The following is a 72,089-nucleotide window of genomic DNA, read 5'->3' on the forward strand; positions in this document are numbered from 1 at the left end:
TCCCCCTCCTTTCGTCTTCTTGCATCATCCAATCACCTACTCATGTTGTCTCTCACCACTAATCTCATTCGTGTCAACTGCCAAACCCCATCTAAGGTATCCTACAATTTTTTTTGAGTAAAGTAAATTACATCGTGTTTCCTTTGGTTTTGCGATGTAGCACAAGCAACTGGCTAGTAAGTAGTATAAAATAATGCTTAGCATAGATGCCGAAAAATTCGTCTTGCGAAAAAGAAAAGAAAAACCCAAGGTCATCCACATTATTGGACCTACCTCATAGTATAATCTCCCCACAAACCTACCACCAACTCCATAACTATGTTTGATAATTCAACAACAAGCCACACGTGACAGAACAAAGGAGCAAACTTCAAGACAGTGCCTTCAACAAAGAATTGATGCTCAAATGCCGATGTTAGTTGGTTCAACCAAAGTCAAACCTAGGGCTATGATTCCCGAAGTAGAACTTTGAGCTCTTGCAATAAGGATACAAAGCACATACGAGATCTAGCTAGAGGGCTAAATCATAGATTTTCAGCCCAGATAATACAACCTCGATGTCGCAACTAGGTCGTACAACTCTACACTGTCTCACTTGCACGGAACTTGTCGGCCAAACAAAAATTCAACGAAAGAGAAGACATCACCCTATTGCTTTCGGTCAACAAGTTCTTCCTTATGATGCCCATCTTCCCAGCGAAAGAGAAGACATCACCGCCACATGGTAGATGGATGTCGTGCGCCATAACAACACTTAGCAGTATCCGCCACCACGTGTGTCATGCCCAATGGCGCTTGTTAGTGGAAGAGCCACGATGCTGCATGCCACACCACCTCACTATGATCACCACCATTGCTCGCCTCCATGACATGCTGCCATGACCTGGTGAGGACAGACAAAGGTGTTGTGTCATCTCCACTTGGGCCCATGTGCCTTGTAGGACCTATGGTTAGGTTTTGACTGCCTTTGGACGTTCTTCTACCCTCTTGGCCGCCACCCCTTAGTTGTATATGAGTAGATCAAACTCATAGCAATTTCTTTGGGTTTTGTTTAGTTAACAGTTAGTCACCGTTGTAACTTCGTGTACTTCGCTTGTGTCCAACGACCATGCCAAGACTGTTTTTGGAACCCCACTTTTATCAATACTTTATCTATATCCATAATATTCAGATTGTTTTTTATCATACTCTTGCTCGTTCTTCGGTTGCTTGCAGGAATAGACCTTTGTGGTCGGGCTGATCATGCTTTCGGTATCGTCAGTAACCTCCAGAAGGTTGGTTTAGCGATTGCTAAGGTACAATATGGTCACCCATTTGTAGTCGGGTCATCAAAGTCTTTCTCCACCGAGCAATAGTTACCCATCGTTGGAAGATTGTGACACCTTGGCCTTATCACAACCTGACAAGCCACACAACAAAGCACTGTCAGACCTCCATGCCATATCCAATTGTGGTTGTCCTCAATGTTGGGGAACATAGTAATTTCAAAAAAATTCCTACGCACACGCAAGATCATGGTGATGCATAGCAACGAGAGGGGAGAGTATTGTCTACGTACCCTCGTAGACCGTAAGCGGAAGCGTTATGACAACGCGGTTGATGTAGTCGTACGTCTTCATGATCGACCGATCCAAGCACCGAAGGTACGGCACCTCCGCGATCTGCACACGTTCGGCTCGGTGACGTCCCACGAACTCACGATCCAGTAGAGTGTCGACGGAGAACTTCGTCAGCACAACGGCGTGATGTCGGTGATGATGAAGTTACCGGCGCAGGGCTTTGCCTAAGCACTGCAACGATATGACCGAGGTGGATTATAGTGGAGGGGGGCACCGCACACGGCTGGAAACAATCAACTTGTGTGTTCTAGGGTGCCCCCTGCCCCTGTATATAAAGGAGCAAGGGGGAGGCCGGCCGGCCGTTGGGGCGTGCCAGGAGAGGAGGAGTCCTCCTCCTAGTAGGAGTAGGACTCCCCTTTCCTACTCCTACTAGGAGGGGGAAAGGAAGGAGGAGAGGGAGAAGGAAAGGGGGGCGCCGCCCCCCCTTCCCTAGTCCAATTCGGACCAGAGGGGGAGGGGCACGCAGCCTGCCCTGGCCGGCCCTCTCTCTCTCCACTAAGGCCCATGTGGCCCATTAGTTCTCCGGGGGGGGGGGGGGGTTCCGGTAACCCTCCGGCATTCCGGTTTTCTCCGAAATCACCCGGAACACTTCCGGTGTTCGAATATAGCCGTCCAATATATCAATCTTTATGCCTCGACCATTTCGAGACTCCTCGTCATGTCTGTAATCACATCCGGGACTCCGAACTATCTTCGGTACATCAAAACACATAAACTCATAATACCGATCGTCACCGAACGTTAAGCGTGCGGACCCTACGGGTTCGAGAACTATGTAGACATGACCGAGACACGTCTCCGGTCAATAACCAATAGCGGAACCTAGATGTTCATATTGGTTCCTACATATTCTATGAAGATCTTTATCGGTCAAACTGCATAACAACATACGTTGTTCCTTTTGTCATCGGTATGTTACTTGCCCGTGATTCGATCGTCGGTATCTCAATACCTAGTTCAATCTCATTATCAGCAAGTCTCTTTACTCGTTCCGTAATGCATCATCCCACAACTAACTCATTAGTCACATTGCTTGCAACGCTTATAGTGATGTGCATTATCGAGAGGGCCCAGAGATACCTCTCCGACAATCGGAGTGACAAATCCTAATCTCGATCTATGCCAACTCAACAAGTACCATCGGAGACACCTATAGAGCACCTTTATAATCACCCAGTTACGTTGTGACGTTTGGTAGCACACAAAGTGTTCCTCCGGTATTCGGGAGTTGCATAATCTCATAGTCATAGGAACATGTATAAGTCATGAAGAAAGCAATAGCAATATACTAAACGATCAAGTGCTAAGCTAACGGAATGGGTCAAGTCAATCATATCATTCTCTAATGATTTGATCCCATTAATCAAATGACAACTCATGTCTATGGCTAGGAAACAGAGCCATCTTTGATTCAACGAGCTAGTCAAGTAGAGGCATACTAGTGACACTCTGTTTGTCTATGTATTCACACATGTACTAAGTTTCCGGTTAATACAATTCTAGCATGAATAATAAACATTTATCATGATATAAGGAAATATAAATAACAACTTTATTATTGCATCTAGGGCATATTTCCTTCAGTCTCCTACTTGCACTAGAGTCAATAATCTAGATTACACAATAATGATTCTAACACCCATGGAGTCTTGGTGCTGATCATGTTTTGCTCGTGAGAGAGGCTTAGTCAATGGGTCTGCAATATTCAGATCCGTATGTATCTTGCAAATCTCTATGTCACCTTCCTTGACTTGATCGCGGATGAAATTGAAGCGTCTCTTGATGTGCTTGGTTCTCTTGTGAAATCTGGATTCCTTTGCCAAGGCAATTGCACCAGTATTTGTCACAAAAGATTTTCATTGGACCCGATGCACTAGGTATGACACCTAGATCGGATATGAACTCCTTCATCCAGACTCCTTCATTTACTGCTTCCGAAGCAGCTATGTACTCCACTTCACACGTAGATCCTGCCACGATGCTTTGCTTAGAACTGCACCAACCGACAGCTCCACCGTTTAATATAAATACGTATCCGGTTTGTGACTTAGAGTCATCCGGATCAGTGTCAAAGCTTGCATCGACGTAACCATTTACGACGAGCTCTTTGTCACCTCCATAAACGAGAAACATATCCTTAGTCCTTTTCAGGTATTTCAGGATGTTCTTGACCACTGTCCAGTGATCCACCCCTGGATTACTTTGGTACCTCCCTGCTAAACCAATAGCAAGGCACACATCAGGTCAGGTACACAGCATTGCATACATGATAGAGCCTATGGCTGAAGCATAGGGAACACCTTTCATTTTCTCTCTATCTTCTGCAGTGGTTGGGCATTGAGTCTGACTCAACTTCACACCTTGTAACACAGGCAAGAACCATTTCTTTGCTTGATCCATTTTGAACTTCTTCAAAACTTTATCAAGGTATGTGCTTTGTGAAAGTCCAATTAAGCTTCTTGATCTATCTCTATAGATCTTGATGCCCAATATATAAGCAGCTTCACCGAGGTTTTTCATTGAAAAACTCTTATTCAAGTAGTCTTTTATGCTATCCAGAAATTCTATATCATTTCCAATCAACAATATGTCATCCACATATAATATTAGAAATGCTACAGAGCTCCCACTCACTTTCTTGTAAATACAGGCTTCTCCAAAAGTCTGTATAAAACCATATGCTTTGATCACACTATCAAAACGTTTATTCCAACTCCGGGATGCTTGCACCAGTCCATAAATGGATCGCTGGAGCTTGCACACTTTGTTAGCATCCTTTGGATCGATAAAACCTTCAGGTTGCATCATATACAACTCTTCTTCCAGAAATCCATTCAGGAATGCAGTCTTTACATCCATTTGCCAAATACCATAATCATAAAATGCGACAATTGCTAACATGATTCGGACGGACTTAAGCATCGCTACGGGTGAGAAGGTCTCATCGTAGTCAACTCCTTGAACTTGTCGAAAACCTTTTGCAACAAGTCGAGCTTTGTAGACAGTAACATTACCGTCAGCGTCGGTCTTCTTCTTGAAGATCCATTTATTCTCGATGGCTTGCCGATCATCAAGCAAGTCAACCAAAGTCCACACTTTGTTCTCATACATGGATCCCATCTCAGATTTCATGGCCTCAAGCCATTTTCGCGGAATTTGGGCTCATCATCGCTTCCTCATAGTTCGTAGGTTCGTCATGGTCAAGTAACATGACCTCCAGAACAGGATTACCGTACCACTCTGGTGCAGATCTTACTCTGGTTGACCTACGAGGTTCGGTAGTAACTCGATCTGAAGTTACATGATCATCATCATTAGCTTCCTCACTAATTGATGTAGGAGTCACAGGAACAGATTTCTGTGATGAACTACTTTACAATAAGGGAGCAGGTACAGTTATCTCATCATGTTCTACTTTCCTCCCACTCACTTCTTTCGAGAGGAACTCCTTCTCTAGAAAGGATCTATTCTTAGCAACGAATGTCTTGCCTTCGGATCTCTGATAGAAGGTGTACCCAACAGTCTCCTTTGGGTATCCTATGAAGACACATTTCTCCGATTTGGGTTCGAGCTTATCAGGTTGAAGCTTTTTCACATAAGCATCGTAGCCCCAAACTTTAAGAAACAACAACTTTGGTTTCTTGCCAAACCACAGTTCATAAGGTATCGTCTCAACGGATTTAGATGGTGCCCTATTTAAGGTGAATGCAGCCGTCTCTAAAGCATAACCCCAAAACGATAGCGGTAAATCAGTAAGAGACATCATAGATCGCACCATATCTAGTAAAGTATGATTACAACGTTCGGACACACCATTACGCTGTGGTGTTCCGGGTGGCGTGAGTTGTGAAACTATTCCGCATTGTTTCAAATGAAGACCAAACTCGTAACTCAAATATTCTCCTCCACGATCAGATCGTAGAAATTTTATTTTCTTGTTACGATGATTTTCCACTTCACTCTGAAATTCTTTGAACTTTTCAAATGTTCCAGACTTATGTTTCATCAAGTAGATATACCCATATCTGCTCAAATCATCTGTGAAGGTGAGAAAATAACGATACCCGCCGCGAGCCTCAACATTCATCGGACCACATACATCAGTATGTATGATTTCCAATAAATTTGTTGCTCGCTCCATTGTCCTGGAGAACGGAGTTTTAGTTATATTACCCATGAGGCATGGTTCGCAAGTACCAAGTGATTCATAATCAAGTGATTCCACAAGTTCATCAGAATGGAGTTTCTTCATGCACTTTACACCAATATGACCCAAACGGCAGTGCCACAAATAAGTTGCACTATCATTATCAACTTTGCATCTTTTGGCTTCAACATTATGAATATGTGTGTCACTACTGTCGAGATTCAACAAAAATAGACCACTTTTCAAGGGTGCATGACCATAAAAGATATTACTCATATAAATAGAACAACCATTATTCTCTGATTTAAATGAATAACCGTCTCGCATCAAACAAGATCCAGATATAATGTTCATGCTCAACGCTGGGACCAAATAACAATTATTCAGGTCTAAAACTAATCCCGAAGGTAGATGTAGAGGTAGCGTGCCGACCGCGATTACATCGACTTTGGAACCATTTCCCACGCGCATCGTCACCTCGTCCTTAGCCAATCTTCGCTTAATCTGTAGTCCCTGCTTTGAGTTGCAGATATTAGCAACAGAACCAGTATCAAATACCCAGGTGCTATTGCGAGCATTAGTAAGGTACACATCAATAACATGTATATCACATATACCTTTGTTCACCTTGCCATCCTTCTTATCCGCCAAATACTTGGGGCAGTTCCGCTTCCAGTGACCAGTCCCTTTGCAGTAGAAGCACTCAGTCTCAGGCTTAGGTCCAGACTTGGGCTTCTTCACTTGAGCAGCAACTTCCTTGACGTTCTTCTTGAAGTTCCCCTTCTTCCCTTTACCCTTTTTCTTGAAACTGGTGGTCTTGTTGACCATCAACACTTGATGCTCCTTCTTGATTTCTTCCTCCGCAGCCTTTAGCATTGCGAAGAGCTCGGGAATTGTCTTATCCATCCATTGCATATTATAGTTCATCGCGAAGCTCTTGTAGCTTGGTGGCAGTGATTGAAGAACTCTGTCGATGACACTATCATCAGGAAGATTAACTCCTAGTTGAACCAAGTGATTGTTATACCCAAACATTTTGAGTATATGCTCACTGACAGAACTATTCTCCTCCATCTTGCAGCTGTAGAACTTATTGGAGACTTCATATCTCTCAATCCGGGCATTTGCTTGAAATATTAACTTCAACTCCTGAAACATCTCATATGCTCCATGACGTTCAAAACGTCGTTGAAGTTCCGGTTCTAAGCCGTAAAGCATGGCACACTGAACTATCGAGCAGTCATCAGCTTTGCTCTACCAGACGTTCATAACATCTGGCGTTGTTCCTGCAGCGGGTTTGGCACCTAGCGGTGCTTACAGGACGTAATTCTTCTGTGCAGCAATGAAGATAATCCTCAAGTTACGGACCCAGTCCGTGTAGTTGCTACCATCATCTTTCAACTTCGCTTTCTCTAGGAACGCATTAAAATTCAACGGAACAACAACACGGGCCATCTATCTACAACAACATAGACATGCAAAATACTATCAGGTACTAAGTTCATGATAAATTGAAGTTCAAATAATCAAATTACTTAAGAACTCCCACTTAGATAGACATCCCTCTAATCATCTAACCGATCATGTGATCCATATCAACTAAACCATGTCCGATCATCACGTGAGATGGAGCAGTTTTCAATGGTGAACATCACTATGTTGATCATATCTACTATATGATTCATGCTCGACCTTTCGGTCTCAGTGTTCCGAGGCCATATCTGCATATGCTAGGCTCGTCAAGTTTAACCCGAGTATTCTGCGTGTGCAAAACTGGCTTGCACCCGTTGTATGTGAACGTAGAGCTTATCACACCCGATCATCACGTGGTGTCTCGGCACGACGAACTTCCGCAACGGTGCATACTCAGGGAGAACAGTTGTACCTTCAAATTTAGTGAGAGATCATCTTATAATGCTACCGTCGAACTAAGCAACATAAGATGCATAAAAGATAAACATCACATGCAATCAATATAAGTGATATGATATGGCTATCATCATCTTGTGCCTTTGATCTCCATCTCCAAAGCACCGTCATGATCACCATCGTCACCGGCGCGACACCTTGATCTCCATCGTAGCATTGTTGTCGTCTCGCCAACTATTGCTTCTACGACTATCGCTACCGCTTAGCGATAAAGTAAAGCAATTACATGGCGATTGCATTTCATACAATAAAGCGACAACCATATGGGTCCTGCCAGTTGCCGATATCTTCGTTACAAAACATGATCATCTCATATAATAAAATTTAGCATCATGTCTTGACCATATCACATCACAACATGCCCTGCAAAAACAAGTTAGACGTCCTCTACTTTGTTGTTGCAAGTTTTACGTGGCTGCTACGGGCTGAGCAAGAACCGTTCCTACCTACGCATCAAAACCACAACGATATTTCGTCAATTATGTGTTGTTTTAACCTTCAACAAGGACCAGACGTAGCCACACTCGATTCAACTAAAATTGGAGAAACTGACACCCGCCAGCCATATGTGTGTGAAGCACGTCGGTAGAATCAGTCTCGCGTAAGCGTACGCGTAATGTCGGCCCGGGCTGCTTCATCCAACAATACCGCCGAATCAAAGTATGACATGCTGGTAAGCAGTATGACTATTATCGCCCACAACTCACTTGTGTTCTACTCGTGCATATAACATCTACGCATAAACCTGGCTCGGATGCCACTGTTGGGGAACGTAGTAATTTCAAAAAAATTCCTACGCACACGCAAGATCATGGTGATGCATAGCAACGAGAGGGGAGAGTATTGTCTACGTACCCTCGTAGACCGTAAGCGGAAGCGTTATGACAACGTGGTTGATGTAGTCGTACGTATTCACGATCGACCGATCCAAGCACCGAAGGTACGGCACCTCCGCGATCTGCACACGTTCGGCTCGGTGACGTCCCATGAACTCACGATCTAGCAGAGTGTCGGGGGAGAGCTTCGTCAGCACGACGGCGTGATGATGTTGATGATGAAGTTACTGGCGCAGGGCTTCGCCTAAGCACTACAACGATATGACCGAGGTGGATTATAATGGAGGGGGCACCGCACACGGCTGGAAAAAATCAACTTGTGTGTTCTAGGGTGCCCCCTGCCCCCGTATATAAAGAAGCAAGGGGGACCCGGCCGACCCTTGGGGCGCGCCAGGAGAGGAGTCCTCCTCCTAGTAGGAGTAGGACTCCCCTTTCCTACTCCTACTAGGAGGGGAAAGGAAGGAGGAGAGGGAGAAGGAAAGGGGGGCGCCACCCCCCTTCCCTAGTCCAATTCGGACCAGAGGGGGAGGGGGCGCGCGGCCTGCCCTGTCAGGCCCTCTCTCTCTCCATTAAGGCCCATGTGGCCCATTAGTTCTCCCGGGGGGTTCCGGTAACCCTCCGGCACTCCGGTTTTCTCCAAAATCACCCGGAACACTTCCGGTGTCCGAATATAGCCGTCCAATATATCAATCTTTATGCCTCTACCATTTCAAGACTCCTCGTCATGTCCGTGATCACACCCGGGACTCCAAATTATCGTCGGTACATCAAAACACATAAACTCATAATACCGATTGTCACCGAACGTTAAGCGTGCGGACCCTACGGGTTCGAGAACTATGTAGACATGACCGAGACACGTCTCCGGTCAATAACCAATAGCGGAACCTGGATGCTCATATTGGTTCCTACATACTCTACGAAGATCTTTATCGGTCAAACCGCATAACAACATACATTGTTCCTTTTGTCATCGGTATGTTACTTGCCCGAGATTCGATCGTCGGTATCTCAATACCTAGTTCAATCTCGTTACCGGCAAGTCACTTTACTCGTTCCGTAATGCATCACCCCGCAACTAACTCATTAGTCACATTGCTTGCAAGGCTTATAGTGATGTGCATTACCGAGAGGGCCCAGAGATACCTCTCCGACAATCGAAGTGACAAATCCTAATCTCGATCTATGCCAACTCAACAAGTACCATCGGAGACACCTGTAGAGCACCTTTATAATCACCCAGTTACGTTGTGACGTTTGGTAGCACACAAAGTGTTCCTCCGGTATTCGGGAGTTGCATAATCTCATAGTCATAGGAACATGTATAAGTCATGAAGAAAGCAATAGCAATATACTAAACGATCAAGTGCTAAGCTAATGGAATGGTTCAAGTCAATCACATCATTCTCTAATGATGTGATCCCGTTAATCAAATGACAACTCATGTCTATGGCTAGGAAACATAGCCATCTTTGATTCAACGAGCTAGTCAAGTAGAGGCATACTAGTGACACTCTGTTTGTCTATGTATTCACACATGTACTAAGTTTCCGGTTAATACAATTCTAGCATGAATAATAAAAATTTATCATGATATAAGGAAATATAAATAACAACTTTATTATTGCCTCTAGGGCATATTTCCTTCACTCAACCCATCATTGCAACCCTCCCTGCTGTTAGCCATGGATGAGAACCAACTCCCGCACCATGAAACTAGAGGAGGCAGGGGAGGAATCTTCCCCGCCACATACTGAAACTAAGCTCCTCGGTCGTGTCCGTTATGCAGCCTGACAGGCCGGCACTGCTTGTGCGGCTAGGGCTACGAGTCTTCCAATTCTAGTGTGTTCATGTCTTAGGACAAGGATTGATTTCGCTAGTTGCGAGAGAGATGAAAGCAAGGGACTACCATCGGTTGGCGCATCTCGGCGCTCCGATGCAGCCGGAGGAGGAAAAAGAAGGGGTTAGGTTGGAGAAGGAGTAAATTGCATAAAGCCACCACTTTGAGGGCTAGGTTTGCGAAAAACATTAGGATACTGTTTCTCTGCAGAAAACACCACATCTTGCGTAATGGTTTTGCCAAAACCACTGATCGGCGGATTTGGCTCTGTTAAGTGAGTTTATGATAGGTGGGGCTTGTTTTTGCCTACGTGGTGTAACGTTTTGTGCCAGGTGGGTTTTAAGCTACAATTACAAACTAGACCCCATAATTTTACATAGACACCCCTAAATCAAAAATGAAAAACACAATTAGCCCCCGCTTCTCATTCTGTAGCAGATCGGCGGCACATTGTCCGACTTCTCGTCGGCGGTGGGTGCAGAACGCCGTCGCCGACTTTTGGCCACTCGTCCAGCGCTTTGTGGCCACGGCCGCGAGCAAGGCCCACGAGCTCGTCCCGGCCATGGAGGCGTTTTGGCGGTGGCTCGAGGACGCCGCTCCCGTCGCGCTACCTGACGTGTTGGCCATCATCGCGGTCGCCGGAGCATCGAGGAACGGTAGGCCGCCCTTGCTGCATCGGTCGTCGTCCTCCTGCTATAGCCCCACGCGCTCACCACACCGAGTTGGTCGAGGCATTCCCGTCGGATCCGGTGCAGGACGGGGATAGTGGAGGCCGATGTGGCAGGATCCGGTTGGGGGCACGACGCCGGCGGCCCGGGGAGGAAGGGGCGGGGGACGCCGGCTCCATCAAGACCAAGACCCACCGGCGCATGGTGGAAGACCGCTCCTCGGCCAGGCGGCGCGGGGGGGGGGGGGGGGGGGTTGGGGGAGAGGGACGGGCCACGTGCAGCAACGGATGTGGTGTTTGCAGAAAACAGACCCCATTTGTCATAACACACTTAAACAAGCCAAATCCACCGATCAGTGGTTTTTGCAAAACATTACGCAAGATGTGGTGTTTTCTGTAGAGAAACTGTATACTAGTGTTTTTCGCAAACCTAGCTATTAAAATGGTGGTTTTATGCAATTTACCCGTTCGAGAAGGAAAAGAGGTGCCAAACCATGGATTTTCAATCCAATGACCGGGACATAATCAACTTAGACAAAAATAATCAAATTTCACCGGAGAGACAAAATTGATTTACAATGAAATTATTTTTAGGCAGCATATATAGCCGGTCCCACGGAACAAACCTCATGCTTATTTTATTCAAGTCATGATAAACAGGTAGTACATCGGGCAAACCCGTCACCATTGACGATGCAAGGCAACTATGCAGCACATGTTTATTATGCAAGAGGCCGAGATCGGAGTAAACCCTCCTTTTCGAAAAAAGAACCTACACCTTTATACGAACAGTTGGACGCAGGTAAAGGTCATTCTTCCTTCGGATGGTGATGCCCATCTCCTCAGTCATGTCCAGCTCGCTCGGGGCCACCCCGTCCGGGAGCTCCCAGTCGAAGTGGTAGAGCAGCACGGCGAGCACGATCTCAATGCTGGCCAGTCCGAACGCCAGGCCAGGGCAGAGCCTGCGGCCAGCCCCAAACGGTATGAACTCGAAGTCCGTCCCCTTGAGGTCGACGGTGGAGTTCTCGAACCGCTCCGGTTTGAACTCCTCCGGGTCGTCCCAGAACTTGGGGTCCCTGCCGATCGCCCATGCATTCACGAACACGACGAAGCCTTTGGGCACGTCGTACCCCATGATCTTGCACTCTCGTTGCACTCCCTTGGGACGAGCAATGGCAGCGCCGGGTGCAGCCTCAGGGTCTCCTTGACGACGAGCTTCAGGTAAGTCATGTCGGCCAGGTCGGCCTCGGTCACGGTAGGCTTCCCGCGGAGTTTGTCGCGCAGCTCGGCCTGTGCTTTCTGCATCACTCTCGGGTTCCTCATCAGCTCTGACATCGCCCATTGGAGTGCATCTGATGACGTCTCCGTCCCGGCGCCAAAGAGATCCTGTAAAGTGCGCAGTTAGTCTGTTAATTAGTTCGTCAACAGAGTGAATAAATAGTGCATTAAGCACGAGTAAAAACACTTACTATCGTGACAGCCTTGATGTTGCCAATGGTGAGAGGCACCTCGAGGTCACCTTCCTCGTGTATCCTCATGAGCTCGTCCATCAGGTCCTCCTCCTCTCCCGTCACGGCGTTCCTGGTCGACGGTGCAGCCATGGCCTCCTTTCGCTTCTGTCGCTGCCGGTAGGCGTTCTCCACCAGCTTGTAGGTCGTGAGGTAGCCCCTGTGGCCGCGCCGCCTCGTGCCACCGAAGGCGCGCACGAGCCACGATGACGGGAACCATTCGGCCATGGTGAAACCCGATGCGATCTTGACGATGTCCGCCAACACCACCAGGAACTCGTCCCTCCTCTCGAACCTCTCGCCGATCATGGTGCGCATCGTCGAGTCCGCGATGACCCAAAAGATCTGCTCGCAGAGGTTGACGGTTTCTCCCGGCGGCGTGGCGGCGATGGCGGCTACGAGGCGGCCGGCCTCCTCCTCCCGCACGCGGTGGAACGAGTGGACGCGCCGGACGCTGAGCAGCTTCACGATGGAGATCTTGCGGAGCTGCCGCCACAGAGCGCCGTACGGCGCGAAGAAGATCCCCTTCCCCATGGGGCGCAGCTTCTGTATGGTGGGTGGATACGGCCGCCAGGCGAACTTCATGTCGTGCACCTTCATCATCTCGCGCGCGGCGTCCGCGGACGAGACGAACACGGCCGGGAGCTCCCCGAGCTGGAGGTACATGAGCGGCGCGTCCAGCTCGCGCGCGATGTCGGCCACGGCGCGGTGCGCGATCGGGCTGCGGAGGAGGTGGTGCAGGTTGTGGATGAACGGCAGCGACGACGGGCTTGGCGGCAGCTTCAGCGCCGGCGCCGTCGTCCTGGCGCCACGCTTCTTAATAAGCTTGAGGAGGAGGAGGGCCAGGAAGGCGCAGAGCCAGCACACGAGTTGCTGCATGGCCATGGTTGGTGCGTTAAGGTGATGGAGCTAGCCAGCGATTTGATCTGCTCATTATATAGCCATTTCCCGTAGGAGCGGTGCACGAAACAACCATCAAGGTTGGAAGCAGCTGGTTCCAACCAAGCTCCACTCCACTAGTGCCAAAGGCTGTTAGTTGGCAGCTTGGCGCCGGTGAAGGTCGTTCCAAACCGAGCTCATGCAGGGCGAGGCAGATTATGTCTGGACTCTGGAGTAGTAACGTTAGTTTTCACGTATGTACATGGCCACGTTACGTGCTTCTTGATGGTGTGAAGTTGTGCACTAGCTGTAAAGTTTCTAGTGCAGATGGGATGCGTGGAATGGAAGCGTAGGCAAGCAGGGACGGGTGCATGTTCATATATGGACGAACAAGGTATAGGAGAGATGGGACACCTATGCATCAGGTACCTGAAATTCTTGTCTGTTTCAGTCACTTTGGTTCTGAGCCGCTGGATGGAAAATCAACGATCAGAAAAAACACAAAGAAAAAGTGACTGAAATTAGATTTAGTTTCAATCAAATCCGGATAGACAACAGAAAACCTGATGGGCACACCGAACCGGACGCAAACAAACCCCATAAACCCGCTAACTAGAACCCACCTTGCCGCGACTTTTTCCTGTAAGTGACAAGGAGTCAAGTACAGAGGCGATCGCAGGGGCAAAGGCGCGAGGAGTTTAAAAGATGGCCAAAGAGCTTTTGGGTCGTGTGATGTATGGGCCGCTGGGCCGAGTGTTGAGTTGTAAGCCGCGATATATAAGTGAGCCAGTAGCGTGCTGTACGGTATGAAGTTTGAAATTGAAATCATTCTAGCCTCTCGCTTTCTCTTATCTCCTCTTGTGTTGTTTCTCTCCCTCTTTCTTCCTCAGCTTCGATCCCCGTCCCCTACCTACTACTCCGGCTCGCTGCCATCGAATCCCGTCCGTCCCTAGGGCATGACAGTTGGTATCAGAGCCATCGCTCATTGCCGCTGCGTTTCACTGGAATTTTTTTCCCGATTCGTACCCAGCAAACCTAGGGTTCGATCTGCGTAATTCCTGATCTGAGGTGGGTTGATTCGGGGAAACCGGCGACCACGACGACATTCAAGCCGAATCCGCAGTCGCGCTTCCTCGCGGACGAGATGGAGGCGTTCCAGGAAAGGATGCTGAAGGAGTTCGCGGAGATCTGCGCCGCGCAGAGCAAATGGCTCGCCGTCGATGGACTCAGCGCGCAGCTCGAGGCCCTCGACGCCAAGCTAACCGAGCAGGGCGCGCGTCTCGATCGGGTACAAGTCAAGGTGGATCTCTCCTACAACACGCTGGGACAGGTGCGACAGAGTCAAGCTCGTGCGGCACAGATGAACAAGCAGCAAGGAGTACCAGAGGCTTCGTCGCCGACTGCTTCAGAGGTCTCAGATGGCATCGTCGGTGCGGCACCACGATCTGTAGGGCGACCACCATCGCGTTCGATTCAGGTACCCGAGATTCAGGATGTTCAGCAACCTCCTATACTTCATGTGGTAGATGAGAGCATGTGCAAGGGGCAGTGGATGCCGAAAATGGATTTCCCTAGGTTTGATGGCATAGATGTGCGGATATGGTTGGACAAGTGTGAGGCATTTTTCAGGCTCTATCATATTCCTGATAGTTTTAAGGTCACATATGTATCTCTGTATCTGTCAGATAATGCAGCCGTTTGGTATCTGATAACCCACAAGTATAGGGGATCACAACAGTTTTCGAGGGTAGAGTATTCAACCCAAATTTATTGATTTGACACATCGGGAGCCAAAGAATATTCTCAAGTATTAGCAGCTGAGTTGTCAATTCAACCACACCTGGATAACTTAATATGTGCAGCAAAGTATTTAGTAGCAAAGTAGTATGGAAGTAACGATAACAGTGGCAAAAGTAACGATTGTAGTGATTGTAACAGTGGCAATGGTAAAGTAACTAAGCAAAGATCAATATGTGAAAGGCTCGTAGGCATTCGATCGGTGATGGATAATTATGCCGGATGCGATCATTCATGCAACAGTTATAATATAGGGTGACACATAACTAGCTCCAGTTCATCAATGTAATGTAGGCATGTATTCCGAATATAGTCATACGTGCTTATGGAAAAGAACTTGCATGACATCTTTTGTCCTACCCTCCCGTGGCAGCGGGGTCCTATTGGAAACTAAGGGATATTAAGGCCTCCTTTTAATAGAGTACCGGACCAAAGCATTAACACATAGTGAATACATGAACTCCTCAAACTACGGTCATCACCGGGAGTGGTCCCGATTATTGTCACTTCGGGGTTGTCGGATCATAACACATAGTAGGTGACTATAGACTTGCAAGACAGGATCAAGAACTCACATATATTCATGAAAACATAATAGGTTCAGATCTGAATTCATGGCACTCCGGCCCTAGTGACAAGCATTAAGCATAGCAAAATCATAGCAACATCAATCTCAGAACATAGTGGATACTAGGGATCAAACCCTAACAAAACTAACTCGATTACATGATAAATCTCATCCAACCCATCACCGTCCAGCAAGCCTACGATGGAATTACTCACACATGGCGGTGAGCATCATGAAATTGGTGATGGAGGATGGTTGATGATGATGATGGCGATGGATTCCCCTCTCCGGAGCCCCGAACGGACTCCAGATCAGCCCTCCCGAGAGAGTTTAGGGCTTCGCAGCGGCTCCGTATCATAAAACGCGATGAATCCTTCTCTCTTATTTTTTTCTCCCCGAACGTGAATATATGGAATTGGAGTTGAGGTCGGTGGAGCACCAGGGGGCCCACGAGGCAGGGGGCGCCCAGGGGGCAGGCGCGCCTCCCACCCTCGTGGACAGGGTGTGGGCCCCCTGGCCTTGATTCTTTCGCCAGTATTTTTTATATATTCCAAAATAATTCTCCGTTGATTTTCAGGTCATTCCGAGAACTTTTGTTTCTGCACAAAAATAACACCATGGCAATTCTGCTGAAAACAGCGTCAGTCCGGGTTAGTTCCATTCAAATCATGCAAGTTAGAGTCCAAAACAAGGGCAAAAGTGTTTGGAAAAATAGATACGATGAAGACGTATCAACTCCCCCAAGCTTAAACCTTTGCTTTTCCTCAAGCAATTCAGTTGACAAACTGAAAGTGATAAAGAAAACTTTTACAAACTCTGTTTGCTCTTGTTGTTGTAAATATGTAAAGCCAGCATTCAAATTTTTAGCAAAGATTATGAACTAACCATATGCACAATAACACTTAGGTCTCATGTTTACTCATATCAATGGCATAATCAACTAGCGAGCAATAATAATAAATCTCGGATGACAACACTTTCTCAAAACAATAATAATATGATATAACAAGATGGTATCTCGCTAGCCATTTCTGAGACCGCAGAACATAAATGTAGAGCACCTTTATAGATCAAGGACTGACTAGACATTGTAATTCATGGTAAAAGAGATCCAGTCATGGTCATGCTCAATATAAATTAATAGTAATCGATGCAAATGACAGCGGTGCTCTCCAACTGGTGCTTTTAATAAGAAGATGATGACTCAACATAAAAGTAAATAGATAGGCCCTTCGCAGAGGGAAGCATGGATTTGTAGAGGTGCCAGAGCTTGGTTTTTGAAATAGAGATAAATAATATTTTGAGTGGTACACTTTCATTGTCAACATAACAACCGAGAGGTCTCGATATCTTCCATGCTACACACATTATAGGCGGTTCCCAAGCAGAATGGTAAAGTTTATACTCCCCCACCACCAACAAGCATCAATCCATGGCTTGCTTGAAACAACGAGTGCCTCCAACTAGCAACAACCCTGGGGGAGTTTTGTTTGCAATTATTTTGATTTGATTTGCTTAGAGCATGGGACTGGGCATCCCGATGACCAGCCATTTTCTCGTGAGTGAGGAGCGGAGTCCACTCCTCTTGAGAATAACCCGCCTAACATGGAAGATACAGACATCCCTAGTTGATACATGAGCTATTCGAGCATACAAAACAGAATTTCATTTGAAGGTTTAGAGTTTGGCACATACAAATTTATTTGGAACGGCAGGTAGATACCGCATATAGGAAGGTATGGTGGACTCAGATGGAATAACTTTGGGGTTTATGAAAGTGGATGCACAAGCGATATTGCCGCTTAGTACAAGTGAAGGCTAGCAAAAGATGGGGAAGCGACCAGCTAGAGAGCGACAACAGTCATGAACATGCATTAAAATTAATCAACACTGAATGCAAGCATGAGTAGGATATAATTCACCATGAACATAAATATCATAAAGGCTATGTTGATTTTGTTTCAACTACATGCGTGAACATGTGCCAAGTCAAGCCACTTGAATCATTCAAAGGAGGATACCACCCTATCATACCACATCACAACCATTTTAATATCATGTTGGCACGCAAGGTAAACCATTATAAACTCCTAGATAATTAAGCATGGCATAAGCAACTATAATCTCTAATTGTCACTGCAAACATGTTTATTCATAATAGGCTGAATCAGGAACGATGAACTAATCATATTTATAAAAACAAGAGAGGTCGAGTTCATACCAGCTTATCTCATCTCAATCAGGCCATCATATATCATCATTATTGCCTTTCACTTGCACGACCGAACGGTGTGGATAAGAATAATAGTGCACGTGCATTGGACTAAGCTGGAATCTGCGAGCATTCAATAAACAGGAAAAGACAAGGCAATATGGGATCTTGGTTAAATCAACAATAATGCATATAAGAGCCACTTTATATTTTCATCATGGTCTTCTCCTATCGACCCCCAAAGAAAAGAAAGGAAATAAAACTATTTACACGAGAAAGATCCCAACAAGCAAAAGAAGAACGAGAAATCTTTTGGGTTTTCTTTTAATTATTACTACTACAGGCATGGAAAGTAAACTAGCTAAAAGCTACAACTATTTTTTTTGTTTTTCTTAAGGTTTTTCAAACACACAAGAAGAAAGCATAAAAAGAAAATAAACTAGCATGAATAGTACAATGAAAAAGTATGAGCACCGACAACTAGAGTGAGTGTGTGAACATGAATGTAATGTCGGTGAGAAATACGTACTCCCACAAGCTTAGGCTTTTTGCCTAAGTTGGTCTATGGCCACAGCTAGCCTGGGGGATATCCAAAGTTGTAACTGGGGTCGTACTGAGATGCAGCCTCGGGATGCCACTGGTTGGCGATCTCCTCCGGATCCCACTGATAAACAGACTGACGGTGTGGATCAAGTAGTGGTTCCGGCTCTGGTTCTGGAGCTGGTGCTTGGTTCCGGTGGGCATGGATGGCCTCCGGCAGAACAAGGTACTTGCCTGAAGATAAGTTAAACAAAGAAGGAGCAGGCAAAGTAATAGTCTCAAAATAATTTTTATCAAATATCAGTCTATAGTTAAGCTCCTTTTTCTTATTCTTAACAATAAAATCATGTGCTACCATACTCTTATAGTCTAGAAAAACAGGAGGCAACAACTTTTCTTCTTTCTCATAATGCGTAATAGGTATGTTAAAGTGTGCAGTGAGGCGCAAGGCGAAGATACCTCCCAAGATGGGGCCCTTCGTACGGTTCAGATTTAACCGCTTTGCAACAATAGCGCCCATACTAAATGTGTTATCACGGAACAAGGCATGGCACAAAATAACAATATCAGGGGCACTAAGGTTGCCACAGTTTCTGCGACCAATTAAACATCTACTAGCAAATATTACAAAGTAACGTAGAACAGGAAAGTGTATGCTAGTAATTCTTGCATCGGAAACCTTCCTTGTTTCCCCTACATTAATTGTATCAATAAACCCTTCCACATCGTTACGATGTTCCTCTACGCTGCCCGTAAAGGGCAACTTGCAAACTGCACAAAAATCAAAGAGGGACATCTCCTTATACAAATCATATAAATAGAAATCCACCGAAGGTGGTGACCTCTTAGCATGGAAATGAAAATTTTGCACAAAGATATTAGTGAGTAGGAGATACTGTTCACGCTGGTCGCGGAGGAAGTCGGTGAGGCCTGCACTCTCAGCCAAATCATACAAATCATCATGAATCCCGTCTGCTCTCAAGAAATCATCACAAGGACATTCACACGGCCGGACCTCCGCGGTGCGAGGGAGATTATATTTGGGCCTCTTATCTTCTTCACTTTGCTTATCCTTCAAGCTTCAGCTCGAAGAGCCCCTAAAAAATCTCTTCATTATTTTCTGAAAATTTCTGAAATTTTTAGTAAGTTCAAATAAAGTGAACCAAACTCAACAAAATTAATAGCAACTGCTCCCACAAGTGCCTAGAGACTATATCATGCATTAGAACTACTTGGGACCAAATAAATTTGACTTGCAAGCTCAAGAACAATGTCACCTAAGCAGCAAAAATTTGCAATAAATAAAGCACTAGAACAAAAAACTAATTGGACCATTGGAGGAGTCACATACCAAAGAACAATCCCCCAAAGCAGTTTTGTGAGTGGAGCTTTGAGCAAGGAGATCAAAAATGGCAGCAACATGAGCTAGAACTCATGCTTGAGCTGGCTGGTGATTTTTTTGGGAGGAAGAAGAAGTGTGTGGGTGCTGGAATAAGTGGAGGGGGGCCACCAGGGGCCCACGAGGCAGGGGCGCGCCCAGGGGGTGGGCGCGCCCTGGACCCTTGTGGTCAGGTGCTTGCTCCCCCTGATGTGTTCTCAGTGCTAGATATTCATAAATATTCCAGAAAAAATCATATTTCAATTTCAGGGCATTTGGAGAACTTTTATTTTCGAGGTATTTTTTTATTGCACGGATAATTCAGAAAACAGACAAAAATACTAATTTTGCTTTATTTAATCTAAATAACAGAAAGTAAAATGAGGGTACAGAGAGTTGTGCTTTCTAACTTCATCCATCTCATGCTCATCAAAATGAATCCACTAACAAGGTTGGTCAAGTCTTGTTAACAAACTCATTCCGAATCGCATGAAACCGGAGAATTTTCGAATAGCACTAGGTTACCTCAACGGGGATATGCACGTCCCCAATAATAAGAATATCATATTTCCTTTTGACAGTCGGAAGAGGAAATTCAAAACCTCCAATAATAGTCGATGGAATTTTTCCAATAGAGTTGATACTGTGAACTTGAGGTTGTTTCCTCGGAAAGTGTACCGTATGCTCATTACCATTAACATGAAAAGTGACATTGCCTTTGTTGCAATCAATAACAGCCCCTGCGGTATTCAAAAAGGGTCTTCCAAGAATAATAGACATACTATCGTCCTCAGGAATATCAAGAATAACAAAGTCCGTTAAAATAGTAACACTTGCAACAACAACATGCACATCCTCACAAATACCGACAGGTATAGCAGTTGATTTATCAGCCATTTGCAAAGATATCTCAGTAGGTGTCAACTTATTCAAATCAAGTCTATGAAATAAAGAGAGAGGCACAACACTAACACCGGCTCCAAGATCACATAAAGCAGTTTTAACATAGTTTCTTTTAATGGAGCATGGTATAGTTGGTACTCATGGATCTCCTAGTTTCTTAGGTATTCCACCTTTAAAAGTATAATTAGCAAGCATGGTGGAAGTTTCAGCTTCCGGTATCTTTCTTTTATTAGTAACAATTTCTTTCGTGTACTTAGCATAAGGATTCATTTTAAGCATATCAGTTAACCGCATACGCAAAAAGATAGGTCTAATCATTTCACCAAAGCGCTCAAAATCCTCATCATACTTTTTATTGGATGGGTTAGGAGGAAAAGGCATGGGTTTCTGAACCCATGGTTCTCTTTCTTTACCGTGCTTCCTAGCAACAAAGTCTCTCTTATCATAACATTGATTCTTTGATTGTGGGTTATCAAGATCAACATCAGGTTCAATTTCTACATCATTGTCATTGCTAGGTTGAGCATCAACATGAACATCATCATTAACATTATCAGTAGGCTCATGTTCATTGCCAGATTGTGTTTCAATATCAGAAATAGATATATCATTGGGATTCTCATGTGTGTCAGGAACAGGTTCACCAGAAGCATGCAAAGTTCTATAATTTTTCATTTTTCTTCCTCTTAGAAGGACTAGGTGCATCTAAATTGTTTCTCTGAGAATCCTGCTCAATTCTCTTAGGGTGGCCCTCAGGATACAAAGGTTCCTGAGTTATTTTACCTCCTCTAGTTGCAACTCTAACAGCAAAGTCATTATTCTTACTATTTAATTCATTGAGCAAATCATTCTGAGCTTTAAGTACTTGTTCTACTTGAGTGGTAACCCATAGAAGCATGTTTACTAATAAGTTTAAGCTCACCTTTAACTCTAGACATATAATCACTCAAGTGTTCAATCATATAAGCATTGCGTTTTAATTGTCTACCCAAATAAGCATTGAAATCTTCTTGCTTAACCATAAAGTTATCAAACTCATCCAAGTATTGGCTAGCAAACTTAGTAGGCGGGATTTCAGCTTTATCATATCTATAGAGAGAATTTACCTTTACTACCTGTGTCGGGTTATCAAGACCATGTGTTTCCTCAATAGGTGATGAATTAAGACCATGTATTTCTTCAACAGGACGTAAATTCTTAACATCTTCAGCTTTCATACCTTTTTCCTTCATGGATTTCTTTGCCTCTTGCATATCTTCAGGACTGAGAAATAGAATACCCCTTTTCTTCGGAGTTGGCTTAGGAGTTGGTTCAGGGAGTGTCCAATTATTTTCATTTGTCAACATATTATTCAATAGTAACTCAGCTTGATTGACAGTTCTTTCCCTAAAAACACAACCAGCACAACTATCCAGGCGGTCTCTCGAAGCATCGGTTAGTCCATTATAAAAGATATCAAGTATTTCATTTTTCTTGAGAGGATGATCAGGCAAAGCATTAAGTAATTGGAGAAGCCTCCCCCAAGCTTGTGGGAGACTCTCTTCTTCAATTTGCACAAAATTATATATTTCCCTTAAAGCAGCTTGTTTCTTATGAGCGGGGAAATATTTAGCAGAGAAGTAATAAATCATATCCTGGGGACTACGCACACAACCAGGATCAAGAGAATTAAACCATGTCTTAGCATCACCCTTTAATGAGAACGGAAATAATTTAAGGATATAGTAGTAGCGAGTTTTCTCATCATTAGTGAACAAGGTGGCTATATCATTTAATTTAGTAAGATGTGCCACAACAGTTTCAGATTCATAGCCATAGAAAGGATGAGATTCAACCAAATTAATTATCTCAGGGTCGACAGAGAAATCATAATCCTTATCAGTAATAAAGATAGGTGAAGTAGCAAAAGCAGGGTCATATCTCATTCTAGCATTCAGAGATTTTTCTTTCAACTTAGCTAATAATTTCTTAAGATCACTCCTATCATTGCAAGCAAGAAAATCTCTAGCAGTTCCTTCATCCATAACATAATCCTCAGGCACAACAGGCAATTCATATCTAGGGGGAGAATCTTCATCATCACTTTCATCAATATTATCAGTTTCAATAATTTCATTCTCTCAAGCCCTAGCAAGTTGTTCATCCAGAAATTCACCTAGTGGCACAGTATTATCAAGCATAGAAGTAGTTTCATCATAAGTATCATGCAAAGCAGAAGTGGCATCATCAATAACATGCGACATATCAGAATTAATAGCAGAAGCAGGCTTAGGTGTCGCAAGTTTACTCAAAACAGAAGGAGAATCAAGTGCAGAGCTAGATGGCAGTTCCTTACCTCCCCTCGTAGTTGAGGGATAAATTTTGGTTTTCTCGTCTTTCAAGTTCCTCATAGTGACCAGCAGATATAAATCCCAAGTGACTCAAAGAATAGAGCTATGCTCCCCGGCAACGACGCCAGAAAATAGTCTTGATAACCCACAAGTATAGGGGATCGCAACAGTTTTCGAGGGTAGAGTATTCAACCCAAATTTATTGATTAGACACAAGGGGAGCCAAAGAATATTCTCAAGTATTAGCAGCTGAGTTGTCAATTCAACCACACCTGGATAACTTAATATCTACAGCAAAGTATTTAGTAGCAAAGTAGTATGGAAGTAACGGTAACAATGGCAAAAGTAACGATAGCAATATTGTAGTGATTGTAACAGTGGCAATGGTAAAGTAACTAAGCAAAGATCAATATGTGAAAATCTCGTAGGCATTGGATCGGTGATGGATAATTATGCCGGATGCGATCATTCATGCAACAGTTATAACATAGGGTGACACAGAACTAGCTCTAGTTCATCAATGTAATGTAGGCATGTATTCCGAATATAGTCATACGTGCTTATGGAAAAGAACTTGCATGACATCTTTTGTCCTACCCTCCCGTGGTAGCGGGGTCCTATTGGAAACTAAGGGATATTAAGGCCTCCTTTTAATAGAGTACCGGACCAAAGCATTAACACATAGTGAATACATGAACTCCTCAAACTACGGTCATCACCGGGAGTGGTTCCGATTATTGTCACTTCGGGGTTGCCGGATCATAACACATAGTAGGTGACTATAGACTTGCAAGACAGGATCAAGAACTCACATATATTCATGAAAACATAATAGGTTCAGATCTGAATTCATGGCACTCGGGCCCTAGTGACAAGCATTAAGCATAGCAAAGTCATAGCAACATCAATCTCAGAACATAGTGGATACTAGGGACCAAACCCTAACAAAACTAACTCGATTGCATGATAAATCTCATCCAACCCATCACCGTCCAGCAAGCCTACGATGGAATTACTCACACACGGCGGTGAGCATCATGAAATTGGTGATGGAGGATGGTTGATGATGACGATGGCGATGGATTCCCCTCTCCGGAGCCCCGAATGGACTCCAGATCAGCCCTCCCGAGAGAGTTTAGGGCTTGGCGGTGGCTCCGTATCGTAAAACGCGATGAATCCTTCTCTCTTATTTTTTCTCCCTGAACTTGAATATATGGAGTGGAGTTGAGGTCGGTGGAGCACCAGGGGGCCCACGAGGCAGGGGGCGCGCCCAGGGGGGCAGGCGCGCCTCCCACCCCCGTGCACAGGGTGTGGACCCCCTGGCCTTGATTCTTTCGTGAATAATTTTTATATATTCCAAAATAATTCTCCGTGGAGTTTCAGGTCATTCTGAGAACTTTTGCTTCTGCACAAAAATAACACCATGGCAATTCTACTGAAAACAGCGTCAGTCCGGGTTAGTTCCATTCAAATCATGCAAGTTAGAGTCCAAAACAAGGGCAAAAGTGTTTGGAAAAGTAGTTACAACGAAGACGTATCAGTATCAGGCGTTCAAACAGTCTGGGGAATTTCACATGTGGGAGCAGTTTTGTCAGGCGATACTGCTTGAATTTGATGTTGATGTGTACAGGAAGAAGATGAAGGAGCTGATGCTGTTGAAACAAGTGGACACTGTCGAAGAATATAAACAGTAGTTTCTGCAGCTGGTTTACACTGTTAAGCTGTATGAGCCCATAATCAGTGACACTTTTTCTGGTTACTAGGTTTGTGCTGGGCCTCAAAGAGGAGCTCAGGTCAGCAGTGGAGTTTCAGATACCGGGCACTGTTCAATTGGCAGCTTTGTATGCATCAGTTCAGGAAGGATTACTGCTTCAACAGAAAACACACAAACCCAGTTTCCAGAAAGCTACCTATAACAAGACAGACACTCGTTCTGGTTTAGCAGCTGGTGACTTATGGAAGGACAAGCAGCTGAAGGAATATCATCGAGCAAATGGGATTTGTTATAAGTGTGGAGAAAAATTTGTGCATGGTCATGTATGTAATTAGCCTGTGGCAGGTGGGGCACAGTTAAAAGCATCTGAGGTGCTAGCTACGCAGGAAATCATTTCAGATGCAGTGCTGGATGCATTAGTTGCAGGAGGATAGGAGGAATGTGCTACTATCTCAGTAAATGCCTTGTCTGGTGCACCCAATCCCAAGACAATTCAATTGAGAGCTCTAGTACAGAACAAAGTGGTGTTGATATTGGTGGACTCGGGCAGCACACACACTTTTGTGGACAAAGCTTTCCTGGATAAGATCTCTGTAACTGCTAAGCCCCTGGTGACTCCTTTACAAGTGAAGGTAGCAAATGGCAGTCTAATCTCTTGTACTGAAAGAGTGCCTCAACTGACATGGTGGATACAAGGGCATGGTTTCAGTAATTCTATGCAGGTGCTGCCACTAGGAGGACATGACATTATCTTGGGGATGGATTGGCTTGAACAATGGGGTGTGATGCAGTGTCATGATACGTCTCCAACGTATCTATAACTTTTGATTGTTCCGTGCTGTTTTATTATCAATCTTGGATGTTTTATAATCATTTTATAGTCATTTTATATCTTTTCTGGTACTAACCTATTAACATAGTGCCAAGTGTCAGTTGCTGCTTTTCCATGTTTTTTACATCGCAGGAAATCAATACCAAACGAAGTCCAAATGCCACGAAACTCCATGATGCATTTTTATGGGCCAGAAGAAAGGCAATGGGCCCTGGTTGCACCTGGGGGGTGCCCCGTGGGGGGCACAACCCACCAGGGAGCGCCAGGAGGCCCAGGCGCGCCCTGGTGGGTTGTGCCCACCTCGGGTGCCCCTGGACTGCCTCTTTGCTCTATAAATACCCCAAAAATACCAGAACCCTAGGGGAGTCAACGAAATATTCATCCAGCCACCGCAGAGTCCAGAACCACCAGATCCAATCTAGACACCATCACGGAGGGGTTCACCACTTCCATTGGTGCCTCTCCGATGATGTGTGAATAGTTCTTTGTAGACCTTCGGGTCCGTAGTTAGTAGCTAGATGGCTTTCTCTCTCTCTCTCTCTCGCTGAATTCTCAATACAATGGTCTCTTTGAGATCCATATGATGTAACTCTTTTGCGGTGTGTTTGTTGGGATCTGATGAACTTCGAGTTTATGATGAGTTATATCTTTTTACGTCCATCGAAGTTGTTTGAGTTTCTTTGATCTCTTATATGCATGATCTCTTATAGCCTCGTATTTCTTCTCCGATATTTAGTTTTTGTTTGGCCAACTTTATCTATTTATCTTGCAATGGGAAGAGGTGCCCGGTAGTGGGTTCGATCTTATGGTGCTTGATCCCAGTGATAGAAGGGGAACCGACACGTATGTATCATTGCTACTAAGGATAAAAAGACGAGATCTATATCTACCGCCATATAGATAAACGAATCTCTTCTACATCATGTCATCGTTCTTATTGCATTACTCCATTTTTCCATGAACTTCATACACTAGATGCATGCTGGATAGCGGTCGATGTGTGGAGTAATAGTAGTAGATGCAGGCAGGAGTCGGTCTACTAATCTTGGACGTGATGCCTATGTAATGATCATTGCCTGGATATTGTCATGATTATTTGTAGTTCTATCAATTGCCCAACAGTAATTTGTTTACCCACCGTTGCAATTTTTCTCGAGAGAAGCCACTAGTGAAACCTACGGCCCCGGGTCTTCTTTCTCATATATTTGCCTTGCGATCTACTTTTCCTTTGCATTTTTATTCAGATCTATTAAACCAAAAAATACAAAAATACCTGGTTGTGTTTTATCTTTATTTATTTTATTTGGCGTTTGATCTATCATTCTACTACTCTCTCCATTCCTAAATATAAGTCTTTTTAGAAATTACAAATAGACTACAACATACGGATGTATATAGACATATTTTAGAGTGTAGATTCACTCATTTTGCTCCATATGTAGTCACTTGTTGGAATCTCTAGAAAGACTTATATTTAGGAACGGAGGGAGTACAATTTACCTCACGTCTGTTTGCCTATCTTGAGGCGCCATACCCCGGAAGGGATTGACAACCCCTTTAACACGTCGGATTGCGAGGTGTTGTTGTTTGTGTGCAGGTGCTGCTTATGTTGTGTTGCTTGGTTCTCCTACTGGTTCGATACCTTGGTTTCATAACTGAGGGAAATACCTACCGTCGCTGTGCTACATCATCCCTCCCTCTCCAGGGAAATACCGACGTAGTTCCAGCTACCATCATGTCACTGGGCTGATAAATGGATACAGTTTCAGTATCAGGGCAAAGAGGTCAGATTACATGGAGTGATGCGTGTACAACATGAGAATATAGAGGAGATATCTGCTGAACAGTTGCTTAAGTGGGAGAAAGGCAATAATGTGTGGGCTACTGCACTGTTAAACCGCATAGTAATGGCACCTGTCACAGAAGTTCCTCAGGAGGTGCAACAGGTGTTGGACAGAAACAAGCAAGTGTTCCAAGAACCACACTCCCTACCACCACACAGAGCTTTTGACCACAAAATAAACTTATTGCCAGATGCTGCTCCTGTCAACTGTAGGCCATACAGATACTGTCCTTTATAAAAGGATGAAATTGAGAAACAAGTCAAGGAGATGTTGGATGCTGGTTTAATTACACCCAGTATAAGTCCTTTTGCTGCACCAGTGTTGCTGGTCAAGAAGAAAGATGGTACATGGAGGTTTTGTGTGGATTACATGAGACTTAATGCCATTACTGTGAAAAACAAATTTCCAATGCTAGTAATAGATGAGATCTTGGATGAATTAGGAAGAGCAAAGTGGTTCTCTAAACTAGATTTAAGAGCTGGTTATCACCAGATAAGAATGAAAGAGGAAGATGAATTTAAAACAGCATTCAAAACTCATCATGAGCAGTTCCAGTTCAGAGTAATGCCTTTTGGGTTAGCTACTGCTCCAGGCACTTTTAAGTGTGTCATGAATTTTGCTTTTGCAGGGGCCAATAGAAAATATGTACTGGTGTTTATGGATGATATACTAGTGTTCAATGGCACCTTGGAGGAACATATAGATCATCTTCAGTCAGTATTTGATATCCTCAAAGAAAATCAGCTGTTTGTCAAAGAAAGTAAATGTGCTTTTGCCCAGCAGTCCTTGGAGTATTTGGGGCACATAATTTCTGACAAAGGTGTGTCTACTGATCCTGCTAAGATTGAAGCTATGCTAAATTGGCCAGTCCCCACATCTGTGACTGAATTGAGGGGTTTTCTGGGACTAACTGGATATTACAGAAAATTTGTGAGGAACTATGGCTTATTGGCAAAACCCTTGACTGCTCTATTAAAGAAACAAGCATTTACATGGTCTGATACAGCATAACAAGCTTTTCAACTGCTCAAACAGACCATGGTTAATACTCCTGTGTTAGCTCTGCCCAACTTTGACAAGACTTTCACTGTAGAGACTGATGCATACAACACTGGGCTGGGAGTTGTTCTTTCCTAGGAGGGCCACCCTATTGCACACTATAGCAAAGCCCCGGGGGTGCAAAATCAGAAGAAATCCATATATGAGAAGGAAATTCTGGCAATTATGTTGCTCATTGACAGATGGAGATCTTATTTGAGCAGAGCACCATTTATTATCAAAACAGACCACCAAAGCCTATGTCACTTGGGAGATCAGAATCTCACATCTGACTTACAAAGGAAAGCAATGAAAAAGTTAGTAGGACTTCAGTTTTCTATTCAATATAAAAAGGTGTGGAAAACACTGCTGCAGATGCCTTATCCAGGGTAGCACATTTGTTCTCTGTACAAAGTGTTTCCACCGGCAAGCCAGTTTGGATAGAGGAAATTCTCAATTCTTACTCTGTTGACCCAGAGGCTTTATCCATGTTACAAAAGTTGGCTATGGACTCCACATCTTGTCCTGGTTTCCATACAGGATGGACTGTTGAAACAAGACAATAAGATCTGGGTAGGAGCAAATGTTGGTCTGAAAACAAAGCTGATCCAGGCGTTTCACTCTACTAAAGTGGGAGGTCATTTAGGGATTCTGCCTACATACCACAAAGTCAAACAACTGTTTTGTTGGAAGGGAATGAAGACAGATGTGGAAAACTTTGTCAAGCAATGTGGTATCTGTCAGCAAGCAAAACATGAGCTGTCACTGGTATGCGTCGGTCCTATACAAACGGTTTTTAACCCCTTTCCGCGATGGCATTTGGAACCGTCGCCAAATGAGTGGGCGATAGGGGGTCCTTCCCACACGACCCAGAAATCGTCGGGGATAGGCCCTCCTGGGACACAGGCTGGGGCCGTGTGCGATGGGGCGAGGCATCGAAACCCAATAATTTCCGTTCGTATGTACATCCCACATGGTGAATCCCAGAAAAACATTTCCGTACGTATGTATATCACACACAGTCAATCCAAGGAATACGTTTCCGTTCTTATGTACATCCCACACAGTCAATCCAGGGAAAATGTTTCCGTTCGTATGTATATCACACGCAGTCAATCCAAGGAATACGTTTCCGTTCTTATGTACATCCCACACAGTCAATCCAGGGAAAACGTTTCCATTCATATGTACATCCCACACAGTTTTATGTGTAGGCTCGTGTGCGAAAGGTGTAACTATCACACACGCTCTGCCTTGATTAACTGTTTGCTTTTATCAACTACATCACACACGATTTGATGAAGAAAACAGTGTGGCATTGGGCTATCCATCACAAGCGCTTTTACTGCTAGAACCGTTTGCAAAGTTCCATGACACATTTAGCAGGTTTATTAGTTTACAATTAATAATTCCAGTCTTATGCAAATTCACATTTCATATCGATCAACTGTTTGCCAATTTCATATCAGGCACATAAATATATTATAACATCACAGTACGATAGCTACATAAAAATAGCACAGTACAACATATAGCTAGTTCAACTTCATAAGAATAATATTAGAACAATATATTCATTTCCCTCATCTTATCCACCTCTGCTTTTAGTTCAGTAAGAACATGTTTTGCACTGGCCAACTGGGAAAGTGCCTCCTCCTTCGCCAACACCATCTTAGCAAAGTATGATTTAAAAAAATCTGAGCTCATTCTCCACCTTCCTCTTTCTATCCCGCATCTTTAAATATTATTCAGCGTTGACAACACTTTCTCTAAGCCTACGTCTGTTCTCTTCCTTATACATGCTCCAAAGCTTCGCTAGGCACATCTTCAAAGACTGTGGCCACTCTTGATCAACCCACTCCAAGTAAGAACACTTCCGTTCATCCTATAATATTTAGAACTAGATCAGTAACAATTGTAGGGGAAATGGGTTTATAGCAACATGGAAAATCACCAATGCTTATTTTGAAAAATGGAAGAAACATGTTAATTATGACATATCTTCTAAAAAAGATCAATGTGCAAATGAATTAATTGCTACTAAGACAACAACCAAATTCTGGAACATCAGAAGCTATAATTAACTACAACAACGCTACAAGTTCTTACTCATGTACAATAAATAACAAATTGAACATTTTATGAGGAAGGTAAATATAACTGCAACAACATAGCGACAATGTTTGGATGACAGCAAATTGATACTAGCAGGTGTGTACATGCACAAATAGCACTAACGCCGTCCACTATGTATGCCAAAACTGGTGTAAAGACAATTGTTGCTACATCTCGCACCGGTGCCCTGCACTGACGAGCCGATGCAGCGGAAAAAAATCAGGGATCCAGACTCTGGAGCACCTAGTTGCTCCGATGCCCAGTTCCTTCGTGCCATAAAGATTTAGTACTTTACTGCTTGGCTGCTCGGATGTGTGGACCAAAGTTGGCTGCACAAACTGCTGAAGCGGTGCCATATAATTTTCTAATGGCACCGCTGATGAGATGGCAACAATTTTAGATACTAGGTACAAACTGTGACACTGTCTTAGGATGCGTTTGGTTGAAGGTGTGGTATGAATGGGCTGGGACCGTGACAGTTTCTAAATCACATCTAACAAATGATTTGTAACAACGAAAGAGTGTCTAACCTTCTCCGCACATGCCAGAAACTTCCTCCCACTGTCCACAGATTCAAACGCAACTAGCTTCATGCATGGAGATTGATGGTGACAACGAGCAGATAGATCTTCAGCCACCCCGCTCCATTTGTTGCCACTGATGGTCCTAGGGAGCTACAAGAGGAAGAAATGACTCAAATCGACCGTCGGGTAAAAATCCTTCATTCCAAGTCATAGCTCGAGAGAGAAAGAAGAGAGGCATACCCGGGTGGTGAAGGAGTCGTCGCCGGAGGAGGAACCGCTGGAGAGGTATTGAAGAAGACCATGGCGACCCCGACGGTAGGATGCGAGATGGCGAGAGTGAGGAAGCGGCTATAGCTTAGGAAGGAAGGAAGGAAGGAAGGAAGGAAGGAAGGAGGAAATAGGGGAAATGTGACTTGTGGTCAGGGAGAAAAGGGGGTGGAGAAGGGGGAAGGGGGCGGGGTAGATATTTTGGCGATAGGCCAAAATTTTGGAAATGTGGAGGGAAACTTTGCGCGCGGTGCCGCCGGACCATTCACTTTGAACGATTGTGTGCATCGCAAACGATTCTTCCGCTTTACGTGGATGGGATGAGTTTGATAATTCAAATTTTGGTGGAAATTTCCCCGGGTACGTCATTGCATAATTTGACATCGCTTGCTAATTCGGGCACACAAAAGAGCGTACAGCAGACAGTCCACACTTACTGAATCAAGCAATTTTAGTAATTAAACAGAGCCAGTTGACCTAAACATCGCTCTAACAAAAGACCAGCATTAAAAACAAAGCCTAAGTACGCATAATTTTAACAAATCCGCCACCTTGCCGGCCTATGCATCACCGATGTGAGATGAGACATCGATGACTTGTCCTGGTGACATGCCGCCGTTGGTGGACTCCGCCCCCCTTGCAGAAGTCGACCGCGTCCTCGTCCTCATCCTCGTACTCGGTGCCACCCTCAAGGTTGTAGTACTCGTAGTAGTGGCTGTGCCAGAGCTCGCGTTGTTACTCCACCGCCGATTCCTCGATGGACAGACTCTTCTCTACCTCGACCTCGGCCACACGCAACTCCTCCTCCCGGCGCTCCTCGATCTCCGCCGCCTCCTGCATCTCCAGCTCCCGCTCGGTGACCTCATGAGGAAGCAGGTGCTCCATGGCCACCACCGCCTTTTCAGACGTGGGTTGCATGCTGGAGTCCGAGGTGGCCTGGAATATCTTGGTGTGTGCATCCTCGATCTTGGCGTGGATGGCCTCGAACCGGGCCAAGGCGACATCGGCGACACGGACGGCAGCTCGAGCACTCTCGGCGTTTGCAGCCGCCGTCGCAGCAGCTACTACAGCCGTCTCGGCTGCTGCAGCTGCCCTGTCGGCTGCCGTAGACGCCCTCTAGGCGGAAGCGACCGCAATTGAAATTTGAACTACAAGTTGTGACGCCCCCGATTTGACCGTACACTAATCATGCACGCAAATGTGTACGATCAAGATCAGGGACTTACGGGAAGATATCACAACACAACTCTAAAACATAAATAAGCCATACAAGCATCATAATACAAGCCAGGGGCCTCGAGGGCTCGAATACAAGTGCTCGATCATAGACGAGTCAGTGGAAGCAATAATATCTGAGTACAGACATAAGTTAAACAAGTTTGCCTTAAGAAGGCTAGCACAAAAGTAGCAACGATCGAAAAGGCAAGGCCTCCTGCCTGGGACCTCCTAACTACTCCTCGAAGCCGAACTCCATGTAGAATCATCCTCGGGATCTCTAGCTCCTGGACTCCAGCATCTGGTTGCGACGATCCGGTATAGAAAGGGGAAAAGAGGGAGAAAAGCAACCGTGAGTACTCATCCAAAGTACTCGCAAGCAAGGAGCTACACTACATATGCATGGGTATATGTGTAAAGGGCCATATCAGTGGACTGAACTGCAGAATGCCAGAATAAGAGGGGGATAGCTAGTCCTGTCGAAGACTACGCTTCTGGTCATCTCCATCTTGCAGCATGTAGAAGAGAGTAGATTGAAGTCCTCCAAGTAGCATCGCATAGCATAATCCTACCCGGCGATCCCCTCCTCGTCGCCCTGTTAGAGAGCGATCACCGGGTTGTATCTGGCACTTCGAAGGGTGTATTTTATTCAGTATCCGGTTCTAGTTGTCATAAGGTCAAGGTACAACTCCGGGTCGTCCTTTTACCGAGGGACACGGCTATTCGAATAGATAAACTTCCCTGCAGGGGTGCACCACATAACCCAACACGCTCGATCCCATTTGGCCGGACACACTTTCTGGGTCATGCCCGGCCTCGGAAGATCAACACGTCGCAGCCCCACCTAGGCTCAACAGAGAGGTCAACACGCGGGTCTAAATCCTATGCGCGCAGGGGTCTGGGCCCATCGCCCATTGCACACCTGCACGTTGCGAGGGCGGCCGGAAGCAGACCTAGCCTAGTAGGCGTTCCAGTCCAATCCGGCGCGCGCCGCTCCGTCGCTGACGTCAATAAGAGCTTCGGCTGATACCACGACGTCGGGATACCCATAACTACTCCCGCGTAGATGGTTAGTGCGTATAGACCAAATGGCCAGACTCAGATCAAATACCCAGAACTCGTTAAGCGTGTTATTTATCCGTGAACGCCGACCAGGGCCAGGCCCACCTCTCACCTAGGCGGTCTCAACCTGCCCCGTCGCTGCCACAAAGTAACAGTCGGGGGCCGTCAGGAACTCAGGCCCACCTCTACCGGGATGGAGCCACCTATCCTTTTAGCCACCTCATCAGCATCACTTGCGGGTACTCAACGAGCCGACCCGACTTTAGTCACCACATGTGTCATGTATATAAAGTATATAGTATATACCCGTGATCACCTCGCGAAGTGATCACGGCCCAGTAGTATAGCATGGCAGACGGACAAGAGTGTAGGGCCACTGATGGAACACTAGCATCCTATACTAAGCAGTAGGATTGCAGGTAAAGGTGTCAACAGTAGAAGCAAGGGCAGGCTATGCATCAGTATAGGATTAACGGAAAGCAGTAACATGCTACACTACTCTAATGCAAGCAGTATAGAGAAGACTAGGCGATATCTGGTGATCAAGGGGGGGGGCTTGCCTGGTTGCTCTGGCAAGTAGGAGGGGTCGTCAACTCCGTAGTCGAACTGGGCAGCAGCAGTGTCGGGCTCGTAGTCTACCGGAGAGAAGAGGGGGAAGAAACAGTAAATACAATGCAAACATAAGCATGACGATGCGTGACATGACAATGAGCAGTGTTAGGTGTGCCCTAACGCGACAGAAGGTGGTACCGGCGAAGGGGGGGAACATCCGGGAAAGTATTCCCGATGTTTCGTGTTTTCGGACAGACGGACCGAAGGGGGAAAGTTGCGTGTTCGATAGGTTAGGGAGGTGTGGTGGACGAACGGGCTGCGTATCCGGATTCGTCTCATCGTTCTGAGCAACTTTCATGTTGAAAATATTTTAATCCGAGTTACGGATTAAAAGATATGATTTTCTAAAGATTTTATTAATTTCTGGAATTTAATTAATTATTTAACTTAATTCGAAAATGGATTTATGACATCAGCATGATGTCATGCTGACGTCAGCAGTCAACAGGGGTTGACTGGGTCAAACTGACGTGCGGGACCCACCTGTCATTGACTGATTAGGGTAATTAGGGTTAACTAATCAATTACTGTTTAATTAAATTAAGTAACTAATTAGATTAGTTTAAACAGGATTAATTAACTTAATTAATTTAGTTTAATTAATTAATTAAAATTATTTTTATTTTTATTTTCTTTATTTATTTATTTTTTTAATTCCTATTAATTAATTTATTATTATTATTTTATTTATTTTATTTTTTTTATTATTCGTTCTGGGGCGTGGGCCCCGTTCGGCAGTGGCCCAGAGGGGTCCGGGCCCAGGGGTCAGTGGCACCTGGGGCCTAAGCGGGCACATGGGCGTGCGGGCGCCCGAATGGGCGCTGCGGGCGTGGCCGGCAGGGGCGCACCCGACTGGGCGCCGGCGGCCACAACAGGGCGCCGGAGCAAGGGGAGGGGGGTGCCAGTGGCCAGGGGCGGCCGGAGTCAAGCGCGGCGAAGGCCAGCGGGCGCGGGACGCGGCCGGTGCGGCGCATCCGCGGCGGCGCGGGCGGCACCGGAGCGGGGCACGGGGAGCGGCGGCCACGCGCGGCCACGGGCGCGTGCGGGGGCGAGGGTGCGGGGCGAACGGACGGCGTGCGAGGCCACCGCGGGCGGGCGGCTGTGGGCGCACGCGACGGCACGCCGGGCGAGGCGAGGCCGCGGTGAGCGCGGTCGGTGCGCGTACAGGCGATGGTCAGGGGCGTGCGAGCGCGTACGGGCACGAGGGGAGAGAAGAGGCCGGGGGCCTCACCGGCGTTCGTGGGGTCTGGGCAGCGGGCTCGGAGAGGGGGACGAGGAAGGGGCGGCGTTCGGGTCGCCGGCGACGAGTGCGGCGGGGTGACGGGGTCGAGGGCGCGGCGCCGGAACGGCGGCCTCGGCTCGGGACGACGAGGAGGTGAGGAGGCGAGGGGCTTCAGCGAGGTGGTGGTGGCGACGGGCGACGCGGTCGTCGCGGCGACGGGGGCGATTCGGGGGCGAGGTGAGGCAGCGGCGGCGGGGTCGAGCCCGGGGGCGAGGTGAGGCAGCGATGGCGGGGTCGAGCCCTCCCCGATCCAGATCGAGGGGAGAGGGGAGTGAACGTGGGGGAGGGCGAGTGGGGAGTGGGGAGTGGGTGCGGGGGCTAGGGTTTCGGGTGTGGTGTGCTTAGGTGTAGGGCAGGGGTGGGCCGGCCTGGCTAGCAGCTGGGCCGGTTGGCCCAGTGGGGGGGGGTTCTATTCTTCTACTTTATTTATTTATTTATTTATTTATTTATTTTCTTTTTAGTAGTTTTCTATTTTGTTTTCAATTTATCTTAGTTTTATAAATTAGGAAAATAGTTTCTAAATTAGTGTTATGGTTTAACCCACTGCCACAAAAAGTTTCACTCCTAACTAAAATAGTTTGATATTTTATAAATGGTAAAAGGCATTTAATTAATTGTTATAGCTGCTGTTTTAATTACTTTAGAGCCTTTAAACATTTTATCAAAGCTTGGTCTCTCCACCATAATTTCTTACGATTTATTTGAAACAACCCGAACATTTTAGTTTTAATTTTTGAAAACTTTTGTTGTTTGCCATATTTTGAATTTGAATTTTGATCCGGTTTTGAACTAACGCGAGATTTTTAACACTAACAGAGGTGACGTGGCATCATTAGCGTAGGTTTACTGTAGCATAATTATCCGGGCGTCACACAAGTACATGAAACAGCTAACCATAACGGTTTGAAAATTCATATTTTGTGTACTTGTGTGCGAGTTAATTCCATGTGCAGTAAATTAGAAGGAAGTTTTAAACATATTTATCTCTCGACATGGACACATGCATATGTATGCATGGAGTGCCGTGGCATTTTAATTCCGAAAAATTAAAAAATATCAGAAACACATGAAACCTTGGTTGATGTAATGTCATGCCACCGAGATGATGTGGTAAAAAAATTGGCATGTTTGATGAATATTTGCACACACCCCCCTCATAAACCGGAGCAACTCACTAGAAGGCTCGTGGTTCCGAGAGGGAACAATGCATGTTTGATGACGAACAGGAGATAGCTTCCTCTTACGGGCTTCAAATTTTTTCTACGTTTAACGTTCATTACTGCAACTGTAATGTGAAAATTTGGAAAATTCTAGGGGTCATTTGACCTTTTGAAGAAATTTAAGTGATTTTCTAGCCATTAAATGACCGTAATTCAAATTTGAACTACATCTACATGCAACGCCTAACCATAACGGTTTGGAAAATCATATGTGTGTACTTGTGTGCGAGTTAATTCCATGTGCAGTAAATTAGAAGGAATTTTGAAACATATTTGTCTCACGACATGGACACATGCATATGTATGCATCGAGCGCCATGGCATTTTAATTCCAAAAAATTAAAAAAATATCAGAAACACATGAAACCTTGGTTGATGTAATGTCATGCCACCAAGATGATGTGGTAAAAAAATTGGCATGTTTGACGAAAGTTTGGACACACACCCCTCACAAACCGGAGCAACTCACTAGAAGGCTCGTGGTTCCGAGAGGGAACAATGCATGTTTGATGACGAACGGGAGATAGCTTCTCTTACGGCCTTCAAATTTTTTCTACGTTTAACGTGCACTACTACAACTGTAATGTGAAAATTTGAAAAATTCTAGGGGTCATTTGACCTTTTAAAGACATTTATGTGATTTTCTAGCCATTTAATGACCGTAATTCAAATTTGAACTACATCTACATGCAACGCCTAACCATAATGGTTTGAAAAATCATATTTGTGTACTTGTGTGCGAGTTAATTTCATGTGCAGTAAATTAGAAGGAGTTTTCAAACATATTTGTCTCACGACATGGACACATGCATATGTATGCATGGAGTGACATTGCATTTTAATTCCAAAAAAATAAAAAAAATCAAAAACACATGAAACCTTGCTTGATGTAATGTCATGCCACCAAGATGATGTGGTAAAAAAATTGGCATGTTTGAGAAAAGTTTGGACACACACCCCTCGCAAACCGGAGCAACTCACTAGAAGGCTCGTGGTTCCGAGAGGGAACAATGCATGTTTGATGATGAACGGGATATAGCTTCCTCTTACGGCCTTCAAATTTTTTCTACGTTTAACATGCCCTACTACAACTGTCATGTGAAAATTTGGAAAATTCTAGGGGTCATTTGACCTTTTAAAGACATTTAAGTGATTTTCTAGCCATTTAATGACCGTAATTCAAATTTGAACTACATCTACATACAACGGCTAACCATAACGGTTTGAAAAATCATATTTGTGTACTTGTGTGCGAGTTAATTCCATGTGCAGTAAATTAGAAGGAAATTTCAAACATATTGGTCTCACGACATGGACACATGCATATGTATACATGGAGTGTCATGGCATTTTAATTCCAAAAAATAAAAATGATCAGAAAAACATGAAACCGTGCTTGATGTAATGTCATGCCACCAAGATGATGTGGTAAACAAATTGGCATGTTTGACGAAAGTTTGGACACACACCCCTCACAAACCGGAGCAACTCACTAGATGGCTCATGGTTCCGAGAGGGAACAATGCATGTTTGATGACGAACAGGAGATAGCTTCCTCTTACGGCCTTTAATTTTTTTCTACGTTTAACGTGCACTACTACAACTGTACTGTGAAAATTTGGAAAATTCTAGCGGTCATTTGACCGTTTAAAGACATTTAAGTGATTTTGTAGCCATTTAATGACCATAATTCAAATTTGAACTACATCTTGCAATGGCTAACCATAACGGTTTGAAAAATCATATTTGTGTACTTGTGTGCGAGTTAATTCCATGTGCAATAAAATAGAAGGAATTTTCAAACATATTGGTCTCACGGCATGGGCACATGCATGGAGTGCCATGGCATTTTAATTCCAAAAAAGTAAAAAATGATCAGAAAAACATGAAACCTTGCTTGATGTAATGTCATGCCACCAAGATGATGTGGTAAAAAAGTTGGCCTGTTTGACGAAAGTTTAGACACACCCCCCTCACAAACCGGAGCAACTCACTAGAAGGTTCGTGGTTCCGAGAGGGAACAATGCATGTTTGATGACGAACGGGAGATAGCTTCCTCTTACGGCCTTCAAATTTTTTCTCCGTTTAAAGTGCACTAATACAACTGTCATGTGAAAATTTGGAAAATTTCAGGGGTCATTTGACCTTTAAAGACATTTAAGTTATTTTCTAGCCATTTAATGGCCATAATTCAAATTTGAACTAACATCTACATGCAACGCCTAACCATAACTGTTTGAAAAATCATATTTGTGTACTTGTGTGCGAGTTAATTCCATGTGCAGTAAATTAGAAGGAATTTTCAAACATATTGGTCTCACGACATGGACACATGCATATGTATGCATGGAGTGCCATGACATTTTAATTCAAAAAAATGATCAGAAAAACATGAAACCTTGCTTCATGTAATGTCATGCCACCAAGATGATGTGGTAAAAAATTGGCATGTTTGACGAAAGTTTGGACACACATCCCTCACAAACCGGAGCAACTCACTAGATGGCTCGTGGTTCCGAAAGGGAACAATGCATGTTTGATGACGAATAGGAGATAGCTTCCTCTTACGGCCTTCAAATTGTTTCTACGTTTAACGTGCACTACTACAACTGTATTGTGAAAATTTGGAAAATTCTAGCGGTCATTTGACCTTTTAAAGACATTTAAGTGATTTTCTAGCCATTTAATGACCGTAATTCAAATTTGAACCACATCTTGCAATTGCTAACCATAACGGTTTGAAAAATCATATTTGTGTACTTGTGTGTGAGTTAATTCCATGTGCAGTAAAATAGAAGGAATTTTCAAACATATTGGTCTCACGGCATGGGCACATGCATGGAGTGCCATGGCATTTTAATTCCAAAAAATTAAAAAATGATTAGAAAAACATGAAACCTTGCTTGATGTAATGTCATGCCACCAAGATGATGTGGTAAAAAAATTGGCCTGTTTGAAGAAAGTTTGGACACACCCCCCTCACAAATCAGAGCAACTCACTAGAAGGTTCGTGGTTCTGAGAGAGAACAATGCATGTTTGATGACGAACGGGAGATAGCTTCCTCTTACGGCCATCAATTTTTTTCTATGTTTAACGTGCACTAATACAACTGCCATGTGAAAATTTGGAAAATTTCAGGGGTCATTCGACCTTTTAAAGATATTTAAGTGATTTTCCAGCCATTTAATGACCGTAATTCACATTTGAACTACATCTACATGCAACAGCTAACCATAACGGTTTGAAAAATCATATTTTTGTGTACGTGTGTGTGAGTAAATCATCAGACGATGTAAATATCTGGTGTTCAAAAAAGAAAATGTAAAGATCTGGCAAGGCAACCGGCCCCCACACGATTGGCATTCTATCTCGCGGCTGGAGGTTTGGTAGGTGAGTGGCGGGGATCATTAATCAGACACAGTTCTGTATTGGAAACCGTCAGCTACTATGTTCACACATGGATTTTGCTGCGAGAATCGTGTGTGATTCAAACTACAGTACTCGTAATTTCCGGCGACCGGCGTGTGTACTGATCCCGTCGATCTAGATTCCGGCCGCCAATAAATACTACCTTGCTCATGTCGTCCCGCCTGCATTCTCATCTACATCCTCCCCTCGCTCGCCCTCTCTCTCTCTCTCAAATCTCTACCATGGCGCCGCCGGTCTGCCCACGCGCCGACGAGGAGTCGCCGCCCCCTGAGGACGCTCACTCGAATAGCAGCGACGAGGACCCCTACGCGCCACCGGACGAGGTTGCGCCGGACCCCCCAACTTTGAATTGGTTTTGGGGCCAGTACAATCTTTGTCTGTGGAAGTCGCTGCTGCCGGCTGAGAAAGCCAGGCAAGTGGCGTTCAAGAAGGAGATGGCGGAGGAGGAATCCAGGTACCAGGCGGCCTGTAAAGCCCGTGATGCCGCCTGGAAAAAGGAGGCGGTGGAGCTTTGGGGGCGGGCGCGTCATCGTGCGGAGGAGGTGTACGAAGACGGGTGCTTCGCGAGGAAGGTCAAAGGCATTGGGCGCCTCGTCGCTACATGGAGGTGGGCCGATAAGCTCCAGCGTGCTACCGACGAGGAGCTCCGGCGGGCGCCCAACGAAATGGCAAGATCGTTCGCGCTCGTCCGCCAGCAAGAGGCAGATCGGTACGTCAAGCGCTGCGAGGCGGAGGAGGCGGAGTACTGCCTCCGCAATGGGAAGACACCGCACACCAGGGAGCTGCTGGCGAGGGGTTGCCGGAATACTGGCCCCTGGAGGGATTATTAGTTTTAGTATTGTTCGTTTTCAATTTTAGGCATTGTACCTAGTAGTTAAGTATCATCACGTATATGTGATGATATTATATATATATATTCTGTGATGAACTAATGAACAATTAATATATATACAGAATGGAAAGCGTATATACACACATTGAAACAGAACATATAAGAACGGAAAACAGAGTACACACATTGAAACACATGAATAAATAGAGCAATATTATGATTGCTGTGAATACATTGCTATCCACGTCGAAACGACTCAACAAAATAAAACGCGTCCATGAGACCATGACCAGCAGCCCTTGCCTACGGTAGCTCTTGGCTCTGCCTGAACTCGTGCAGGTGTTCGTCCAAGCGGTCGACATGCTCGCGGTACATCTGGAGCGCAATCTCGAGCTCCAAGTTGGCTATTTCATCGGAGATCACCAGCTCGAGGATGCGACGGCCATGTTCCTCTACTGCGCCCAGGTGGACACCTGGGCCAAGGAGGCGGTCGAGCCTACCGACCAGTGCGTTGGCATCGAGCGGGCCGCAGACAAGGCAAACGGCGCGACCCATGCGAACAGCGCGGTGGGCGTCCGGTGCAAGTACGGCGTGGCCGACCTCTGGTGCAAGTACGGCGCAGAGGGCCTCTGCCCCAGTCCTGGCGAGGAATGGGGGTACTGACGGGACGTGTACCCGCTGCGATGCCGTGTCGACAGCAGGCAAGCGCCGATGGATCCGCTCTTGCTGTGCGGCGCGTCGTGCCTCTCGCTCTGTGGCGCGCCGCGCCTCTCGCTCTGTGGCGCTCCAACGGTCTCGCCATGCGGCGAGCCGCAGCTTATCGGTGCGGACACGCCTAGCTTGCTCTGCGGCGCACCATCGCTCATGTTGTGCGGCAAGATGTAGTCTGTCGGCGCTGACATGCCTATCTTGATCTGCGGCGCTCAAGCGCCATGCGCCAAAGGTCTGCTCAACCCTGGCGATGACACGCATCAGGGAGTCATCCATCGCGTTGCCGGGGAGCGCCTCCGCCTCGACGGGCCGTGGTGCCTGCTCATTTTCCTCATCGACAAGGTTGATGGCAGAGGTGGCGCTTTGGTGGGTTGGCATGCTTGGAAAAGGTGGATGTGGTACAGGCTGCGCTTGTTGCCTCCGTGCGTCGCGTGCCGCCTAGGTTTATGCGCAATATCGCTGGGTGGCGGGAAACAGGTGAGGAAATGGTGGGAAACGGTGGCGTGTTCATAAAACGCCATCAATTAATGGAAACTTAGCATAGAAGGAACATCGAGCTAGCAGAAGAAGTAGATGTTGATCAGATGAACATGGACCACACTAGGGAACCCGTCGATGATGAATTCATCAATCGCAAATGGTTGAATACTAGCAAGCATTTGCCCACAACACACATGGCTTATTCCACCACAAACAGGTCGGATGGATCAACTGTATGCCAGGTATCGCACATTGTTAAAAATTAATGCGGTAGACCTTCTTTAACATGTGTTAAAAAACAAGGACCTCGAGGTTAATTTAACTGATGGGATGGATCATCCAGGTCAAAGGTAATTTAATTTGACCGGGATGACCCATCCCATCAGTTAATTTAAGATCAAGACAACTTCCCATCCAGTCACCGTTCTAATGGCTGCTCCAGCCTGAGCACAGTTAACTTGAGAGTTCTCTTAGATGAGCTACTGATGGAACAACTAGTCCTGGCTGATATAGGATGCCTCTTCGCATCCTTGTGGCCAATAGATGTTGTATAGACAGAGCATATCACGTACGTCTTATTAGCAGCAACCGTCTGTGTTATTATCGGTCTTCGCACACATTTCTGATTACAGTCCTATTTGCCGCGTATCACACACATCTTGTTATATTGAACCTTTTCTGTTCTCTTGTCTCAACACAAACAGTTCATCCGAATGAACCGCATGTCGTATACCGCACACACCTTGATCTGGCTGACTGTTTCTTTTGTGTTGCCTAATCACAAACAGCTCATCCGAGTGAACCGTATGCTGTATATCGCACACACCTTCATCTGGCTGCCCGTTTCTTTTGTTCCTCCTCATCGCAAATAGTTAATTGAACTGAACCGTATGCCCTGCATCGCAACCGCAACTAAAATCTGAACCGTGTTTGATGCATCCGTCATCGCAAACGTTTTGCACCTTTTTTGACTGTTTTTTACAACACCGTTTGCGATTATTGCATCGCACACAGTTTCGTCGAAGGGTCTCTGATCGTAGTGTCCCGTTAGCAGCATCATGCAGTATTGTGTGCAAAACACCAGGACTACTACAGGCTTTGCCCATCCCTGGCAGCCCTTGGCAAGCCATCAGTATGGATTTCATTGAGGGTTTACCTAAATCTGAGGGGTACTCGACCATTTTGGTAGTAGTTGATCGCTTTACAAAAGTATGCCACTTCCTACCACTTAAGCATCCATTCACAGTAGCTTCTGTTGCAAAGGTGTTCCTCAATAACATTGTGAAACTGCATGGATTACCACTGGCTATTGTATCTGACAGAGATAAGATTTTCACCAATTCATTCTAGAAAGAGTTGTTCAGAATATGGGGAACTGAGTTACAAATGAGCACATCCTATCACCCACAGATGGATGGGTAAACCAAACGGGTCAATCAATGTCTGGAAATGTACCTGAGGTGTGCAGTACATGACTTTCCTACCAAGTGGGCAACCTGGCTGCCTCAAGCTGAATTCTGGTACAATTCTACATATCACTCATCTCTGGGATGTACTCCATACAAAGCTCTCTATGGTTATGCTGCAAACATGGGCCGGCTCTTGGGACACATGCCGTCTATCAACCCTGATGTCAATGAATTGCTGGCCACACATACTCAGCATACAGCTGCTCTTAAGGATCACTTGGCACGTGACCAGTGCAAATACAAGCACCTTGCTGACAAGAAGCACTTTGATAGTGTATTTGCACAAGGGGAAATGGTCTATTTGAGACCGCAACCTTATGCTCAATCAACAGTGGTGGATCGCCCTTGTTGAAAGCTGGCGCTGAAATACTTTGGACCATACAAGATACTGGACAGGATTGGTAGTGCTGCATACAAGCTGGAGTTGCCAAGAGGAAGTCAAGTCCATCTGGTTTTCCATGTGTCACAACTCAAGAATCATGTGCCAGATCATACGCCGGTGTTCACCACTCTTCCAGTACCGATCAATCTCTCTGTTCTAGGGATTTGTCCTGAAGAAATATTGGACCGACGACTGATCAAGAAAGGGTAAGCGCCCCATCTTCAGATACTGGTCAAGTGGGCAAAAATTCTTGTTGCTTCAGCCACCTGGGAGGACTACCAGGTGCTCAAGGAACGCTTTCCGACAGCACCAGCATGGGGGCACGTTGGTTCTTCAGGGGCGGGAAGTGTAAGTGATAAGGAGTCAAGTACAGAGGCGATCACAGCGACAAGAGCGCGAGGAGTTTAAAAGATGGCCAAAGGGCTTTTGGGTCGTGTGATGTATGGGCCGCTGGGCCGAGTGTTGGGTTGTAAGCCGCGATATATAAGCGAGCGAGTAGCGTGCTGTACTGTATGAAGTTTGAAATTGAAATCATTCTAGCCTCTCGCTTTCTCTTATCTCCTCCTGTGATGTTTCTCTCCCTCTTTCTTCCTCAGCTCCGATCCCGTCCCCTACCTACTACTCCGGCTCGCCGCCGTCGAATCTCGTCCGTCCCTAGGGCGTGACACTTCCTTTCCTCTTCTTTCCTCTCACGACTTCTTCTTCTCGCGACTTCTTCCTTTCCTCCGGCGCTGCCATTGTATCTTGCATCACCATGGAAGAAGATGAAGAAAATCAAAGGTGCAGAAAATCAAAAGGCAAACAAATAGCAGAAGAGGATCACAACACCTGGGCTACGCAACAATCAAAACTCTAGTTGATCTCAAATCTCACACCACAAATCATGACATAGTTGCACCTGAGAACAATACATCTCATAGATATTTGGGGTATCTAAGTACTAGATAAGATCCCCATAACATGATTTATGTTCTTTCTTTTCTATGTAGGACATTGGATCATACAAACCAAACACTGAATCATGTGCAGAACAGGTATGAAGCAGAACCCACTGATTCATTAATATAATTAAAATACGATCATGAGAACCACATATCATAATTTCGCAGATGACCACCTCTCAGGTATGCTTTCATTGTCAACATAACAACCAAGAGATCACTACAAAAAAATACACTTCCGTGTGATACGTGTTTGCCACAGTAGGTCACGTTTTCTGTCATGCATGTACATCCATGACGATTTTATGATAGAATCAAGATAGTCATACCTGTGCTGTCGTAGAAGTGTTCCATGACATTACCAAAATTATCATTACGGAAGTGTCCACTTCCATGATGGTAAATGGTGCGTCATGGAAGTGCTTTCGTCAAGGGTAACCGACACCTGGCATCCACCGTAACTGGTCGCCGTTAAGCTATCGGGTCTGGTTTTGGATCCGATAACCCGTTAACAGCCTGGACCAATGGGGATTTTGCACGTGTAAAATTCTCATTCGATGGTAGATCCATGTGTCGGCCCAGCGTCTGGACAGTTGTCATCCAGCGAATGGACGGGACGCGCCTATGATACCTCGACACGTGTCTCGGCCCAACAGTGGCCCATTCAGTTTAAAAGGCCGGGCTGTCAAAATAAGCGGCCAGCCCATTAGCAGCCTACTTGAGTCAGGCCCATTCAAAAGCACGACCCATACAAGTTACACAGAATCGGCCCATCAAAGGCCCATTCTAGATTTGACAATTTCCAGCCCATCATCAGTTTCAGCCCATTACGGCCCGCTACGTCTTTGGGCCCAATTACGGCCCGAGCTTCTTTCGGCCTTTTAGCAGCCCATCGTCAGTTCCAGCCTGTTAACAGCCAGGAACGTCTTTCGGCCTTTTCTTGTCCCATTCTACAGTTGGGCCAATTCTAGCCCGTTGGGACTTTAGGCCTGTCCTCGGCCCATTCGGTTAAAGGGCCAATTCCTAGCCCATTTTGGCTTTCGGCCTGTTAACGGCCCGCAAAACAGTTGGGCCTTTGACTTTGAGTCCATTAGGGGCCCACGTTCCGCAGGGAAAAATTTCAGCCCGACGCGACTTTTGACCCGTTAAAAGCCTAGTTTGCAAATTGGGCCTCCTCTGGCCCATAACACTTTCGGCCTCTTACGGGATCGTAAAGTAAAAGGGCCGAGACAAAATTGACATTTATTTCGGCCTGCTAGAGGCCCGCGTGCCATTTCCATTTATACGGCCCTATAGAGCTTTCGGCATGTTAACGGGCTGCTAAGAGCCGTTGTTACGGTGGGCCACACCATTGGGGATCCACTAAATATTATTTTGACCAGCCCAATTAAGGCCCGCTTTGACTACACATGTTTGTCGTTTGTATGGCGTCCAGGAAATGTTTGGGCGTGTTGGCCCCCGTTTCAACGATATAGCATATTCAAAGAATTATCCTACTCTATACTATCGCCTCTAAAAACATACACTATACAATAAAAAGACTAAGGCATAGAAACGTAGAATAATCCTACACTATACAATAAATAAATTACAACCGATTATACCCACAGGGCATTATAGTTCGGCACCAGTGATAATAAAGCGGACACAAACATCAAATTACATACACTGGCAAATAAAGCTCATACATCATGGACACGCATCAACAGAACTTACCATTTGAACTATAATCTCTTCAGAAAATAGGATTGGCCGGATTCAGATAGCACAAATTTCAGTCCGCAAAAATCTCCAATTCATTCATGGTTACCTCAGTGTCTCGTTTCATTTGTTTGACTCCTGCATCTAATACCTGCAAGTCCAGTCTCAACTTGTTGATTGCACGTTGAGAATCATGTACACATTGTCTTGCCACCTCTAGTTGATGCTCGAGAACATCAGCACATTCCAATTCCAATCCATAATCATTTGGTAACGGCCATGCCGCACTGCTCGCAGATCTTTTTGTTGATGTCGCTTCATCCTGAAATGTTTCTGTAAGTACACATGACTAGGGCAAAAATATAGTTACAACAGTGAAGCGAGCAAGACATACTATTTTGTACATGGCAAAACAGGACTAACAATAATGTTACATGTCATGAAGCATAAGCAAGTGATATTATAAAAATTATAAAAATGGTAGTCTGTGCAGCCCGCATACAGAAATCTCTCATAGCTCACTAGAGGAGCATGATGTTGGGGCCAAATCCAAAACACAGACAGGTTACAAATTTAGACAGCACATTGCGTATAAGTAAGCAAGCAGTTCACCATTCTGTAGCTCAATTAAAGTCTTAGGGAGCATAACGAACAGCAGAGGGATTCATACAAACCTACTACAACAAGCAAAACTATGCAATCATTAGCCTAGTATAAACTAGATTGTGAGCCTCATGCAGTAATATTTGGCTAATAGACTTCAAAGCTTCAGGCACACTTTGCCAGAGTAATTAAATGGTAAGGCCTTTAATTATGTCAACTAATAGTTATACAAGTACCAAACATCAGGCATCATTGTTTGGGCATCTCACTAACTGAGGACAAATAAAGCAATTGAAAAGAGCAATTTAACTATGCCTGAAACAAACAAGCAATTGAACTGTTGAGTTGGCAGCATGCATGCATACATGCACGCCTCAATAACATCCATGGCCTAGCTACATTTACTATATAAAGGAACAAGTAATGTAATATTGTTTGCCCCCTATGAAGTATCTCGACTAGTATGTAATCAATATCCTAGTATTGATAGGGATGCTAATGATGTGAATATGCGTTTGGTTATGACATTTATGACATCGACAACTCTACCATGGCAGGAAGCAGTTTCACACTGTTCACTACTATAAGATGTTTTAGATATTTAAAAGTAGACTACACCCGTAATGAGTGAACAGACACATTAAAATGTGTTTACATACATCTATTTACAAAAAAGTTAGAACATCATATAGTAGTGAGTGGAGGGAGTTTTAATCAATGGCCCAATGACTGGGTTACAGGTGAAGAACCCTACGCAAGCACAAGGTCAGACAAATAGGGTGTCCTGGTAATTGTAATATAGTTAACTGTTTGAACAGGCTCAGCGCTGCTCCTCCTTCTCTTGCAAGGCTCCTTCCTAACATCTTGTACTTGGAAATCCTCAATCTTATCTTCATTGCACCCCCTTTGCAAGGTCACACAAACTAGTTACTCATCTCCTTGGAAGATAAATATGCATACTTTCCAGTCTGTGAACAACACAGAAGGATGAGATTATAGCAAAACAACACCACATAATGAAACATGCCACATCTCTTGCACACAATGAAATGAGCATTTACTATGTGTGCACTATGTAAAAACTAGGCATACCTTCGAACTAGATCTCCAGGTACTCTTGGAGAGCCTACTTTAGTGTACAGCCAAACCTTTATGTCACCTATGAGTTAGACAAGCCCCCACTACAGCAGCCCTTAGTGTTTAAATCGTTGACAAGCTCTATTAGAGTGTTAGGTCAAGAACATGAAGTAGCAAACAATCCTAGTATGGCTGGCTGATACAAACAAGCAACTGAACAGATGTGTGAGCAAATCTTACATATCAAGAAAAGAAGCAAAGAAGGAGGCTTAAAGACCATCACTTGACTGACCAGATTTAAGGGGCATTTAAACATCATGTGCAACGTATGAACTAACATAAACATTGCATATTTCAAATTCTATAATGAAATGCACATGTATTAGGTTATGCCATGTATGATGATGTTGATGACCCACAAGTATATGGGATAAATTGTAGCTCTTTTCCATAAGTAAGAGTGTCAAACCCAACGAGGAGCAGAAGGAAATGACAAGTAGTTTTCAGTAAGGTAATGTCTGCAAGTGCTGAAATTCTAAGTAGCAGAGTAGTTTGATAGCAAGATAATTTGTAACGAGCAAGTAACGATAGTAGCAACAAGTATCTAGCAAGGTAGCCCAATCCTTTTGAGGCAAAGGACAGGCCAAAACGGTCTCTTATGATAAGCAAAGCGTTCTTGAGGGTACACAGGAATTTCATCTAGTCACTTTCATCATGTTGGTTTGATTTGTGTTCGCTACTTTGATAATTTGATATGTGGGTGGACCGGTGCTTAGGTGCTGTTCTTACTTGAACAAACCTCCTACTTATGATTAACCCTCCCGCAAGCATTCGCAACTACGAGAAAAGTATTAATAATAAATTCTAACCATATCATTAAACTTATGGATCCAATCGGTCCCTTACGGAATAGCGCATAAACTGGGGTTTAAGCTTCTGTCACTCTCGCAACCCATCATCTATTTGCTACTCCACAATGCATTCCCTTAGGCCCAAATATGGTGAAGTGTCATGTAGTTGACGTTCACATGACACCACTAACACTACTAGGGAAAACCCTAGTAGTAGCGCGGGTTTAAAGCCGACGAGTAGCGCGGGCAGCCGCGCTACCAATAAGGCGCTACAGCTATTACTTAGCAGTAGCGTGTGCGATAAGCGCTACTGCTAAGACACATAGCGGTAGCGCTTGTTCTGTCCCGCGCTGCTGCTAATCTAGCTAGTTGTAGCGTGTTATGTATCCATCGCTACTAGTACTCTTTTTTTTTCATTTTTAGTGTATTTATACGCCGTTATACAAATTTTGGTACAATACCAATTATGAGGTTTATATCATTATGTCCATAACAGTGTGTTAAATGAAGGTGGATTAGGTTCAAGTGGAGGCAATATGTGGTGCATGTCAAAAGTATACTACTGATCCAAACTTGATCTAGATTGGACTAGTAGTACTTTCGATGTGCACCACATGTTGCCTCCACTTGAATCTAATCCGCCAGCACAAGCTATTTAATCATCATCATAGTCATTACCACCAACAGTATTTATTTAATCACCATAGTCATAGTGTAGCACATCATCATCTTCAAACTCATTCTAGCTAGCTAATCACCACCAACAATATTTATTTAATCATCATAGTCATTACCACCAACACTAGCTATTTAATCATCATACTCATAGTGTAGCACATCATCATCTTCAAACTCATTTCTAGCTAGCTAAACACTCCTGCTGCTCTCTCTCAGGTAAAATAACATAAAACATGTGTAGCTCTCCTCCTTCATCAAGTTGTAGCATGCAGATGAACCTGTCTCCTAATCGTGGGCTGCGCTTCTCATTGCTGCCCCCTAGTACTTCTCTGCGCTCCTCCATCACAAATTTGGTCCAGTCTTTCACTATTAAGACTTCCTCGCTCTTAGAAATCCTGAATGCACTAAAGTGCATAATAGGATATCTTGGCCGTAAGCTAACAATACTCATGGTACCATTAGTCTCGATCCCATGAGGCACAACATTCATCGGGAGTCCCTGTTGAAGAACATCGTATAGTAACATACTTAGCAATGAAGTTTAGCTTAAAAAATAATGTATGCAAAAGATGCACTGAGGACAAATAGTAAAAATCTTACCATCTTTCCTAAATAGATGTGACCGTAGTTCATTACGAACACTATTGGTCGCACGTTTTCAGTACTAGCATTTCTAAATGCAGGAAGAAAATTTGTCTTGACAGTATCAAGATCCTTAAGCCATGAAACATAATGACTTAGCTCCTCGTAGTTTAGTTCAGCCCTGGGACAGTGGTAGGTCCTGTCTACCAAGCGCTGGACATGTTTGCTTGAACCGAAATAAGCTGACAATAGAAATTAGTTGTCAACTATTTTTGAATAAACAATATGAAAGACATAAATATGGTTGAGAAACTCACATAATGGTATAACTGGAGGCGTCTGAACATCGACCCAGATGTCGGTATTACCTTCAATATCATCTTTCGGACGAATATCAAAGGTGATAACCATATCAGGCTCAAATGCATAAGTCTTGCATAGTGCTCGCCAAGTTTTGCATCCAAAATAGGTGTAGTCGTCTGCGTTGTATAATTCTGCGTGGAAAATATAACCATGCTCGGTCTTCAAGTAAACTTTCTTTACCTCCATAGTACAACTGAAACCTATCTCATCCAAGACAAAAACTCTTGCATGGCAGGGGATACGCTAGTAGAATAGTAAAAAATTAAATTATAAGTTGAAGCAAATGAAGCAGATGTCATGCTTAATTACGAAAAAAGACTTGTCTTTGTCACTTACTGTATCCACTTCGAAGTTCATATCCAGCTTGATGCTGAAGCGCCTATTATCATCTAGGAAGATTCCATCGCACAGGCCGCGCTCGTCTTCGCAGTATTTGCAAATACCGAGATCCTTTTCGTTGTCAGACATTTCCTATGTTCATAGTTGAAACATTAATTGAAAATCGATCAAAGAAAACTCCAGGATACTCAAAATATCTTATAGGACTCATATTGACATGAGCATTCAATAAGCAAAACCAAATCGTAAAATAAATAAGTATTCAAATTAGCATGCATTCAATAAGCAAAAGTAAATCATCTCATGCGTCCGTACATCGTCGAATATTATCACTAATACATCCCGAATAGTATCATACATATAACATCACTAATACAACTAAAACCCTAGCGCACGACGGGTATCGGCGCGAGCGGTGGACACCCAAAGAGAAGGAACCATCACAGGATCATAGCTCCAGTGAGATCCCTGGAGAACCTGCCAGGTAGTGGAGAACCTGTGCTCCAACGCAAACAAGTAGTGACGGACGTGCACGTCCTCCTCACTGACACGGTGACGCACCACCTCCGCGGGGTCCTCGAGCCTCTGGACCATCACTGGCCCACGCGACCGCCACCAAAGAAGGTTCGGGTCAACGACAGGCTGGCTCCTCACCAACCTGCGCCCCCCGGTAGGTAGCGCCTCCCAGTACCACCCCGGCGGAGCCCAGTCTCGGACATGGCCCATCTGGTGACGCAGGTGTCCTCCGCCGACTCGACGACGAGGATGCGGGATAGGCATCGTCGACGTCGATGCGGGAAAAATTGCTTTAACTAAAAAAATAACAACAAATGTGACATGTTCAACTAGTTCTTACGATTAAATCTAGTCAATTAATTCTATACCTAATAAAATGAATAATGACATAAAAAGTCCTATGCTTTGTAGGAACGTTGACTCCTTCCCGGTGCGGCAAATCCCGGGCACTCGTTATGTCCTAGTTTGTAGCACAAGTCATGTCGAAATTCACGGAAAATTTTGGCATGACTTTTGCTAAAAAGTGGACAAATCGAGAACCTGAAATTTGCCGGAACGGAAATGAATCAACATTCCGGCAAAACATAGGCCACTCGGCTTCATTTCCTGGAAATAACAAAGCCACTCGGCTTCATTTCATCAATGACATATATCATATAACAACAATATGCAAATGAAATTACTGTTTAGGCATTTTCATAAAAATTTGCCCTAGCTAATTTCCTAAAAATTGCTAATCGTTTTTCCTAAATGCTAAAAAATGCATACTACCCTAAACAAATCTAGGGTTCATATGGAACACCTAGGTTTCATATGGAACACCTAGGGTTCATGTGAACCCCTAAGGTTCATATGAACATCAACACATATATAAATTGCCCTAGGAGAGAGAGAGGAGGGTAGGGGAGAGGAGAGGCAGAGCCTTACGGTGACTACGGCGAGGGAGGGGCAGGCGGCGTCGAGGTCGGGGTCGGGGCTCGGGCGTGCGGCCTCGAGGTTGGGGTCGGGGGCGAAGTCGAGGTCGGGGTCGGGGGTGGCGTCGAATCCGGGGTTGGGGGCGGCGTTGAGAAGGGAGAGCGACGGGAGAGCGCGCGGCGGCCGACGGGCGACGGCGGTGGCGACAGCGGAGGAGTTGCGATTTGGGGGAAGTGGCCGTTGGGAAGAACAAATCGAGCGGTTAAGTCAGAAGTAGCAGTAGCGCGTTCCAGGAAGTGCGTTACTGCTAACATAGCTACAACGCGTTCCCATATACGCGCTACTGCTATACCATTCTCTTTTTTCCCTTTTTCATTTATTTTTCTTTACATTTTATTTTTTTTCCTTTCACCTTTTTGTATTTCTTTCATTTTAATTTACTTTTCTATTTGCTTTCCATTTAATTTTATTTACTTTAGCAGTAGCGCCTCTCAACGTAAACGCGCTGCTACAAAGCAAATAGCGGTAGCGCGGTTTGACGAAGATCGCTACTACTATGTGCAGCCTATCGGCTAAGCCGTGGGAATTTTAGTAGTAGCGCTTTTGTACTCGGGCGCGCTACTGCAATAACTGTATCTGTAGCGCCGTTTACACCACCGCGCTACTGCTAATTAGCAGTAGCGTGCATTTTTAACCCGGCTACTGCTAATGTTCTGTGTATAAGGTTTTCCCTAGTAGTGTAAGGGAATCACAACGTACATACTATCAAAATATCGAACACATATCAAATTCACATGATTACTTGCAACATGATTTCTCCCGTTACCTCAAGAACAAAAGTAACTACTCACAAATGATAAACCTGTTCATGATCAGAGGAGTATTAAATAGCATAATGGATCTGAACATATAATCTTCCACCAAATAAACCATATAGTAATCAACTACAAGATGTAATCAACACTACTAGTCACCCACAAGCACCAATCCATAGTTCCGGTAACAAGATTGAATACAAGAGATGAACTAGGGTTTGAGATGAGATGCTGATGTTGAATATGTTGATGGAGATTGCCCTCCCCAAGATGGGAGAGTTGTTGGTGATGATGATGACGATGATTTCCCCCTCCGAGAGGGAAGTTCCCCCGGCGGAATCGCTCCCCCGGAGGGCAAAAGTGCTCCTGCCCAAGTTCCGCCTCGAGACGGCGGCGCTCCGTCCCGAAAGCCTTCTCTTTATTTTTTCTAGGTAAAAATGACTTACATACCAGAAGATGGGCACCGGAGGTGGGCCGAGGAGGGCACAACCCTCCAGGGCGTGCCTGGGCTCGCTAGCGCCCAGGTGGGTTGTGCCCACCTGGTGGGCCCCCTCTGGTAGTTATTTGCTCCAATATTTCTTATATATTCCATAAAAAATCTCTGTGATCTTTCGGCTTGTTTGGAGTTGTGCAGAATAGGTAGCCTGACGTAGCTTTTTTAGGTTCAGATTTCCAGCCGCCGGAATTCTCCCTCTTGGTGTGTTCCTTGCAAATTATGAGAGAAAAGGCATTAGAATTACTCCAAAAAGCATTATTATGGATAAAAACATTATAAATAACAGTAAGAAAACATGATGCAAAATGGACGTATCAACTCCCCAAGCTTAGACCTCGCTTGTCCTAAAGCGAAAACCGAAATAGAAAAACATGTCCACATGCTTTGAGAAAGAGGTGTCGATAAAAACAAAATACGGACATAGAAGCATCATGTTGATTATTATAACAGCAACAAATTTAAACATAAGACTTTTATCATAGAAATTTTATCATACACTTCTCATGAATAAGTAACAGTTCATCACGTTAAAGCAAAAACTCTATTAGAAACCAACAAACTATGTTCTTAGTCAACTTTGCAACTACAATTCATCATCTTTTCAGGAAGGGTCGCGTGTCGAAGCCTTTAGGCAAGTCCACATACTCAACCATCATATAGTCTTCTATGATTGCTAACACTCACCGCGTACACATGAGCAAAACATTTCAACCGGACACATAGAAAGATAGGGGTTTATAGTTTCGCCTCCCAACATACTCACCTCAAGGGTGATGTCAACAATAATAACTCATGCTATCTATATTCAATTGGACATATGTGCCTAGATGCTTGCCAAAAGAGAAAAAAATAAAAAGGAATAGAAGGAAAACTTTGACTCTTTGCATAAAAGTAAATACATGAAAGTAAAAGATATGCCCTTCGCAGAGGGAAGCAGAGGTTGCCATGCGCTTATTTGTTTGTATGCTCAATCCGTTAGTGCAAGAGAACGTCACGTTGTATTGCCCCTTAAGATGACAACCTTTATTATGCAGTCTGTCGCTTTTATTCTTTGTCATCCAAGTTCGTACAACACTCAATTTTCTCTTACACTAAATGATCTCACACTTTTAGAAGCAATTTTTATTGCCTTTTTGCACCGATAACAACTTACTTGAGGGATAGGTAGGTATGGTGGGCACTTGAAAAATATTTGGGTTTAAGGGTTTTTGGATGCACAAGTAGTATCTCTACTTAGTGCAGAATTTTTGGGTAGCAAAGATAGGGGGCAAGCACCACATGTTGAAGGATCTATGTCAATATGACTTCTATGTGAATATAAACAAACATAAACCATTAAGTTGTCTTCCTTGTCCAGCGTCAACAATTTTGGCATATAATATTTTGATGAGGGCTCACAATCACAAAATATTTCTAGGATAGTGTATTTATATGTGAATCTTCTCTTCCCTTATTAATTCTTTCATGAGTTGCACCATTGACTAATGCTATGTTTGTCAATCTCTAATAAAATTTCCTACTTATACTTTTCCTTATGTGGTGCCATCACCTACCATAGGATTAGTATATGATCTATTGATTTATTTCCTTTCTTTTATTTTTTTCCTTTCTTATTTATTTTCTTTATTTGCAACATGAAAGTAAAGAAAGCAAAAACTCAAACTAAACTTTATTATATAACTTGCACACGATTACAATGATAGATCACTAAGCAAACTCTCAAAGAAGAAAGGATCGAACTAAACTTTATTTCATCTAAAGCAAAAAAATCGAACTAAGATAAGTAAAAGCAAAAAGATAGTGGGATGATACGTTACCGGGGCACCTCCCCCAAGCTTGGCGGAAGCCAAGGGGAGTGCCCATACCCAATACTCAGTTCTCCTTTGGTGATGAAGAAGATGGTGGTGGTGAAGAATCGGTCCTATCCTTAAGGATCAAGAGATTTTCCAGCCGACGGATGAAGCTCCAGAGATGGATGATATGCTCTTGATGCAGAATATTTTCGCGAGTGAGATACATATTTTGTTATGCGAACTATTTCAATGACGCGAAAAGCTTCAATCTCAGTAGGAGTAAGATGAGTAAGATTGGGCTTAAGGATATCTTCTTCCTCCACCTCGGCTAGTAGTGCTTGTGCTGCTATCGGGGATGGATCTATGGTAGCTTCCTTGCCCTTGTCTCCCTTGACGGCGTTCGTAGGCTCCTCCCTCTTCATCTCGATCTTCATCAGCCAAACATCTTCTTCCATGTTGTTGGAGGGGCAGGAAGACATGATACCTGGCTTGATAAATCTGACCGGAAACAACAAGCAAAGAGAATAGAGGATTTCTCCGTGATACGGTGGTTAACAGGTTCGGGAAGTATATATAGATTTTTTTATCTTTGGGAACAAGCATAAGGTAGAAAAACGGAGTACGGGAGGTGTCCCAGGTGGGGACAACCCACCTGGGCTCGCCAGGTAAGCCTGGCGCGCCCTGGTGTCTTGTGCCCACCAGGGGACACTTCCTGGTAGTTTCTTTATTTTCAAAATTTTAAAATATTCCAAAACTGATAAAAAATATTTTTGCGGATTTTTCAGAGTCCGTTTACTTACCGTATCACGTACCTCCTTATTTTCATGATTCTGGAGTGTTCCAGAAGGACTCTTTTATGTGTTCTTCCGGTGTCAAAGTTTGGATAATATTACTTTCAACATTAATAGGCGTACCTGAGATATAATGCTTTATTCATTGTCCATTGACAACCTTCGGGTTAGTACATTCGGAATTATTTATTTCGATGGCTCCAGACCGGTAAACCTCCTCGATGACATATGGGCCTTCCCATTTTGAGAGGAGCTTTCCTGCAAAGAATATAAAACGAGAGTTGTACAAAAGAACATATTCTCCGACTTTAAACTCACGCTTTTGGATTCTTTTGTCATGCCATATTTTAACTTTCTCTTTGAATAATTTTGCATTTTCATAAGCTTGGGTTCTCCATTCATCTAATGAGCTGATATCAAATAACCTCTTTTCTCCAGCAAGCTTGAAATCATAATTGAGTTCTTTAACTGCTCAATATGCATTATGTTCTAACTCAAGAGGCAAATGACAAGCTTTTCCACAAACCATTTTATAAGGAGACATACCCATAGGATTTTTATATGTTGTCCTATAAGCCCAAAGCGCATCATCTAATTTCTTAGACCAATTCTTCCTGGACCTATTGACAGTCTTTTGCAAAATTAATTTTATTTCTCTATTGCTAAGTTCAACTTGACCACTGGACTGAGGATGATAGGGTGATGCAATTCCATGGTTAACATCATACTTAGCAAGCATTTTACGAAAAGCACCATGAATAAAGTGTGAACCACCATCAATCATTAAATATCTAGGGACTCCAAACCTTGGAAAATAACTTCCTTAAGCATTTTAATAGAGGTGTTGTGATCAGCACTACTGGTTGGAATAGCTTCTACCCATTTAGTAACATAATAAACAACAACCAAAATATGTGTATACCCATTAGAGGAAGGAAAAGGTCCCATGTAATCAAATCCCCAAACATCAAATGGTTCAACAGCAAGAGAATAATTCATAGGCATTTCTTGACGCTTATCGATATTACCTATTCTTTGACATTCATCACAAGATGAGACGTACTTATGGGCATCCTTGAAGAGAGTAGGCCAATAAAATCCAGATTGCAATACCTTATGAGCAGTTCTATCTCCATCATGATGCCCTCCATAAGCCTCGGAGTGACATTTCCGTAGGATTTGTCCCTATTCATGCTCAGGTACACAACGTCTAATAATACCATCTACTCCTTCTTTATAAAGGTGTGGCTCGTCCCAAAAGTAATGTCTTAAATCATAGAAGAATTTTTTCTTTTGTTGGTATGTAAAGCTAGGTGGAAAATATTTGGCGACAATGTAATTAGCATACTCAGCATACCAAGGAGTACCATTAGCAACATTTATTGCAGCTAACTGCTCATCAGGAAAACTATCATCAATAGGTAGTGGGTCATCAAGCACATTTTCAAGCCTAGACAACTCATCAGCTACGGGGTTCCCAGCTCCTTTTCTATCAATGATATGTAAATCAAATTCTTGCAACAAGAGAACCCAACGAATAAGTCTAGGTTTAGCATCTTTCTTTTCCATAAGATATTTAATAGCAGCATGGTCTGTGAACAGTTACTTTGGAATGAACAATATAAGGTCTAAATTTATCACAAGCAAACACCACTGCTAAGAATTCTTTTTTAGTAGTAGCATAATTTCTTTAAGCACTGTCTAGAGTTTTACTAGTATAATGAATAACATTCAATTTCTTATCGACTCTTTGTCCTAAAATAGCACCAACAGCATAATCACTAGCATCACTCATAATTTCAGAAGGCAAGTTCCAATCAGGTGGTTGAACAATAGGTGCAGAAATTAAGGCTTTCTTGAGTGTTTCAAAGGCTTCTAGACAATCATCATCAAAGACAAAAGGAACACCCCTTTGCAAAAGATTAGTAAGAGGCCTAGAAATTTTAGAAAAGTCTTTGATAAATCTCCTATAGAAACCAGCATGACCTAGGAAACTACGAATACCTTTGATGTCCTTAGGACATGGCATATTCTCAATGGCATCAACCTTAGCTTGGTCCACCTCAATACCTCTTTCAGAAATTTTATGACCCAAGACAATGCCTTCATTAACCATAAAGTGGCACTTCTCCCAATTCAAGACAAGATTTGTTTGTTCACATCTCTGCAAAACTCGATCAAGATTGCTTAAACAATCATCAAAAGACTTCCCATAAACAGAGAAGTCATCCATGAAAACCTCAACAATCTTTTCACAAAAGTCAGAGAATATAGCAGTCATACATCTTTGAAAGTTAGAAGGTGCATTACATAAACCAAAAGGCATACGTCTATAAGCATAAGTTCCAAAAGGACAAGTAAAAGTTGTCTTTTCTTGATCAGGTTGAGAAACAGGTATTTGTGAAAAGCCAAACTATCCATCAAGGAAACAAAAGTGTGTGTTCTTAGATAGTATTTCAAGCATTTAATCAATAAAAGGCAAAGGGTAATGATCTTTTCTAGTTTCTTTATTTAATTTTATAAAATCAATTACCATTCTATAGCCTGTAACAATTCTTTGTGGAATAAGTTCATTCTTATCATTAGGAACAACAGTAATACCTCCTTTCTTAGGGAAACAATGAACAGGACTTACCCATCTACTATCAGCTATGGGATAGATTATACCTGCTTCTAGAAGTTTTAATATTTCCGTTCTTACCACGTCTTTCATCTTCGAATTTAACCGACGTTGGTGATCAACAACGGGTTTAGCATCAGGTTCCATATTAATTTTGTGCTAACATAGAGTGGGACTAATGCCCTTTAAATCATCAAGAGTATATCCAATAGCAGCTCGGTGCTTTCTTAGAACTTTCAATAATCTTTCTTCTTCATGTTCTGAAAGGTTAGCACTAATAATAACAGGATATATTTTCTTTTCATCAAGATAAGCATATCTCAAAGTGTCTGGCAATTGTTTAATTCAAACACAAGATCACCTTTAGGTGGAGGAGGACCTCCTAGAGTTTCAATAGGCAAATTGTGTTTAAGCAGAGGACGTTGGTCAAAGAAAATCTTATCTATTTCATTTCTTTCGTGCATATGTAAATCATTTTCATGGTCTAGCAAATATTGTTCTAAAGGATCAGTAGGTGGCACAACAATAGAAGCAAGACCAATTAATTCATCCTTACTAGGCAATTCTTTTTCATGAAGATTTCTACTAAACTTGGAAAAATTAAACTCATGAGACTCATCACCAAAGCTAACACCGACAGTTTGTTTCTTACAATCTATCTTAGCATTAAATTTATTCAAGAAAGGTCTACCAAAGATAATGGGACAGAAGTCATCTTATGGGGAACCAAGAACAAGGAAATCAGTAGGGTATTTTATTTTCCCACACAAGACTTCAACATCTCTAACAATCCCAACTGGTGATATAGTGTCTCTATTAGCAAGTTTAATAGTAACATCTATTTCTTCTATCTCAACAAGTGCTATGTCTTTCATAGTTTCTTGATATAAAGTGTAAGGAATAGCACTCACACTAGCACCCATGTCACATAAACCATGATAACAGTGATCTCCTATTTTAACTGAGATGACAGCCATGCCAACAACAGGTCTATGTTTATCTTTTTTATCAGGTTTGGCAATTCTAGCAGCTTCTTCACAGAAATAAATAACATGCCCATCCATATCTTCTTCCAAGATATCTTTAACCGTAGCAATACTAGGTTCTACTTTAATTTATTTCATTAGGTTTAGGTGTTCTAATATAGCTTTTGTTAACCATAGTTGAAACTTTAGCATGTTCCTTTATCCTAACAGGAAAAGGTGGTTTCTCAATATAAGCAGAAGGGACAACTGGATCAACATTATAAATTATAGTTTCTTCTTTATCCAGTACCAGTTCTTTAATTTCTTCTTTAATAGGTGGGTGATACTTAAACCACTTCTCTTTAGGGAGTTCAACATGAGTAGCAAATATTCACAAAAGGAGGCTACTATCTCAGAGTCAAGTCCATATTTAGTGCTAAACTTTTGAAAGGCATCGGTATTCATAAAAGATTTAACACAATCATACTTTTAATACCTGACTCTTTACCTTTGTCGAGTTCCCAATCTTCAGAGTTGCGTTTAATTCTCTCCAAAAGATCCCACCAGAATTCAATAGTCTTCTTCATAAAAGAACCAACACAAGAATTATCAAGCATGGTTTGATCATTACGAGAAAGCCGAGCATAAAAGTTCTGGATAATAATTTCTCTTGAGAGCTCATGATTGGGGCATGAATATAACATTGACTTAAGCCTCCCCCAAGCTAGAGCGATAATTTCTCCTACACGAGGCCAAAAATTATATGTATAATTCCGATCACGATGAACTAGATGCATAGGATAATTTTTTTGGTGAAATTCCAATTTCAAACGATTCCAATTCCATGATCCAATATCATCACATAGCCTATACCATGCCAATGTTTTTCCCTTCAAAGATAAAGGGAAAACCTTTTTCATCACCTCATCTCCGGGTAAACCCGCAAGCTTAAACAATCCACAAATTTGTTCCACATATATCAAGTGCATATCAGGGTGTTCGGTTCCATCTCCTGCATAAGGATTAGCTAGCAGTTGTTCTATCATACCAGTAGGTTGAGGGGTAGCTAATTATGGTTCCAAAAGAGGGAATATACCCCAAACAAACCCCTCAAAGGATTGTTTTCAATAGTAACAAGTGACAATAAATTTCAGAACACTATATAAATGTTTCCTTACCAAATTCCACTTACCAAAGGCGCTTCACTCCCCGGCAATGGCGCCAGAAAATAGCCTTGATGACCCACAAGTATAGGGGATCAATTGTAGCTCTTTTCGATAAGTAAGAGTGTCGAACCCAACGAGGAGCAGAAGGAAATGACAAGTAGTTTTCAGTAAGGTAATGTCTGCAAGTGCTGAAATTGTAAGTAGCAGAGTAGTTTGATAGCAAGATAATTTGTAACGAGCAAGTAACGATAGTAGCAACAAGTATGCAGCAAGGTAGCCCAATCCTTTTGAGGCAAAGGACAGGCCAAAACGGTCTCTCATGATAAGCAAAGCGTTCTTGAGGGTACATGCGAATTTCATCTAGTCACTTTCATCATGTTGGTTCGATTTGTGTTCGCTACTTTGATAATTTGATATGTGGGTGGACCGGTGCTTAGGTATTGTTCTTACTTGAAAAAACTGCCTATTTATGATTAACCCTCCCGCAAGCATCCGCAACTATGAGAAAAGTATTAAGAATAAATTCTAACCATAGCATTAAACTTATGGATCTAATCGGTCCCTTACGGAATAGCGCATAAACTGGGGTTTAAGCTTCTGTCACTCTCGCAACCCATCATCTATTTGCTACTCCACAATGCATTCTCTTAGGCCGAAATATGGTGAAGTTTCATGTAGTCGACGTTCACATGACACCAGTAAGGGAATCAGAACATACATACTATCAAAATATCAAACACATATCAAATTCACATGATTACTTGCAACATGATTTCTCCGGTGATCTCAAGAGCAAAAGTAACTACTCACAAATGATAAACATGTTCATGATCAGAGGAGTATTAAATAGCATAATGGATCTGAACATATAATCTTCCACCAAATAAACCCTATAGTAATCAACTACAAGATGTAATCAACACTACTAGTCACCCACAAGCACCAACCTATAGTTCCGGTAACAAGAGTGAATACAAGAGATGAACTAGGGTTTGAGATGAGATGGTGTTGTTGAATATGTTGATGGAGATTTCCCTCCCCAAGATGGGAGAGTTGTTGGTGATGATGATGACGATGATTTTCCCCTCCGGGAGGGAAGTTCCCTCGGCGGAATCGCTTCGCCGGAGGGCAAAAGTGCACCTGCCCAAGTTCCACCTCGAGACGGCGGTGCTCCGTCCCGAAAGCCTTCTCTTTATTTTTTCTAGGTAAAAATGACTTATATACCAGAAGATGGGCACCGGAGGAGGGAGGAGGGCACAACCCACCAGGGCGCGCCTGGGCTCCCTGGTGTGCCTAGGTGGGTTGTGCCCACCTGGTGGGCCCCCTCTGGTAGTTGTTTGCTCCAATATTTCTTATATATTCCATAAAAAATCTCCGTGAAGTTTCAACTTGTTTGGAGGTGTGCACAATAGGTAGCCTGACATAGCTTTTTCAGGTCCAGATTTCCACCTGCCGGAATTCTCCCTCTTGGTGTGTTCCTTGCAAATTATAAGAGAAAAGGCATTAGAATTACTCCAAAAAGCATTATTATGGATAAAAACATTATAAATAATAGTAAGAAAACATGATGCAAAAATGGATGTATCAGATGCGTAAATGTACACTATAGCAGGCAGGAGTGATTCATCATTGCACGCACAATTGAATTGTAGGTTAAGGGCCAGTTCTATTCCGCCTTCTGAGAACTTATTGTCAAAATAAGCTATAAAAGATGTAAAGAAGTCATTTTTGAGTTATGGGCTTGGGCTTAACTTATTTCTCTTTCGAGGGGGGTGTTTCGGGTAGAAGCTCACTAAAAATTGAAGGGAAGGGAAATAGTGAAATGACTCTGTTGTCTGCCTATATTACACTCAAAATGCCACTGCTCATGCCCGCGTCAGACCTGACCCTCAAGTAAAAACAAACACACAAGCGTTCATTGCCCTGCCCGCTTGCATCTCCTCTCCCCTTTCCCTCTACCTTGATCCCCTGCCTGCAGCGCTAGGGTTCCTCCAGCGAGTCGTCGTCACTGGTCCCATCTGGCCTGGTCCTCGATGATGCTCTGTCCAGCTAGGCTACATGGCCGGCGGGTAGGGCCAAATCTCCCCGACTGCTCCTCCCTCTGGTGCCACCCCTCATTCTCATGGTCTCCAGCAGCTGCTCCGATGTGGTCCGTCCAACGCACTACTCCGGCGGGCGCTACACAACTACGGCCGATGCCACACTATGGCAGAAGGCACCTTGTTCCCCCTCCCCTCCTCCCAGACCATGGCCTTGAGGTGCTGTTGAAGGATGAGCTCATCCAACAAGGTGAGGATCTCCTCTGTTTTTTTGCCAAATTTTCATTCTGATCCACTATACGATGAATTGCTCTGAGCTGCTTCTGCTGCTGCTATATGATGCATTGCTATGAGCTGCTCCTGCTGCTGCTATATGATGAATTGCTACGAGCTGCTACTGCTATATGATGAATTGATATGAGGTGCTCCTGCTGCTGCTATATGATGAATTGCTATGAGCTGCTGTTGGTATATGATGAACTGCACACTGTTGTTGCTGTATGATGAGTTGCTATGAGTTTTTGCCGCTGCTATATGATGCTTTCAGGTGGTACTGCTATATGATAATAACCAGCCACTTGGACCATCGAATTTTGATAAATAATTGTTCTTCATTTAATTTTGGGTCATGTATTCTTCATTTAAATTAGGCTATGGGATCTCTATGGAAGACATTGACCAAAGTAGATTATGCCAAGTAGATGGTATCTTTGTATTTGCATTTTGAACAAATATTGATGGTCTATTTTCCTATCATATTAATTACTGCACTGGGGTCAATTTGTAATATTTGCAAGTCAAATTAATTTTCATATGGGCAACAAATGACAAAATATAGTGCAATCTAGACTTTTCACTGATCATACCAAAGATAAGCTGAAAAGGCAGGCAATGAAAAGAACTGGTTGGCTTATTACGTGGAGCTTATATTCACAGGTGCTTATTTTCTTAGAATAACTCGTAATAACTGTCCCTAAGAAACTTGGCCAATAGAACTGACATACAAATAACATGTCACGATGATTGCAATGGAGGCCCAGTTCTTTTGCCAGATTCTCCCAGAATCTGACGCCTACCCAGATTCTCCCAGAATCTTTGAGCCCCATTTGTTTTACAATCCTATCTAGTTAGGGTCTAATTAGGCAGGATTGTAAAACAAAAGGGGGTCAAAGATTCTAGGAGAAGCTAGAGAGGGGCAGATTCTGGGAGAAACCTGCAAAAGAACTGGGCCGGAGTGACCTACCATAGCACACTGTATAGGCTCGCCGCTGCCTCTCCTTTTTTGCGATGTTCCATGAAATTGCCACATACATCTTATACTTTTTCATTGCGTAACCCTATTTGCAAGTTGACACGGGTAATTTCAGACATCTCTACATGATAATACATTGCATATCCCTTGCGCATATTTAAACCACCAATTAACGATTGTGTGTAGCATAAACTAGCCATGAATCTATGTCCTAGACTATGAGGCACTCTATGGGAGCCTAATGTAGTGCACTAGAATTCCTACATGCCACCTACGATTTTGTGTAATGTACTACCACTGTTCCTAAATATATGTCTTTGTAGAGATTCCAGTATGGACCACATACACATGTATATAGATGCATTTTCGAGTGTAGATTCACTCATTTTGCTCTGTATGTAGCCTATAGTGGAATCTCTAGAAAGACTTATATTTAGGAATGGAGGGAGTATCATGTATGACATCTACATATCTAATTTAGCAGCCAGTAGTAGAAATGATTGTCTGCATAAAGGGATTACTGGTCGAAAATCCTAGCAAAGCACGCTGGCAGACACACAACAATACAAGAGAGAGAGACGCACTTACAAGATCATAGCAATGCCTCAGTCCAGGATCTTGGTTGCCCAAGCTGTTAGATCCAGAAGAAACATCGTCCTTGTAGTTTTTGCCAGCTGCATAACATGTAATAGCGACCTGTTAGTATATTTGAAGTACACCGGGCAGGTGATGCTGGACGGGTTTAAAGGTGACAAGTACCTAGTCCGTGGCGGGTGCTTGGCATCTTGCCAGATGGTGGGAATCAGGTTAGAAATGTTAAGGGTGATGATGGTGCGCTGGCTGTCGGGGTCCGGTAAGGAGATCTAGAACCGTCGAGTATGGTGTTTGTGGAGCGGCTCTGGTAGGGTGGACTATGGTGTGGGCGAAGCGGACCTGAGGCCATGGACGAGGGCGTCGATGAAGCTGCTCCGGTGGTTGGGTTCAGGATGGTGTCGACGATGCGGATCTGCGGCCATGGACGGGGCGTCAGAATCTGCTCCGGTAGCTTGGACGAGGGTGCGATGAAGCGGATCAGAGGCCGTGGACTTGTGAGTTGGCAAAGCGGACCCGGTAGGGTTGAGAATGGTATAGGCGAAGCTACTCCGGTAGGGTTGACAATGGTGTCGGCAAAGCGGCTCCGGTAGGGTTGAGGAAGGTGTCAGCGAAGAGGATCAGAGGTCGTCGATGGGGCATTGGTGAGGTAGCTCCGGGGGGTGTGGATGAAGCGTCTCCGGTGGGGAGTACGAAGGAGCCACTGCAGATGCGCTGCGGTTGACAAGAGTACCGACTAAGCAGATCCGGCGCCGTGGACAAGGCCAGCATTGAATGGGCTATGGTACAGTGGTGGATGAGCGGTCTACTTGTTTCTAGGGAAGGTGGGAGGGGTAGATGCGGCCGCAGAAGGAGATCCGGCGAGGTGGACGCCGCTGGTAGTGAATGGGCTCTGGTACGCCGGTGGATGAGCAGTCTAGGGTTTCGAGAGGGGAGGGGTAGAAAGGCCGATGAAGTACGGACGGCGTGATGTTAGATGCTCTGGTGTTGTGGAGTTAGTCATTTTTTGGGAGGGGGAGAGGAAATGGGGGTGCCATGTGGTGGGGGGAACCGGAAGTTACCAAAGCAGCCCCGACCTATTATGTAAATGAGGGCCGTATTGTAACTGTTGTTCACTGTGCACCAAGGACAAAAGGGGAATTTCGCATGCTAAAGACTAGGTGGCGGAAATTTTAGAAGGAGGCGGGAGATTTTTGCCGCCCGCGGGATCGTTCGTATCCAGTTTCAACTAATTTTGGACAGTGCTAGAGGGAAGGTCATGCGAGACTGTGTACACGAGGCACACGTCAGCAGTTAATAACTGGTGTGAAGTCAACCCCAGAAAAAAAGACAATAACTCAGGATGATGCACCGATAACTTGGACGTTCACACGGGCGCGGCCAATCGTACGGGTGTAGAGGCGTGTTCACAAAAAAATGGATCAAACGCTCAGCCTATGTATTTCTCGTGTAAATAGATAATTTAGTGCCATTGGTTATTTACTTTAAACATAATGCATTGACATGTTATTGTAGAGGCGCACAAAAAGAAATGGATATTGTAGTCCCACAAAAGAAATGGATATTGTAGTCCGCTACTTAAAAGTGTTACCTCATATGATTACATAGCCTCCATTTCATAAATTGCGTACCCGTTGAATTCATATATGAATATTACATATATTACTTCATAATAGAACCTTAAATCATCCAAGACTAATGAATTTGAATGCAAGACTAACAATGGTGAATGTACACGATAGCTACATTGCTTGTTTGAAGAAACATCACTGTAACTTTGGCATGCACAATTGAAAAGGATTATTTAGAAGAAAAAATGTGATATGTGAGTGTCCACTCTTTATAGCGTTGAATCGATATTGTATCTTTGGCCACAATACGAAATAGATATTGATTTATGTTCAAGCGATGCACGTCCACGATCACTAGATAGTGATATGGGAATGAATTGTGCAATCTCTCTCACACGCATAGATATCTCATTTCTCCGTTGGCATCGGAATCACACACACGCACTTCATGTATTTCTCTCCCTCCGTTAGGGTTAGAATTCGTCTTTCTACCCCGTCCTACAAGTCTCTCACACAAAAACACACACGTTCCCTTTGTCGAACACGCCCACCCCTTTAATTCCGCCCACCCACCGCCACTAATGTCTCAAAGTATAATTATGTCTCTCACACATATGCCTAAGGTTAACTCGAGTCCTGGAACCATATGAATACATACAATGGGATTCCAGCAGAGCACCTTTTGTTTTGATATTTCACTCTCTCTCTCTCTCTCTCACACACACACACACACACGCGCGCGCGCGCGCGTGCGCGTGCACGCGCATAGACATTGTTTCTCTCTTCATTTTTTCTGGCACTTTCATGCACACCGCTTGTTTATCTCCGTGATGCTTTAAGTATGCCACACACACATGCTATCTACCTATCCCTTAATATAGATGTGTGTCACACAAACTCCTTCTCCCTATATCTAAGTGTCACTGCCCCCCCCACACCCACACACACACACTTCCCGACACCGAAGGAGTAGGGTGACACCTCGATCTTGATACTAATCTATCTACTGGCTTCTCTCTCAAACAAACACACACACACTACCCGACACCGAAGGAGTAAGGTGGCACCTCAATCTTGATAGTAATCTATCTACTGGCTTCTCTCTCAAACACACACACATACACACACACTCGCTAGTTGTGCCTCTGTGCCTACCGCGCGCACACTCTCGATACGTCTTTCTCCCCCCAACAATGACAGCAGAAGGGTGACAACTCGATCTTGATCTTAATCTATCAATTGGTTTCTCTCTCAAACACATACACACACACTAGTTGTGTCTTTGTGCCTCGCTCACACACACTCGATACGTCTTTCTCTCTGTAGCCCCCTCGATATGTAGACTTCTTGCGCGCGCACAACTATAGTGACGATGACGCTGAACCCAGTGTGCCTTGTTTTAACCGGCCTCATGTGATAGTTTTCACCTTGTTTTCTGTTAATTAACAAGGCAACCTTTTCTTTGTTACTACTAGTGAATCTGAAATCATTCGGGGCAGACATAAAATATATCACTTCAACCCAATTATCATAGTAACTATTTTAAAATAAACTAGCTAGATGCCCGTGCGTTGCACGGAACATCAAAATGCATTTGTATGAAGAGTTTATCTTGTGAGAGAAAAAGATGAACGAGGGAAGGCCTTATTTGCAAATGTGGAGAGGGGTGTGGGTATATTTTTGCAAAATTGCCATAGTTTCCTTCCTATCCGTTAGATATAAATCCGACGGCCTATATTGCAGGATGGCAGGCACACCATCATCACAAACTCTGTTTTCTACTCCCTCCGTTCCTAAATATTTGTCTTTTTAGAGATTTCAACAAGTGCCTACATACGGAGCAAAATGAGTGAATCTACACTCTAAAATATGTCTATATACACATCCGTATGTGGTAGTCCATTTGAAATATGAAAAAGACAAATATCTAGGAACGGAGGGAGTATAAGAGTAGACATAGAGATATATCTCTAGCATCGTCCACAACGAAAATGTGTTGGACTGGTTAGCGCCGGATGCTCGCAACGCGATGACCTGAGTTCGAATCCTGTCTTTAACTTTAGATTTTTATATTATATATTATTTAAACATACTTCTTTCGCTACTGTACTGACAGTGGAACCCACAGAGTACATAGAATACAAGATTAAGGATGGATTTGTTTCTTTTTAACTTTCAGTACGAAGTTGTAGCCACCCTGCAAGTCATGTGTACACTGTACATGCAATTAAATTTTTATAGAGGGAGAATCATACACGCAATTAACTCAAATGGATTGGTTGTGACTCTATTATTTCCAGCATAAGAGCATCTCCAATGGTAGCCGGCAAATTTCCTCCCGCTTCCTTCCAGAGAGGACGACATCAAACGCAAGCGGCATACATTTTCACAACTCTAACCAACCAGAGGAAATTCATGCAAACACGGACTGATTTCATATAAGCATTAAGGACTTCGTATAAAATAGCCGGATCTTTATATAAACATCATGGATTTCATTACATTTACATGAACTAAGCGGTGCTAATCCGGCTTTCGTGGTATAATTAATACTCCCTTTGGCCGGAAATACTTGTCCTAGAAATGGATGTATCTAGACTTATTTTAGTTATAGATACATCCAATTTATCCATTTTGAGGACAAATATTTTCGGACGGAGGGAGTACCTAATATAAATGGCCGCCCGCGGATCCCTTTGTTTTCCTCATGTCCGGCAGACACTTGCGGGGTCGATGAATGTCCTCGGAAGAGATGAAGCAGCAAAAAACCACCTGAATACGCAGTCGTCGCCTCAGCGGTGGCCTCCATGGGACCCAAGTGGCGGCGGCCTCCCGTGTTCTACTTCTCCTCGATGATGGCGGCGGACACGGAGAAGCTGGCCACCGAATCATCGCTCTCCATGCACCCGGCTTCTGTCTCTGCCTGCATGGCGCTATCGCAGGCACGGGAGGCGTGCCCACAGACACGAGAGGCGCGGCCATCGCAAAGACTGGTGGCGCGGTACGACGCAGCAGCGACGACGCCCATGCCCGTGTGCTCGCCACCGTGCCGACGTGGAGCAACTCGCCACTCCTCATCGAGCTGGACTGGAGCGGCGAGTTCCTGAACCACGCGCCGGCTTGGGGCGACAACTGGATCCATCGGGCCAAGCGAGGTTGGTGAAGCACCGAGCGGCCTCGCTCGTATTCGGAGGGCTCGGCGGGCCACCCAGCCGGGTAGTATGCCGGAGAACGGCTCCTCGGAAGCCATCGGAAGAGTGGAGAAAATGGTTAAGGAGGAGATGGGGGAGTGGCGGAGTGAAAGTGCAACTATCCCTGGGTGGTTTTGGTAATTCCTAACAACACATAGCTCATTGAGCTAATACTATTTCAAGATAAATATTTCAGGAAAGCTCAATGATTGGCATTGCATGGATTAGAAAGTGGACCCTTCAAAATTCTAAGGACAGAAGATTGGCTCAAGCTCAAAGCACAAGACTCTACATTTTCTATTTTAGTGATCCAAGATCACATTGAGTCTATAGGAAAAGCCAATACTATTAAGAAGGGGTGAGGTGTTGCTTAATGAGGTTCTTGCTCAAAATGCTTAGTGATATGCTCCAAAACCCTCCACTACCTTCTCATATCCACATATGTCCCAAACCAAAAAGTCCAACTCGGCCCCACCAAAATTTCATATCCGGAGCCACCGAGTTCAGTTGACATAGCCACTGCCAGAAACCCTAGTCTTTTCGGTCTCACCGATAGGGATCTCGGTCTCATCGAGATGGGATTGCAAACTCTCTGTTTCCCTTTGTAACATTTCGGTCAAACCGAGATGAGCGATCGATCCCACCGAGATTGCAATGCAAACACCCGGTTTCCTTTTCGTAACGTTTCGGTCAAACCGAGATGAGCGAATCGGTCCCACCGAGTTTGCCTGACCAACTCTCTGTTTGTCTGTTACCAAAATCGGTCTCACCGAGATTACGTTATGCCCTAACCCTAACGAAATCGGTCCCACCGAGTTGACATGTCGGTCCCACGGAAATGCCTAACGGTCACATTATGAACCAAATCGGTCTGAGCGAGTTCTCTGAATCAGTCCCACCGAGTTTGGTGATATGTGTGTAATGGTTAGATTTTGTGTGGAGGCTATATATACCCCTCCACCCACTCTTCATTCGTGGAGAGAGCCATCAGAACATGCCTACACTTCCAACACATATTTTCTGAGAGAGAACCACCTACACTTGTGTTGAGGTCAAGATATCCCATTCCAACCACATAAATCTTGATCTCTAGCCTTCCCCAAGTTGCTTTCCACTCAAATCATCTTTCCACCAAATCCTATCCTATGAGAGAGAGTTGAGTGTTGGGGAGACTATCATTTGAAGCACAAGAGCAAGGAGTTCATCATCAACACACCATTTGTTACTTCATGGAGAGTGGTGTCTCCTAGATTGGCTAGGTGTCACTTGGGAGCCTCCGTCAAGATTGTGGAGTTGAACCAAGGAGTTTGTAAAGGCAAGGAGATCGCCTACTTCATGAAGATCTACCCTAGTGAGGCAAGTCCTTTGTGGGCGACGGCCATGGTGGGATAGACAAGGTTGCTTCTTCGTGGACCCTTCGTGGGTGGAGCCTCTATGGACTCGCGCAACCGTTACCCTTTGTGGGTTGAAGTCTCCATCAACGTGGATGTACGATAGCACCACCTATCGAAACCACGGATAAAAAATCTCCGTGTCAACATTGCGTTTGCTCCCTCAAACTCCTCCCTTTACCTTCATATGCAATTGTTTTACATTCCGCTGCTATACTCTTAGAATTGCATTTGTAGGTTGATTGCTGGACTTGTGCTAAGTTGCTAAAATCTGCCAAGAAATAAAATTGGGAAAAGGCTAGATTTTTATTTGGTCAAGTAGTCTAGTCACCCCCCCTCTAGACATACTTTCGATCCTACAAGTGGTATCAGAGCTTTGGTCTCCATTTGCTTTGATTTCCATAGCTTTTGGTGGTCATAGCCTTGGTTTCACAACCTAGGAGAGTATGGCGTCTAGCGAGGGAAATTACCACCGTAGAGGTCCTTACTTTGATGGTACAAATTTTGCTAGTTGGAAGCATAAGATGAAAATGCATATTCTTGGACATAACCCCGCCGTTTGGGCTATTGTGTGTATTGGCTTGCAAGGTGAATTCTTCGATGGGAGATAACCAAACCGTGAAGCTACCGCGGAAGAATTGAAGATGCTACAATACAATG

At 44.2% G+C, this 72,089-nt stretch overlaps 1 pseudogene; it reads right to left on the reverse strand.

Moving 5' to 3' along the window:
• Positions 1-11,655: 11,655 nt before the first annotated feature.
• Positions 11,656-13,440, reverse strand: LOC123141391 (desmethyl-deoxy-podophyllotoxin synthase-like; annotated as a pseudogene).
• Positions 13,441-72,089: the final 58,649 nt, after the last annotated feature.

This window comes from Triticum aestivum, chromosome 6D, assembly GCF_018294505.1.
Source record: "Triticum aestivum cultivar Chinese Spring chromosome 6D, IWGSC CS RefSeq v2.1, whole genome shotgun sequence".
NCBI lineage: Eukaryota > Viridiplantae > Streptophyta > Magnoliopsida > Poales > Poaceae > Triticum > Triticum aestivum.